Consider the following 72,089-nt stretch of genomic DNA (forward strand, 5'->3'; position numbering starts at 1 on the left):
AAACTGCTTTGTGATTTGTGAATTCGTCTCACAGAGTTACACGATTCTTTTCATGGATCAGTTTTTGGGGAATTTGCTGTTTGGGGGGAATTTAAGAAGGGATATTTTGGATTGCATTGAAGCCTATGGTGACAAAGGAAGTATCCTCAGATAAAAACCAGAAAGAAGCCTTCTGAGCAAGCTCTTTGTGATGTGTTTTTCCAACTCAAACTGTTACACTTTTCTTTTCATGGAGCAGTTTCCTAACACTCTTTTCGTGGAATCTGCAAAGGTGTATTTTGGAGTACATGGAGGTCTATAGTGAAAAGAGAAATATCTACAGATAAAAACTAGAAAGAAGCATTCTGAGAAACTGCTTTGTGATGTGTGAATTCATCTCACAGATTTAAACCTTTCTATTCATGGCAATTTTGATAACACTGTTTTCATGGAATCTGCAATAGATTACATTTGTGTGCATTGAAGCCTATGGTGACAAAGGAAATATCCCCATAGAAAAACCAAAAAGAAGCTTTCTGAGAAACTGCTTCATGATGTATGAATTCAACTCACAGAGTTACCCTGTTCTTTTTATTGAGCAGTTTGCTAATGTTGTTTCTTGGAATCTATGGCGATATATTTTGGAAACCATTGAAGCTTATTGTGAAAAAGTAAATATCCTCAGACAAAAACTAAAAAGAAACATTCTGAGAAACTGCTTTGTGATTTGTGAGCTCATCTCACAGTGTTACATGATTCTTTTCATGGATAAGTTTCAAAGCACTTTTTCTAGGTAAACTGAGAAGGGATATTTTGGATTGCATAGAAGTCTACAGTGACAATGGAAATATCCTCTGCCAAAAACTAGAAAGAAGCTTTCTGAGAAAGCTTTTTGTGATGTGTGAATTCATCTCAGTGAGTTATGCCATTCTTTTCATGGAGCAGTTTGCTGACACTGTTTTTGTGGAATCTCCAAAGGGATATTTGGGAGTGCATTGAGGCCTATGGTGGAAAAAGGCAATATCCTCAGATAAAAACTAGAAAGAAACTTTCTGAGAAACTGTGTTGTGATGTGTGAATTTATATCACAGAATTACACTGTTTATTTCAGTTAGGGGTTTGCTAACACTGTTATATTGGAACCTGAAATGGGATATTTCGTATCATATAGAAGTTTATGGTGATGAAGGAAATAACCTCATATAAAAACTAGAAAGAAGTATTCTGAGAAACAGCTTTGTCATGGGTTAATTCATCTCACAGAGTTACACAATTCTTTCATGTAGCAGTTTGGTAGCAATGCTCTGGGGGAATCTGAGAAGGGATATTGTGGATCGCATTGAAGCCTATGGTGACGAAGGAAATATCCTCAGATAAAAACTAGAAAGAAGCTTTCTGAGAAACTGCTTTGTGATATGTGAATTCATCTCACAGGGTTACACAATTAGTTTCCTGGACCATTTTGCTAACACAGTTTTCATGTAATCTGCAAAGTGATATTGGAGGATGTGGATTGAAGCCTGTGGTGACAAGGAAAATATCCTGAGATAACCAAAAAGAAGCTCTCTGATAAGCTGTTTTGTGATGTGTGATTTCATCACATAGAGATATACTGTTCTTTTCATTGAGCAGTTTGCTCAGACTGTATTTTTGGAATCTGCAATGGGATATTTTGGAGCAAATTGAAGCTTATGGTGACAAATGAAATATCCTCAGACAAAAAATACAAAGAACCTTTCTGAGAAGCTACTTTGTGGCTTTTGAATTAACGTCACAGAGTTACACCTTTCTTTTCATGGAGATGTTTAGTTGTACTGTTTACGGGTAATCTGGGAAGGGATATTTTGCATTCCATAAAAGCGTATGGTGACAAACGATATATCCTCAGTTAAAAACTAGAAAGAAGCTTTCTGAGAAACTACATTGTGATGTGTGAATTCATCTCACAATGTTACGCCTTTTTTTTCATGGAGCAGTTCAGTTGCACTGTTTTTGGGGAATCTGAGAAAGGATATTTAGAATTGCTTTGAAGCCTATGGCAACAAAGGAAATATCCTCACATAAAAACTAGAAGGAAGCTTTCTGAGAAATGTTTTGTGGTGTGTGAATTCATCTCAGAAAGTTATGCCTTCCTTTTCATGGAGCCATTTGTTAACACTGTTTTGGTGGAATCTGCAAAGGGACATTTGACAGTACATGGAGGCCAATGATGAAAAAAGAAATATTCTCGGATAAAAACTAGAAAGAAGCTTTCTGAGAAAGTGCTTTGTGATGTGTGAATTCATCCCACAGAGTAACACTGTACTTTTCAATGAGCAGTTTGATAACATTGTTTTCTTCGAATCTGCAATGGTATATTTTGAAGTGCATTGAATCTTATGGTGACAAAAGAAATATCCTCATATAAAAAGTAGAAAGAATCTTCTGGAGAAATCACTTTGCAATGTCCTAATTCATCTCACGGAGTTACATGATTCTGTTCATGGATCAGTTTGGTAGCACTGTTTTTGTGGAATCTGAGAAGGGATAATTTGGATCACATTGAAGAATATGATGACAAAGGAAATATCCTCAGATAAAAACTAGAAAGGACTATTCTGGGAAAGTTATTTGTGATGTGTGAATTCATCTCACAGAGTTACACCTCTCTTGCTTTGGAGCCGTTTGCTTACACTGTTTTCGTGGAATCTGCAAAGGGATATTTGGGAGAGCATTGGCCTATTTTGAAAAAGGAAACCTCCTCAGATAAAAACTAGAAGGAAGCTTTCTGAGAAACTTTTTGTGATGTGTGAATTCATCTCACAAAATTACACTGTTCTTTTCATTGAGCAGTTTGCTAATGCTTTTTTCGTGGATACTGTAGGGGTTATGTCAGAGCAGATTGAAGCTTAGAGTGACAAATGAAATATCCACAGACATAAGCAGGAAGAAGCTTTCTGAGGAACTGCTTTGTGATGTGTGAATCCATCTCACAGGTTTACCCTATTCTTTTTATGGAGCACTTGGGTAGCACCTTTTTTGTGGAATCTGAGAAGGGATATTTTGGATCACATTGAAGCCTTTGGTGACAAAGGAAATATCCTCAGATAAAAACTAGAAAGACTCTTCCTGAGAAACTGCTTTGTGATGAGTGAATTCATCCCACAGAGTTTCACTATTCCTCTCATTGAGCTGTTTGATAACACTATTTTAGTAGAATCTGCAAAGGGATATAGGGGAGCGCATTGACGCCTATGGTGAAAAAGGAAATATCCTGAGATAAAAACCATAGAGAAGGTTTTTGAGAAACTGCTTTGTGATATGTGAGTTCATCTCACAGAATTACAGTATTATTTTCATTGAGCAGTTTGCTAGCACTGTTTTCGTGCAATCTACAGTGGGCTATTTCCGAGTGCATTGGAGCTTATAGTGACAAAGGAAATATCATCAGACAAAAACTAGAAAGAATCTTTCTAAGAAACTTCTTTGTGAATTGTGAATTCATCTGACAGACTTACAGCATTCTCTTCATGGAGGAGTTCAGTAGCTCTGTTTTTGGGGATTCTGAGGAGGGATATTTTGGATCACATTGATGCCTACGGTGACAAAGGAATTATCTTCAGATAAAAACTAGAAAGAATCTTTATGAGAAGCTTCTGTGTGATTTTTGAATTCATCTCACATGGTTACACCTTTCTATTCATGGTGCAGTGTGGTAACACTGTTTTTGTGGAATCTGCAAAGGGATATTTGTTAGTGTATTGAGGCCTATGGTGAGAAAGGAAATATCCTCAGATAAAAATGAAAAAGAATTTTTCTGAGAAACTGGTTTATGGTGTGTTAAATCATCTCATGGAGTCACACATTTCTTTTCATGGATCAGTTTGGTAGCACTGTTTTTCAGGAATCTGAGATGGTATATTTTATATCACATTGAAGCCTATCTTGACAAAGGAAATATCCTCAGATGAAAAATAAAGAATCTTTCTGAGAAAGTTCTTTGTGATGTGTGAATTCATGTCTCAGAGTTACACCTTTCTTTTCATGGAGAAACTTACTAACACTGTTTTCATGGAAACTGCAAAGGGATATTTGGGAGCACATTGAGGCATATAGTGAAAAGGGAAATATCCTCAGATAAACAGTAGAAAGAACCTTTCTGAGAAACTGCTTTGTGATATGTAAATTCATCTCACAGAGTTACAGTGTTTTTTTCATTGAGCAGTTTCCTAACACTGTTTTCGTGGAATCTGCAAAAGGATAATTGGGAGGGCACAGGGGACTATAGTGAAAAAGGAAATATCCTCAGATTAAAGCTAGAAAGAGATTGTTTGAGAATCACCTTTTTTTCATTGAGCAGTTTAGTAGCACTGCTTTTGGGGAATCTGTGAAGGGATTTTCAAGAGCTCATAGAGGCCTATGGTGAAAAAGAAAATATCTTCAGATCAAAACCGGAGAGAATGTTTTGAATAACTGTTTTGTGATGTATGTATTCACCTCATAGAGATAAACCATTTTGTTGTTTGAGGAGTTTGGCATCACTGTATTTGTGGTGTCTGAGAAGGGTCATTTGGGAGTGCATTGAGGCTGAGTGTGGAAAAGTGAATATGCACAGATAAAAACTAGAAACTACCTTTCAGAGAAATTTCTTTGTGATGGGTGAATTCATCAGACAAAGTTACAACTTTCTTTTCTTTGAGCAGGTTGGTGGCACCGTTTTTATGGAATCTGCAAAGGGATATCCGGGAGCTCCTAGAGGCCTATAGTGAAAAAGGAATTAACTTCAGATTAAAACTTTGTAGAAGCTTTTCAAAAAATGGTTGTATGATGTGTATATTCATCTCAGAGTTTAGTGCTTTTGTTGATTGAGAAGTTTGGCATCACTGTTTCTGTGGTATCTGAGAGGAGTTATTTGGGAACACATTGAAACCTATAGTGAAAAAGGAAATATTCTCATATTTAAACTAGAAAGAATCTTACTGAGAAACTACTTTTAGATGGGTCAATTCATCTCACAGAGGATCACTGACGTTTTCATTGAGCAGCTTGGTAACACTGTTTTCGTGGTATCTGCAACAGAATATTTGGGAGCGCATTGAATCCTATGGTGACAAAGGAAATACTTTCAGATAAAAATCAAAAAGAAGCTTTCTGAGAAACTGCTTTGTGATGTGTGAATTCATCTCACAGAGTTACACTGTTCTTTTTATTGAGCAGTTTGCTAACACTGTTTTCTTGGAATAAGCAATGGGATATTTCGGAGCGCATTGAAGCTTTGGGTGACAAAGGAAATATCCTCATATAAAAACTAAGAAGAAGCATTCTGAAAAACTGCTTTGTGATTTGTGAATTCATCTCACAGAGTTACATGATACTTTACATGGAGCAGTTGGTAGCACTGTTTTTATGGAATCTGCAAAGGGACATTTGGGAACACCTAGAGGTCTATAATGAAAAAGGAAATAACTTCAGATAAAAACTGGAGAGAAGCTTTTCAAGTAATTGTTTTTGATGTATTTATTCACCTCATAGATTTTAACCATTTTGTTAATTGAGCAGTTTGGCATCACTATTTTTGTGATATCTGAGAATATATATTTGGGAGCACATTGAAGCCTACAGTGAAAAAGGAAATATCATCAAATTTAAACCAGAAAGAAACTTTCTGAGAAACTGCTTTGTGTTGGGTGAATTCATCTCACAGAGTTACACCTTTCTTTTCATTGAGGAGTTTGGTAGCACTGTTTTTGTGGAATCTGCATTAGGATATTTGGAAGTGCATTGAAGTTCCACACTGTCTTCGTGGAGTCTGCATTAGGATATTTGGAGGTGCACTGAAGTCTATGGAGCAAAGGAAATATCCTCAGATAAAAACTAGAAAGAAGCTTTCTGAGAATCTGCTTTGGATGTGTGAATTCATCTCACAGAGTTACATGATTATTTTCATGCAGTAGTTTGGTAGCACTCTTTTTGAGGGATCTGAGATGGGATGTTTTGGATCACATTAAAGCCTAGGGTGACAAGGGAAATATCCTCAGATAGAAACTAGGAAGAAGCTTTCTGAGAAAGTTCTTTGTCATATGTTAATTCATATCACAGAGTTACACCTTTCTTTTCATGGAGCAGTTTACTAACACAGTTTTCGTGAAATCTGCAAAGGGATATTTAATAGTGCATTGAGGCCTAGGGTGAAATAGTAAATATCCTCAGATAAAAACTAAAAAGAAGATTTCTGAGAAACTTCTTTTTGCTGGGTGAATTCATCTCAGAGAGTTAAACCGGTATTTTCATTGAGAACATTGCTAACACTTTCTTCATGGAATCTGCAATAGGATATTCCAGAGCGAATTGAGGAATATGGTGAAAAGGGAAATATCCTCAGATAAAAACTAGAAACAAGCTTGCTGAGAAACAGTTTTGTGATGAGTGAGTTCATCTCACAACATTACAACACACTTTTCATGGAGATGTTTGCTAACACTGTTTTCATGGAATCTGCAAAGGGATTTTTCAGAGCTCATTGAGGCCTACAGTGAAAAAGGAAATATCCTCAGACAAAAACTAGAAAGAAGCTTTCTAAGAAACTGCTTTATGATGTGTGGATTCAACTCACAGAGTTTCACTGTTCTTTTCATTGATCAGTTTGCTATCACTGTTTTCTTGGAATCTTCAATGTGATATTTTGGAGCGCATTGAAGCTTATGGTGACAATGGAAATACCTTCATATAAAAACTAGAAAGAAGCTTTCTGAGAAGTCACTTTTGGATTTGTAAATTCATCTCACAGAGATACACAATTCTTTTCATGGATCAGTTTGGTACCACTGTTTTGGGGGAACTTGAGAAGGGATATTTCGGATTGCATTGAAGCATATGGTGACAAAGGAAATATTCTAAGATAAAAACTAGAAAGAAGCTTTCTGAGAAAGCTCTTTTTGATATGCTTTTCATCTCTCAGATTTACACCTTTCCTTTCATGGAGCAGTTTGCTAACTCTATTTTCATGGAATCTTCGAAGGACATTTTGGAGCACTTTGAAGCTTATAGTGACAAATTAAATATCCTCATATAAAAACTAGAAAGAAGCTTTCTGATAAACTGCTTTGTGATGAGTTAATTCACGTCACAGAGTTACACAAGTCTTTTCATGGATCAGTTTGGTACCACTGTTTTTGGGGAATCTGAGGAGGGATATATTGGATTGCATTGAAGCCTATGGTGACAGAGGAAATATCCTCTGATAAAAACTAGAAAGAAGCTTTATGAGAAAGTTGTTTGTGATGATTGAATTCATCTCACAGTCTTACACTTTTCTTTTCATAGAGCAGTTTGCTAACACTGTTTTCCTGGAATCAGCGAAGGGATATTTGGGAGTACATTGAGGACTACAGTGAAAAAGGAGATATCCTCAGATAAAACTAGAAAGAAGTTTTCTAAGAAACTGCTTTGTGATGTATGAATTCATGTTACAGAGTTACATCATTCTTTTCATTGAGCATATTGATAACACTGGTTTCATGGAATCTGCAGTAGGATATTTGGGAGCACATTCAAGCCAATGGTGACAATGGAAATATCCTCAGATAAAAATTAGAAAGAAGATTTCTGAGAAACTGCCTTGTGATGTGTGAATTCATCTCACAGAGTTACACAATTCTTTTCTTGCAGCAGTTTTTTAACCCAGTTTGTGTGGAATCTACAACAGGATATTTGGGTGCACATTGAAGCCTATGGTGACAAAGGAAATATCCTCAAATAAAAACTAGAAAGAAGATTTCTGAGAAAGTTCTTTGTGATGTGAGAATTCATCTCACAGAGTTACCCCTCTCTTTTAATTTAGCAGTGTGCTAACACTGTTTTTGTGGAATCCGCAAAGAGATATTAGGGAGCACATTGAGGTTTATGGTGAAATAGAAAATATCCTCAGATAAAAACTAGAAAGAAACTTTATAAGAAACTGCTTTGTGATGTTTGACTTCCTCTTACAGAGCTACAGCGTTCTTTTCATTGAACAGTTTGATAACACTGTTTTCATGAAATCTGTAATAGGATATTTCGGAGCACATTGGAGACTCTGGTGACAAAGAAAATATCCTCAGATAAAAACCAAAAACAACATTTTTGGGAAACTGTTTTGTGATGTGTGAATTCATCTCATGATGTGACACTGTTATTTTCATTAAGAGGATTGCTAACACTTTTTTCATGGAATCTGCATTGAGATATTCGTGAGCACATAGAGGAATATGGTGAAAAAGAAAATATCCTCACATGATAAATAGTAAGAAGCTTACTGAGAAACAGCTTTGTGATGTCTGAATTCATTTCACAGAGTTACACCACTTCTTTCATGCAGCAGTATGATAACACTGTTGTTGGGGGATCTACAATAGGATATTTGGAAGTGCATTGAAGCCTATGGTGACAATGGAAATATCATCAGACAAAAAATAAAAAGAAGGTTTCTGAGAAACTGCTTTGTGGTGTGTGAGTTCATCTCACAAATTACACCTTTCTTTTCATGGAGCAGTTTGCTAACACTTTTTTAATGGAATCTGCAAAGGGATATTAGTGAGTGCATTGAGACCTATGGTGACAAAGGAAATATCCCCTGACAAAAAATTGAAAGAATTTTTCTGAGAAACTGCTTTGTGATATGTGAATTCATCTCACAGAGTCACGTGACACTTTTCATGGAACAGTTAGATAACATTGTTTTTGGGGAATCTGAGAAGAGATATTGTGGATAGTAATGAAGCCTATGGTGACAAAGGAAATATCCTCAGATAAAAACTAGAAAGAAGTTTTCTGAGAAAATACTTTGTGATGTGTCAATTCATCTCACAGAGGTACACCTTTCTTTTCATGGAGCAGTTTTCATAACACTTTTTTCATGGAATCTGCAATAGTATATTCTGTAGCACATTGAGGAATATGGTGAAAAAGTCAATATACTGAGATAAAAACTAGTAAGAAGCTTCCTGAGAAACAACATTGTGATATGTGAATACATTTCACAGAGTTACACCATTCTTTTCATGGGGCAGTATGGTAGCAACAGGATGTTGGGGAGCGCATTGAAGTCTATGGTGACAAAGAAATATCCTCAGACAAAAAGCAAAATGAATCTTTATGTGAAACTGCTTTGTGATGGGTGAATTCATCTCAAAGATTTACACCTTTCTTTCATGGAGCAGTTTGCTAGTGTTATTTTCGTGGAATCTTCAAAGAGATTTTTGCTATTGCATTGAGGTCTATGATGAAAAAGGAAATATCCTCAGATAAAAACTAGAAAGATGATTTCTGAGAAATTGCTTTGTAATATGTCAATTTACCGCAGAGAGTTACACTGTTCTTTTCATTGAGCAGTTTGCTAACACTGTTTTCGTGGAATCTGCAAAGGGATATTTGGAAGCATATTGAGGCCTATATTGAAAAAGGAAATATCCACATATAAAAATCAGAAAGAAGCTTTCTAAGAAACTGCTTTGTGATGTGTAAATTCATCTCAGAGTTTTACCATTCTTTTCATGGAGCAGTTTGATTACACTGTTTTCATGGAATCTGCTATAGGATATTTGGGAGCGTATTGAAGCCTTTGGTGACAAAGGATATATCCTCAGATAAAAACCAAAAGGAAGCTTTCTGAGAAACTGCTTTCTGATGTGTGAATTCATCTCACAGAGTTACACCTTTCTTTCATGGAGCAGTTTGGTAGCACTGTTTTTGGGGAATCTGAGAAGGGATACTTTGGATAGCCCTGAAGTCTATGGTGACAAAGTAAATGTCCTCAGATTAAAACTAGAAAGAAGCTCTCTAGGAAAATTCTTTGTGAAGTGTGAATTCATCTCACAGAGTTACACTGTTCTTTCCATTGATCAATTTGCTAACACTATTTTCTTGGAATCTGCAATGGGATATTTCAGAGTGCATTTTAAGCTTATGATGACGAAGGAAATACTCTCATATAAAAACTAGAAAGTAGCTTTCTGAGAAACCATTTTGTGATGTGTTAATTCATCTCACAGACTTACATGATTCTCTTCATGAATCACTTAAGTAGCACTGTTTTTAGGGAATCTGAGAAGGGATATTTTGGATTGTCTTAAAGCCTATGGTGACAAAGGAATTATCCTCGGAAAAAAAAAACAAAAAGAACTTTCTGAGAAACTACTTTCTGATGTGTGAACTCATCTCACAGAGTTACAGTGTTCTTTTCATTGAGCAGTTTGCTAACACTGTTTTCATGAAATCTACAATAGGATATTTTGGATTACATTGAATCTTATAGTGACAAAGGAAATATCCCCAGATAAAAACCAAAAAGGAAGCCTTCTGCGAAACTGCTTTGTGATGCATGATTTCAGCTCACAGAGTTATGCTTTTCTTTTCATTGAGAAGTTTGCTACCACATTTTTCGTGGGCTCTGCAATGGGATATTTGGGAGCACAGTGAAGAATATGGTGAAAAAGGAAATATACTTAGATAAAAACTGGATAGATTATTTCTGAGAAACTGTCTTGTGATGTGTGAATTCATGTCACAGATTTACACGTTTCTTTTCATGGAGCAGTTTGCTAACACTGTTTTCGTCTAATCTGCAAAGGTACATTTGAGAGCGCATTGAGGCCAATGGTGAAAAAGGAAATATCCTCAGATAAAAACTAGAAGGAAACATTCTGAGAAACTGCTTTGAGATTTGTAAATTCATATCACAGCGTTACACCATTCTTTTCATGGAGCAGTTTAGTATAACTGTTATTGGGGAAGCTGAGAAGGGATATTTTGGATCACATTGAATCTTATTTTGAAAAAGGAAATATCCTCAGGAAAAAAACAAGAAAGAAGCTTTCTGAGATACTGCTTTGTGATGTGTGTATTCATCTCACAGAGTAGCACAACTCTTTTCTTGGAGCAGTTTGCTGAAACTGTTTTTGTGGAATCTGCAATAGGATATTTGGGAGTGAACTGAAGAATATGGTGAAAAAGGAAATATCATCAGAAAAAAAACAAAAGAAGCTTTCTGAGAAACTGCTTTGTGACTCGTGAAATCATCTCACAGATGTACACCTTTCTTTCCATGGAGCAGTTTGCTAACACTATTTTCGTGGAATATTCAAGAGTGCAGTGAGGACTGTGGTGAGAGGGGAAATATCCTTAGACAAAAACTAGAAAGAAACTTTCTGAGAAATTGATTTCTGATGTGTGAATTCATCTCACAGATTTACACTGTTCTTTTCATTGAGGAATTTGCTAACACAGTTTTCTTGGAATCTGCAATGACATATTTTGGAGCACATTGGAGCTTATGCTTACAAAGGAAATATCCTCATATAAAAACTAGAAAATTCTTTCTGAGTAACTGCGTTGTGGTTGGTAAATTCATCTCACAGAGTTACAAGATTCCATTCATGGATCAGTTTGGTAGCACTGTTTTGGGGTAATCTGAGTTGGGATATTATTGATTGCTTTGAAGCCTATGGTAACAAAGGAAATATCCTCAGATCAAAACTAGAAAGAAGTTTTCTCTGAAACTACTTCACCATATGTGAATTCATTTCACAGAGTTACACGTTTTTTTCCATGGATCAGATTGCTAACACTGCTTTCATAGAATTTGTAAAGGCATATTTGGAGCACATTGGGTCCTAGGGAGAAAAAGGAAATATCCTCACATAAAAACTAGAAAAAGTCTTTCTGAGAAATTGCTGTGTGATGCGTGAATTCAGCTCAGAGAGTTACAATGTTGTTTTCATTGAGTAGTTTGCTAACACTGTTTTCTTGGAATCTGCAATTGGATACTTCAGCACGCATTGAAACTTACAGTGACAAAGGAAATAAACTCAGATAAAAACTAGAAAGATGCTTTCTGAGAAACTGGTTTGTGATTTGTGAATTCATCTCACAGAGTTACACCGTTTTTTTCATTGAGCATTTTGAAAACACTGTATTTGTCGAATCTGCAGTAGAATATTTGGGAGTGCATTGATGCCTATGGTGACAGAGGAAATATCCTCAGAAAAAAAATAGAAAGAAGCTTTCAGAGAAACTACCTTGTGATGTGTGAATTCATCTCACAGAGTTACACTCATCTCTTCAATGAGTAGGTTGTCAACCCCGTTTTCTTGGAAACTGCAATGAGATATTTTGGAGTGCATTGAAGCTTATGTTGACAAAGGAAATATCCTCAGATGAAAACTAGAAAGAAACTTTCTGAGAAACTGTCTTGTAATTTGTGAATTCATCTCACAGAGTTACACAATTCTTTTCATGGAGTAGTTTGCTAGCACTGCTTTTGGGTAATCTGAGAAGTAATATTTTGGATTGCATGGAAGCCTAAGGTGACATAGGAAATATCCTCAGATAAAAACTAGAAGGAAGGCTTCTGAGAAACTGCATTGTGATGTGTGAATTCATCTCACAGAGTTACACTGTTATTTTCATTGAGCAGTTTGCTAACACTCTTTTCTTGGAATATGCAATGGGATATTTCAGAGAGTATTGAAGATTATGCTGACAAAGAAAAATACCCTCATATAAAAACTAGAAAGAAGCTTTCTGAGAAGCTGTTTTTGATGTGTGAATTCATCTCACAGAATTGCACAGTTCTTTCATTGAACAGTTTCTGAACCCTGTTTTTGTGTAATCTGCAATGGGTTATTTTGGAGTGCATTGAAGCTTATGGTGAAAAAGGAAATAACCTCAGATAAAAACTAGAAAGTTTTCTGAGAAACTGCTTTGTGATGTGTGAATTCATCTCACAGAGTTACACGATTCTTTTCATGGGGACGTTTGCTAACACTGGTTTCGTGGAATCTGCAAAGGGATATATGGGAGTGCATGAGGCCTACGGTGAAATAGGAAATATCCTCATGTAAACACTAGAAAGAAGCTTTCACTGAAAATGATTTGTGATGTGTGAATTCATCCCACAGTGTTACACCGTTCTTTCTACTAAGCAGTTAGCTCAAACTGTTTTCTTGGAATCTTCAATGCGATATTTTGGAGCACATTGAAGCTTATGGTAACAAAAAAAAATCCTCATATAAAAACTAGAAAGAAGCTTCTGAGAAATCGCTTTGTGATGTGTTAATTCATTTCACAGAGTTACACAATACTTTTCATGGATCAGTTTGGTAACACTGACTTTGGGGGAACTCTTAGAACAGATATTTTGGATCGCATTGAAGCCTGTGGTGACAATGGAAATATCCTGTGATAAAAACTATACGGAAGATTTCTGAGAAACTTCCCTGTGATGTGGGAATTCATCCACTGTGTTACACCTTTCTCTTCATGGAGTAGTTTGCTACCACAGTTTTCATGGAATCTGCAAAGGTTTATTCAGGAGTGTATTGAGGCCTATGGTGAAAAAGGAAATATTCTCAAGTAAAAACTAGATAGAAACTTTCTGATAAACTGCGTTGTGATGTGTGAATTCATCTCAGAGTTACACTGTTCTTTTTAATTAGGAGTCTGCTAACACTGTTTTCTTGGAATGTGTAATGGGATATTTTGGAGTGCATTGAAGTATATGGTGTCAAAGGAAATATCTTCATATAAAAAATAGAAAGAAGCTTTCTGAGAACCCACTTTGTGATGTGTTAATTCATCTCACAGAGTTACATGATTCTTTTCATGAATCAGTTTGGTAGCACTGTTGTTGGGGAAACCGAGAAGGGATATCTTGTGTCACATTGAAGCCCTTGGTGAGTAAGGAAATATCCTCAGATAAAAACTACCAAGAAGCTTTCTGAGAAAGTTCCTTTTAAGTGTGTGAATTCATCTTACAGGTTTACACCTTTTTTCATGGAACTGTTTGCTAACACCGTTTTTGTGGAATCTGCAAAGGGAAATTTGGGAGTGCATTGGGCCTAGAGTGAAAAAGGGAATATCCTCAGATAAAAATTAGAGGGAAACTTTCTGAGAAACTGGTTTGTGATGTGTGAATTCATGTGACATTACTACACGATTCTTTTCATTGAGCCGTTTGATAAAACATTTTTGTGGAATTTGCAAAAGGATATTTGAGTGCATTGAAGTCTATGGTGACAACAGAAATATCCTCAGATGAAAACTGACAAGAAGCTTTCTGAGAAACTACTTTGTATTGTGTCAATTCATCTCACAAACTTACACTGTTATTCTCATTACACAGTTTGCTAACATTGTTTTCTTGGAATCTGCAATGCAATATTTCATAGCACATTGAAACTTATGGTGACAAAGGAAATATCCTCAGACAAAAATTAGAAAGAATATTTCAGATAAACTGCTTTGCGAATTGTGATTTCATCTCAGAGTTTCACAATTCTTTTCATTGAGCAGTTTGTTATCACTGTTTTTAGGGAATCTGATGAGGGACATTGTGGACTGCATTGAAGCCTATCGGGACAAAGGAAATATCTTCATGTAAATACTAGAAAGAAGCTTTCTGAGAAACTGCTTTGTGATTTGTGAATTCATCTCACAGGGTTACATGATTCTTTCCATGGATCAGTCTGTTAACATTGTTTTTGTGGAATCTGAGAAGGGATATTTTGGATCGCATTGGAGCCTACAGTGAAAAAGGAAATATCCTCGGATAAAAACTAGAAAGAAAGTTTCTGAGAAAGTTCTTTCTGATATGTGAATTCATCTCACAGATTTACACCTTTCTTTCCATTGAGCAGTTTGGTTGAAGCTGTTTTTTGGGAATCTGTAAAAGGATTTATGGGAGCTCATAAAGGCCTATGGTGAAAAAGGAAATATCCTCATACAATAACTAGAAAGAAGATTTCTGAGAAACTGCTTTGTGGTGTGTGAATTCATGTTACAGAGTTGCAATATCCTTTTCATTTAGCAGCCTGCTAACACTGGTTTCTTGGAATCTGTAATGCAATATTTCAGAGCACATTGAAACTTATGGTGACAAAGGAAACATCTTTGTATAAAAACTAGTAGGAAGCTTTCTGAGAAACCACTTTGTGGTGTGTTAATTCATCTCACTGATTTTCATGACTCTTTTCATTGATCTGTTTGGTAGCATTGTGTTTGGGTTAAGTGAGAAGGGATGTATTGGATCACATTGAAGAATATGGTGACTAAGGACATAACCTTAGATGAAAACTAGATAGAAGCTTTCTGAGAAAGTTATTCATCGTATGAGAATTCAACTCACAGAGTTGCAACTTTCTTTTCATGGAGCAGTTTGCTAACACTGTTGTCGTGGAGTCTGCAAAGGGATATTTGGGAGCACATTGAGGCCTGTAGTGAAAACGTAAATATCCTCAGATAAAAACTAGAAAGAAACTTTCTGAGAAACTGTTGTGTGATATGTGAATTCATCTCACAGAATTACACTGTTGTTTTCATTGAGAAGTTTGATTACATTGTTTACTTGGAATCTGTAATGGGATATTTCAGAGCACACTGAATACTATGGTGACAAAGGCAATATAATCAGATGAAAAACCAAAAAGAACTCTTCTGAGTAACTGCATTGTGTTGTGTCAATTCAACTCACAGAGTTACACTGTTCTTTTCATGGAGCAGTTTGCTAACACTGTTTTATTGGAATCTGCAATGGGACATTTCGGAGCGCACTGAATTTTATGATGACAAATGAAATATCCTCAGACAAAAACTAGAAAGAAGCTCTCTGAAAAACTGCTTTGTAATTTGTGAATTAATCTCAGAGTTACATGATTCCTTTCATGGTATAGTTTGGTAACACTGTTTTCGGGGAATTTGAGAAGGAATATTGTGAGTCGCATTGAAGCCTATGGTGACAAAGGGAATATCATTAGATAGAAACTAGAAAGAATCTTTTTTATAAAGTTTTTGTGATGTGTGAATTCATCTCACAGAGCTACACGTTTCTTTTCATGTAGTAGTTTGCTGATACTGTTTTCGTGGAATCTGCAAAGGAATATTTCTGGGCCCATTGAGGCCTATAGTGAAAAAGTAAATATCCAGATTAAAAACTAGAAGGAGACTTTCTGAGAAACTGCTGTGTGATGTGTGAATTCATCCCACAGAGTTACATCATTCTTTTCATTGAGCAGTTTGATAACATTATTTTCATGGAATCTGCAGTAGAATATTTGAGAGAGCATTGAAGCCTATGGGACAAAGGGAATATCCTCAAATTTTAAAAAAAGAAGCTTTTTGAGAGACTGCTTTGTAATGTGTGAATTCATCTCACAGAGTTACACTGTTCTTTTCACTGAGCACTTTGTTAAGACAGTTTCTTTGGAATATGCAATAGGATATTTTGGAGCACATTAAAGATATGGTAACAAAGGAAATATCCTCATATTAAAACTAGAAAACCTTTCTGAGAAACTGCTTTGTGTTGTGTTAACTCATCTCACAGAGATACATGATTCCTTTCATGTATCAGTTTGGTAACACTGTTTTTGTGGTGTCTGAGAAGGGATATTTGGGAGCGCATGGAAGCTAACATTGGAAAAGGAAATATTCTGACATTAAAAACTAGAAAGAAGTTTTCTGTGAAATTTCTTTGTGATGAGTGAATTCATCACACAGAGTTACACCTTTGTTTTCTTTGAGCAGTTTGATAGCAATGTTTTTCTGGAATCTGCAAAGTGATATTCGGGAGCTCCCAGGGGCCTATGGTGAAAAAGAAATAACTTCAGATAAAAACTGGAGAGAAGTTTTTCGAGAAACGGTTTTGTGATGTGTGTATTCATCTCATAGAGTATAACCTTTTGTTGACTGAGCAGTCAGTCATCACTGTTTTGGTGGTGCCTGAGAAGAGTTATTTAGGAGCACATTGAAGCCTATGGTGACAAACGAAATATAATCAGACAACAAACAAAAAGAAACTTTCTGAGAAACTGTTTTGTGATGTGTGAATTCATCTCGCACATTTACCCCTTTATTTTCATTCAGCCATTTCCTAACACTATTTTTGTGGAATCTGCAAAGGGATATTCGCAAGTGCATTGAGGCAAACTGTGAAAAAGGACATATTCTTAGGCAAAAAGTAGAAAGAAGTTTTCTGAGAAACTGCTTTGTGATTTGTGAATTCATCTCACAGAGTTACATGATTCTTTTCCTGGAGCAGTTTGGTAGCACTGTTTTTGGGGAATCTGAGAAGGAATATTGTGGATCGTATTGAAGCCTGTGGTGAAAAGAAATATCCTCAGATTAAATCTAGAAACTTTCTGAGAAACTTCTTTGTGATGTGGGAATTAACCTCACGGAATTACAGGGTTCTTTTCATTGAGAAGTGTGCTAAGACTTTTTTCACAAAGGGATATTCATGAGCGTATTGAGGTCTATGGTGAAAAAGAAACTATCCTCAGACAAAAAATAGAAAGAAGATTTCTGAGAAACTATTTTGTGATTTGTGATTTCATCTCACAGAGTTACATGATTCTTCTCATGGAGCAGCTTGTTAGCACTGTTTTTGTGGAATCTGTGAAGGGATATTGCATTGAAGTCTATGGTGACAAAACCTATGGTGAAGCCTATGGTGACAAAGGACATATTTTCTGATAAAAACTAGAAAGAATCTTTCTGAGAAAGTGCTTTGTGATTTGTGAATTCATCTCACAGAGTTACACCTTTCTTTTCATGGAGCAGTTTGCCAACACTGTTTTCATGCAAAAAAAGGGTACTTGGGAGCGCTTTGAGGCCTAATGTGATGAAGGTAATATCCACAGATAAAATCTATAAAGAAACTGTCTGAGAAACTGCTTTATGATTTATGAATTGATCTCACCGAGTTATATTGTTCTCTTCATTGAGCAGTTTGCTAACACTGTTTTCTTGGAATCTGCAATGGTATATTTCAGAGCACATTGAAACTTATGGTGACAAAGGAAATATCCTCTCCTAAAAACAAGAAAGAAGTTTTCTGAGAAATCACTTTGTGATATTTTAATTCACTTCAGAGAGATGCACCATTCTTTCTATGGATCATTTTGGTAGCAGAATTTTGGGAAATCTAAGAATGGATATTTTGGATCGCGTTAAAGCCTAAGGTGACTAAGGCAATACCGTCAGATAAAAACTGCAAACAACCTTTCTGAGGAACTGCTTCATGATGTGTTAATTCATCTCACTGAGTTAAAACTTTCTTTTCATAGAACAGTTTGCTAAGACTGTTTTCATGGAATCTGCACAGGGATATTTGGGAGCACAATGTTGCCTATAGTGAAAAAGGAAATATCTTCAGAAAAAAACTAGAAAGAAGTTTTCTGAGAACCTGTTTTGTGATGTGTGAATTCAACTCATAGTGGTATACCATTATTTTCATCACCCAGTTTGCTGACACTGTTTTCTTGGAATCTGCAGTAGGATATTAGGGAGCACATTGAAGTCTATTGTGACAAAAGAAATATCCTCACAGAAAAGCAAAAAGAAGTTTTCTGAGAAACTGCTTTGTGATGTGTGAATTCATCTCACAGAGTTACATGATTCTTTTCATGGAGCAGTTTGGTGCACTGTTTTTGGGCAATCTGAGAAGGTTTATTATGAATCACATGAAGCCTATGGTGAAAAAGGAAATATCCTCAGATTAAAAACTAGAAAGAACCTTTCTGAAAAACAGTTTTGTGATGAGTGAATTCATTTCACAGAGTTACACAAATCTTTTTCATATAAAAATTAGAAAGAAGCTTTCTGAGAAAGCACTTTTTGATGTGTTACTTCATCTCACAGAGTTACACAATTCTTTTCATAAATCAATTGTTAGAACTGTTTTTGGGGAATCTGAGAAGGTATATTTTGGATTGCATTGAGGCCTATGGTGACAAAGGTAATATCCTCAGATAAAAACAAGAAAGAAGCTTTCTGAGAAACAGCTTTGAGATGAGTGATTTCATCTTACTGAGTTGAACCATTCTTTCATTGACCAGTTTGAAAGCACTGTTTTCATGGAAACTGCAATAGGGTATTTGGGAGCACATTGAAGGATATGGTGAAAAAGGAAATATCCTCAGACAATAACCAAAAAGAAATTTTCTGAGAAACTCCTTTGTGATGTGTGAATTCATCTCACAGAGTTACACTGTTCTTTTCACTGAACAGTGTGCTAACACTGTTTTCTTGGAATCTGTAAAGAGATACTTTGGAGTGCATTGAAGCTTATGGTGTCAAAGGAAATATCTTCAGACAAAAACTAGAAAGAAGTTTTTGTGAAACCACTTTGTGATATGTTAATTAATCTCACAGTGTTACACAATACTTTTCATGGATCCGTTTGTCAGCACTGTTTTTGGGGAATATGAGAAGGGATAATTTGGATCCCATTGAAGCCCATGGTGACTAATAAGCTATCCTCAGATAAAAACTGGTAAGAAGCATTCTGAGACACTCCTTTGTGATGTGTTAATGTGTTTCAGAGAGCTACAACTTTCTTTTTATGGAACAGTTTGCTAACACTGTTTTCGTGAAATCTGCAAAGGGCCATTGTGGAGTGCATTGAGGCCTATAGTTAAAAAGGAAATATCCTAACACAAAAATCAAAAAGAAGGTTTCTGGGAAACCGCTTTGTGTTGTGTCAATTCATCTCACAGAGCTACACCACTCTTTTCAATGAGCAGTTTGATAACATTTTTCTCATGGAATCTGCAATAGGACATTTGGGAGTGCAAGGAAGCCTGTGGTGACAAAGGAAATATCTTCAGATAAAAACCAAAAAGAAGCTTTCTGAGAAACTGCATTGTGTTTTGTCAATTCAGCTCACAGAGTTATACTGTTCTTTTCATTGAGCAGTTTACTAACACTGTTTTCTTGGAATCTGCAATGGGATATTTCCTACTGCATTGAAGCTTGTGGTGACAAAGAAAATATCCTCAGACAAAAACTAGAAAAAGGCTTTCTGAGAAACTTCTTTATGATTGTTGAATTCGTCTCACAGAGTTACATGATTCCTTTCATGGAGCAGTTTGGTAGCAATTTTTTGGGGGGGAATCTAAGACAAGATCTTTAGGATCACCTTGAAGCCTATGGTGACAATGGAAATATTCTCAGATGAAAATTATAAAGAATCATTCTGAGAAACTTCTTCATGATGTGGGAATTCAACTCACAGTGTTACCCCTTTCTATCATGGATCAGTTTGCTAACAATGTTTTTGTGGAATCTGCAAAGTTATATTTGGGAGTGCGTTGAGTCCTATGGTGAAAAAGGAATTATCCTCAGACAAAAACTGGAAAGAAGCTTTGTGAGAAACTGCTTTGTGATGTGTGAATTCATCTCACAGGGTTACACTGTTCTTTTCAGTGAGCAGTTTGCTAACATTGTTTCCTTGGAATCTGCATTGGGATATTTCAAGTGCATTGACGTATAGGGTGACAAATGAAATATCATCATATAAAAGCTAGGAAGCTTTCTGAGAAATTGCTTTGTGATGTGTTAATACATCTCCCAGAGTTACACGATTCTTTTCATGGATCAGTTTGGTAGTACTGTTTTTGGGGAATCTGAGAAGGGATATTTTGGATCACACCGAAGCCTATGGTGACAAAGGAAACATCCTCAGATAAAAACTAGAAAGAAACTTCTAGATAAAGTTCTTTGTGATGTGTGAATTCATCTCATAGAATTACACCTTTCTTTTCATGGAACAGTTTACTAACACTGTTTTCATGGAATCTGCAAAGGGATATTCGGGAGTACATTGAGGCCAATAGCGAAAAAGGAAATATCCTCAGACAAAAATTAGAAAGAAGCTTTCTGAGGGACTGATCTGCTGTTTATAAATTCATCTCACAGTGTTGCACGATACTTTTCATTGAGCAGTTTGTTAGCACTCTTTATGCGGAGTCTGAGAAGGGATATTTTGGATCATATTGAAGGCTATGGTGACAAAGGAAATATTCTCAGATAAAAACTTGAAAGAAGCTTTCTGAGAAACTGCTTTGTGATGTGTGAATTCATCTCACAGAGTTACACCATTCTTTTCATTGAGGAATCTGATGAGACTTTTTTCATGGACTATGCAATAGGATATTCAGAAGTGCATTGAATCCTATGGTGACAAAGGAAATATCCTCAGATAAAAACCAAAAAGAAGCTTTTTAAGAAGCTGTCTTGTGTCATGTCAATTCATCTCACAGAGTTACACTGTTCCTTTCATTGAGCAGTTTGCTAACACTCTTTTCTTGGAATCTGCAATGGGATATTTTGGAGTGCATTGAAGCTTATGATGAAAGAAGAAATATCCTCAGTAAAAACCAAAAAGAAGCTTTCTGTGAAACTGCTTTGTGAGGTGTGAAATCGTCTCACCGAGTTACCCCTTTCTTTTCATTGAGAAGTTTGCTAACACATTTTTTCATGGAATCTGCAATGGGATATCCCAGAGAGCATTGAGGAATATGGAGAAAAAGGAAATATCCTCAGATAAAATCTAGAAAGAAGCTGTCTGGGAAATATCTTTGTGATGTGTGAATTCATCTCCCAGAGTCACACCATTCTTTTCATGTAGCATGTTGGTAGCACTGTTTTTGGGGATCTGAGAAGGGATATTTTGGATCACATTGCAGTTTGTGCATGACATACGGAAATATAATCACACAGAAACTAGAAAGATGGTTTCTGAGAAACTTCTTTGTGATGTGTGTATTCATCTCTCAGAGTAATACATTTCTTTTCATGGAGCAGTTTGCTAACACTGTTTTTGTGGAATCTACAAAGTGATATTTGGGAGAAAGTTGAAACATATGGTGAAAAGGAGAATATCCTTAGGAAAAAAACTAGAAGGAAGCTATCTGAGAAAATGCTTTGTGATGTATGAATTCATCTCACAGAGTTAAACCACACTTTTCATGGAGCAGTTTGCTGATAGTATTTTCGAGGAATCTGCAACAGGATATTTCAGAGTGCATTGAAGCCTTTGGTGACAAACAAAATATCCTCAGACAAAAACCAAAAAGAAGCTTTCTGTGAAACTGTATAGTGATGTGTGAATTCAGCTCAAAGAGTTTCACCGTTATTTTCATGGCACAGTTTGGTAGCACCGATTTGGGGAATCTGAGAAGTGATATTTTGGATGGCATTGATGCCTATGGTGACAAAGGAAATATCCTCAGACTAAAATTAGAAAGAAGCTTTCTGAGAAACTGCTTAGTAAAATGTGAATTCATCTCAGAGGGTTACACAATTGTTTTCATTGAGCTGTTTGCTAACACTATTTTCTTGGAATGTGCAATCTGATATGTCGGAGCACACTGAAGCGTAGGGTGACAAAGGAAATATCCTCATATAGAAACTAGAAGAAACTTCTGAGAAACCACTTTGTGATGTGTTAATTCAACTCAGAGAGTTACATGATTCTTATCATGGATCCATTTTGTAGCATTGTTTTTGGGGAATCTGAGAAGGGTTGTTTTCAATTGCAATGAAACCTATGGTGACAAAGGAAATATCCTCAGATAAAAACTAGAAAGAAGCTTTCTGAAATATTTATTTGTGATGTGTGAATTCATCTCTCAGAGTTACAACTTTCTTTTCATGGAGGATTTTGCTTACATGATTTTTGTGGAATCTGCAAAGGGATATTTGGGAGTACATGAGGCCTATTCTGAAAAAGGAAATATCCTCAGATAGAAACTGGAAAGAAACATACTGAGAAACTGCTTTGTGATGTGTGAATTCATCTTACAGAATTATAGCATTGTTTCCTTTGAGCAGTTTGATAACAGTGTTTTCGTGGAATCTGCAATAGGATATTTGGGAGCGCATTGAAGCCTATGGTTGCAAAGGATATATCCTCAGATAAAAACCAAAAAGAAGCTTTCAGTGAAGCTGCTTTGTGATGTGTGAAATAATCACACAGTGTTACACCATTCTTTTCATTGAGAACTTTTCTAACACTTTTTTCCTGGAATGTGCAATGGGATATTCGGAAGCTCATTGAGGAATATGGTGAAAAAGGAAATATCCTCAGATAAAAACTAGAAAGAAGCTTTCTGAGAAACCGCTTTTTGGAGTGTGAATTCATGTCACAGAGCTACACCATTCTTTTCATGGAGCAGTTTGGTGGCCCTGTTTTTGGGCAATCGGAGAAGGGAAGATTTTTATAGCTTTGAAACCTATGATGAAAAAGGAAATATCCTCAGATAAAAATTAGAAAGAAGCTTTCTGAGAAACAACTTTGTGATGTACATATTCATCTCACAGAGTTACATGATTCCTTTCTTGGAGCAGTTTGCTAACACTATTTTCATGAAATCAGCAATAGGATATTTGGGATCACTTTGAAACCTATGGTGACAAAGGAAATATCCTCAGACAAAAACGAGAAAGAAGCTTTCTGAGAAACTACTTTGTGATTTGTGAATCCACCTCACAGGATTACATGATTCTTTTATTGGAGCATTTTGGTAGCCCTGTTTTTGGGGAATTGCAGAAGTGTTAATTTACATCACATTGAAGCCTATGGTGACAAAGGAAATATCCTCAGATAAAAACAAAAAGAAGATTTCTGAGAACGTTCTTTTGGATTTATGAGTTCATCTCACAGAGTTACACCTTTCTTTTCATGGAACACTTTGCTAACACTGTTTTCATGGAATCTGCAAATGAATATTTGGGAGTGCTTTGAGGCCAATGGTGACAAAGGTAATATACTCAGAAACAAAACAAAGAAAAGCTTTCTGATAAACTGCTTTGTGATGTGTGAATTCACTTCACAAATTTACACTTTTCTTTTCATGGAGAAGTTGGCTAACACTATTTTCGTGGAATCTGTAAAGAGATATTCGTGAGTGCATTGAGGCCAATGGGGAGAAAGGAAATATGCTCAAACAAAAACTAGAAAGAAGCTTCCTGAGAAACTGCTTGGAGATTTATGAATTCATCTCACTGAGTTACATGATTCTTTTCATGAAACAGTTTGGTAGCACTGTTTTGGGTGAATCTGAGAAGGAATATTTTGGATTGCATTGAAGCCTATGGTGACAAAGGAAATATCCTCAGATAAAAACTAGAAAGAAGCTTTCTGAGAAACATCTTTGTGATGTATGAATTTATCTCACAGAGTTACACCATTCTTTTTATGGAGCAGTCTGGCAACACTGTTTTTGGGGAATCTGAGAAGGATATTTTGGATTGCATTGAAGTCTACAAAGGCAATATCCTCAGATAAAACCTAGAAAGATTTCTGAGAAACAGCTTTTTGATGTATGAATTTAACTCACCGAGCTACACCATTCTTTTTATGTAGCAGTTTGGTAACACTGTTTTTGGGAAATCTGAGAAGGGATATTATGATGGCATTGAAGAGTATGGTGACAAAGGAAATATCCTCAGATAAAAACTACAAGGAAGCTTTCTGAGAAACTTTTTGTGAAGTGTGTATTCATCTCACAGAGTAACAACTTTCTTTTCATGGAGTACTTTGCTAACACTGTTTTCAAGGAATCTACAAAGGGATATTTGGGAGTGAGTTCAGGCTTATGGTGAAAAAGGAAATATCCTCAGATAAAAACTAGAAAGAATCTTTCAGACAAACTGCTTTGTGATGTGTGACTTCATCTCATAGAGTTACATAACACTTTTCATGAAGCATTTGGTATCCCTGTTTTTGGGGAATCTGAGAAGGGATACTTTGAATTGCATTGAAGTCTATGGTTACAAGGGAAATATCCTCAGATAGATACTAGAAAGAAGGTTTCTGAGAAATTTCTTTGTGATGTGTGAATTCACCTCAAAGAGTTACATGATTCCTTTCTTTTCGCATTGAAGCCTATGGTGGCAAAGGAAATACCATGGTATACAAACTGAAAGGAAGCTCTTGGAGAAAGTTCCTTGTGATTTGTGAATTCATTTCACAGAGTTGTCCATCTCTTTTCATGGAGCAGTTTGCTAACACTGTTTTCATGGAATCTGCGAAGGGATATTTGAGAGCGCATTGAGGCCTATGGTGAAAAAGGGAATATCCTCTGATAAAAACTGGAAAGAAGCTTTCTGAGAAAATGCTTCATATGTGTGAATTCAACTTAAAGTGTTACACTGTTCTTTTAATTGAGCAGTTTTCTAACACTGTTTCCTTGGAAACTGCAATGGGATATTTTGGAGCGCATTGAAACTTATGGTGACAAAGGAATTATCCTCAGACAAAAACTAGAAAGAATCTTTCTGACACTCTGTGTTGTGATGTGTTAATTCAATTCACAGAGCTTCATGATCCTTTTCATAGTTCAGTTTGGTAGAACTGTTTGTGGAGAATCTGAGAAGGGATACTTTGGATAGCTTTGAAGCCTATGGTGTCAAAGGGAATAACCTCAGATAAAAGCTAGAAAGAAGCTGCCTGAGAAAATTCCTTGAGATGTTTGAATTCATCTCACAGATTTCCACCTTTGTTTTCATGGAGCCATTTTCTAACACCATTTTTGTGGAATCTGCAAAGAGATACTTGGGAGTGCATTGAGGCCTATAGTAAACAAGGAAATATCCTCAGATAAAAACTGGAAAGAAGCTTTTGGAGAAACTACTTTTTGATGTGTGAATTCATCTTACAGGGACAAACAGTTCTCTTCATTGTGCAGCTTGATAACACTGTTTTCATGGAATCTGCAATAGGATATTTGGGAATACACTGAAGCCTATATTGACAAAGGAATTATCCTCAGATTAAAACCAAAAAGTTGCTTTCTGTGAAACTGATTTGGGATACATGAATTCAAATCACAGAGTTACACTTTTCTTTTCTTTGAGAAGCTTGTCAACACTTTTTTCGTGGAATCTGGAATGGGGTATTCTGTAGTGCATTGAGGATTATGGTGAAAGAGAATATAAACTCTGATAAAAACTAGAAAGAAGCTTTCTGAGAAACAGCTGTGAGACGTGTGAATTCATCTATCAGAGTTACACCACTGTTTTTATGGAGTTGTGTTTTATCACTTTTTTTCAGGATCTGAGAAGGCATATTTTGAATTGCATTGAAGTCTACAGTGAAAAGGACATATCCTCAGATTCAAATTAGAAGAAACCTTCTGTGAAACTCCTTAGTGATGTGTGAATTAATCTTACAGAGTTAAACTGTTCTTTTCTTGGAGCAGTTTGCTAATGCTGTTTTCTTGAAATCTGCTATGGAATATTATGTACTGCATTGAAGTGTATGGTCACAATGTTAATATCCTCATATGAAAACTAGAAAGAAGCTTTCTGATATACTGCTTTGTGATCTGTTAATTCATCTCACAGTGTTTCATGATGCTTTTCATGTTTTGTTAGCACTGTTTTTGTGGAATCTGAGAGAGGATATTGTGGATCATTTGGAAGCCAATGATTACAAAGAAAATAATCACAGATAAAAACTAGAAAGAAGCTTTCTGAGAAACTCCTTTGTGATGTGTGAATTTATCTCTCAGAGTTAAACCTCTCTTTTTTATTTTTATTTATTTTTATTTTTTTATTTTTTATTTTTTTTTAAAATTTATTTATTATTATTAAACTTCAAGTTGTAGGGTACATGTGCACAACGTGTAGGTTTGCTACATATGTATACTTGTGCCATGTTGGTGTGCTGCACCCATCAACTCGTCGTTTACATCAGGTATAACTCCCAATGCAATCCCTCCCCCCTCCCCCCTCCCCATGATAGCCCCGGTGTGTGATGTTCCCCTTCCCGAGTCCAAGTGATCTCATTGTTCAGTTCCCGCCTATGAGTGAGAACATGCGGTGTTTGGTTTTCTGTTCTTGTGATAGTTTGCTGAGAATGATGGTTTCCAGCTGCATCCATGTCCCTACAAAGGACACAAACTCATCCTTTTTTATGGCTGCATAGTATTCCATGGTGTATATGTGCCACATTTTCTTAATCCAATCTGTCACTGATGGACATTTGGGTTGATTCCAAGTCTTTGCTATTGTGAATAGTGCCGCAATAAACATACGTGTGCATGTGTCTTTATAGCACCATAATTTATAATCCTTTGGGTATATACCTAGTAATGGGATGGCTGGGTCATATGGTACATCTAGTTCTACATCCTTGAGGAATCGCCATACTGTTTTCCATAATGGTTGAACTAGTTTACACTCCCACCAACAGTGTAAAAGTGTTCCTATTTCTCCACATCCTCTCCAGCACCTGTTGTTTCCTGACTTTTGAATGATCGCCATTCTAACTGGTGTGAGATGGTATTTCATTGTGGTTTTGATTTGCATTTCTCTGATGGCCAGTGATGATGAGCATTTTTTCATGTGTCTGTTGGCTGTATGAATGTCTTTTTTTGAGAAATGTCTGTTCATATCCTTTGCCCACTTTTGGATGGGGTTGTTTGTTTTTTTCTTGTAAATTTGTTGGAGTTCTTTGTAGGTTCTGGATATTAGCCCTTTGTCAGATGAGTAGATTGCAAAAATTTTCTCCCATTCTGTAGGTTGCCTGTTCACTCTGATGGTAGTTTCTTTTGCTGTGCAGAAGCTCTTTAGTTTGATGAGATCCCATTTGTCAATTTTGGCTTTTGCTGCCGTTGCTTTTGGTGTTTTAGACATGAAGTCTTTGCCCATGCCTATGTCCTGAATGGTACTACCTAGGTTTTCCTCTAGGATTTTTATGGTATTAGGTCTAACATTTAAGTCTCTAATCCATTTGAATTAATTTTCGTATAAGGAGTAAGGAAAGGATCCAGTTTCAGCTTTCTACTTATGGCTAGCCAATTATCCCAGCACTATTTATTAAATAGGGAATCCTTTCCCCATTTCTTGTTTCTCTCAGGTTTGTCAAAGATCAGATGGCTGTAGATGTATGGTATTATTTCTGAGGACTCTGTTCTGTTCCATTGGTCTATATCTCTGTTTTGGTACCAGTACCATGCTGTTTTGGTTACTGTAGCCTTGTAGTATAGTTTGAAGTCAGGTAGCGTGATGCCTCCAGCTTTGTTCTTTTGACTTAGGATTGTCTTGGAGATGCGGGCTCTTTTTTGGTTCCATATGAACTTTAAAGCAGTGTTTTCCAATTCTGTGAAGAAGCTCATTGGTAGCTTGATGGGGATGGCATTGAATCTGTAAATTACCTTGGGCAGTATGGCTATTTTCACGATATTGATTCTTCCTATCCATGAGCATGGTATGTTCTTCCATTTGTTTGTGTCCTCTTTTATTTCACTGAGCAGTGGTTTGTAGTTCTCCTTGAAAAGGTCCTTTACATCCCTTGTAAGTTGGATTCCTAGGTATTTTATTCTCTTTGAAGCAATTGTGAATGGAAGTTCATTCCTGATTTGGCTCTCTGTTTGACTGTCACTGGTGTATAAGAATGCTTGTGATTTTTGCACATTAATTTTGTATCCTGAGACTTTGCTGAAGTTGCTTATCAGCTTAAGGAGATTTTGGGCTGAGACAATGGGGTTTTCTAAATATACAATCATGTCGTCTGCAAACAGGGACAATTTGACTTCTTCTTTTCCTAACTGAATCCCCTTGATTTCTTTCTCTTGCCTGATTGCCCTAGCCAGAACTTCCAACACTATGTTGAATAGGAGTGGTGAGAGAGGGCATCCCTGTCTTATGCCAGTTTTCAAAGGGAATTTTTCCAGTTTTTGCCCATTCAGTATGATATTGGCTGTGGGTTTGTCATAAATAGCTCTTATTATTTTGAGGTACATTCCATCAATACCGAATTTATTGAGCGTTTTTAGCATGAAGGGCTGTTGAATTTTGTCAAAAGCTTTTTCTGCATCTATTGAGATAATCATGTGGTTCTTGTCTTTGGTTCTGTTTATATGCTGGATTATGTTTATTGATTTGCGAATGTTGAACCAGCCTTGCATTCCAGGGATGAAGCCCACTAGATCATGGTGGATAAGCTTTTTGATGTGCTGCTGAATCCGGTTTGCCAGTATTTTATTGAGGATTTTTGCATCGATGTTTATCAGGAATATTGGTCTAAAATTCTCTTTTTTTGTTGTGTCTCTGCCAGGCTTTGCTATCAGGATGATGTTGGCCTCATAAAATGAGTTAGGGAGGATTCCCTCTTTTTCTATTGATTGGAATAGTTTCAGAAGGAATGGTACCAGCTCCTCCTTGTACCTCTGGTAGAATTCAGCTGTGAATCCATCTGGTCCTGCACTTTTTTTGGTTGGTAGACTATTAATTATTGCCTCAATTTCAGAGCCTACTATTGGTCTATTCAGGGATTCAACTTCTTCCTGGTTTAGTCTTGGAAGAGTGTAAGTGTCCAGGAAATTATCCATTTCTTCTAGATATTTCCAGTTTATTTGCGTAGAGGTGTTTATAGTATTCTCTGATGGTAGTTTGTATTTCTGTGGGGTCGGTGGTGATATCCCCTTTATCATTTTTAATTGCATCGATTTGATTCTTCTCTCTTTTCTTCTTTATTAATCTTGCTAGTGGTCTGTCAATTTTGTTGATCTTTCCAAAAAACCAACTCCTGGATTCATTGATTTTTTGGAGGGCTTTCTGTGTCTCTATCTCCTTCAGTTCTGCTCTGATCTTAGTTATTTCTTGCCTTCTGCTAGCTTTCCAATGTGTTTGCTCTTGCTTTTCTAGTTCTTTTAATTGTGATGTTAGAGTGTCAATTTTAGATCTTTCCTGCTTTCTCTTGTGGGCATTTAGTGCTATAAATTTCCCTCTACACACTGCTTTAAATGTGTCCCAGAGATTCTGGTATGTTGTATCTTTGTTCTCATTGGTTTCAAAGAACATCTTTATTTCTGCCTTCATTTCGTTATGTACCCAGTAGTCATTCAGGAGCAGGTTGTTCAGTTTCCATGTAGTTGAGCAGTTTTGATTGAGTTTCTTAGTCCTGAGTTCTAATTTGATTGCACTGTGGTCTGAGAGACAGTTTGTTATAATTTCTGTTCTTGTACATTTGCTGAGGAGTGCTTTACTTCCAATTACGTGGTCCATTTTGGAATAAGTACGATGTGGTGCTGAGAAGAATGTATATTCTGTTGATTTGGGGTGGAGAGTTCTATAGATGTCTATTAGGTCTGCTTGCTGCAGAGATGAGTTCAATTCCTGGATATCCTTGTTAACTTTCTGTCTCGTTGATCTCTCTAATGTTGACAATGGAGTGTTGAAGTCTCCCATTATTATTGTATGGGAGTCTAAGTCTCTTTGTATGTCTCTAAGGACTTGCTTTATGAATCTGGGTGCTCGTGTATTGGGTGCATATATATTTAGGATAGTTAGCTCTTCCTGTTGAATTGATCCCTTTACCATTATGTAATGGCCTTCTTTGTCTCTTTTGATCTTTGATGGTTTAAAGTCTGTTTTATCAGAGACTAGTATTGCAACCCCCGCTTTTTTGTGTTCTCCATTTGCTTGGTAAATCTTCCTCCATCCCTTTATTTTGAGCCTATGTATGTCTCTGCGTTTGAGATGGGTCTCCTGAATACAGCAGACTGATGGGTCTTGACTCTTTATCCAGTTTGCCAGTCTGTGTCTTTTAATTGGAGCATTTAGTCCATTTACATTTAAGGTTAAGATTGTTATGTGTGAACTTGATCCTGCCATTATGATATTAACTGGTTATTTTGCTCGTTAGCTGATGCCGTTTCTTCCTAGCCTTGACGGTCTTTACATTTTGGCATGTTTTTGCAATGGCTGGTACCGGTTGTTCCTTTCCATGTTTAGTGCTTCCTTCAGGGTCTCTTGTAAGGCAGGCCTAGTGGTGACAAAATCTCTAAGCATTTGCTTATCTGTAAAGGAGTTTATTTCTCCTTCACTTGTGAAACTTAGTTTGGCTGGATATAAAATTCTGGGTTTAAAATTCTTTTCTTTAAGAATGTTGAATATTGGCCCCCACTCTCTTCTGGCTTGAAGAATTTCTGCCGAGAGATCTGCTGTTAGTCTGATGGGCTTCCCTTTGTGGGTAACCCGACCTTTCTCTCTGGCTGCCCTTAAGATTTTTTCTTTCATTTCAACTTTGGTGAATCTGGCAATTATGTGTCTTGGAGTTGCTCTTCTCGAGGAGTATCTTTGTGGCATTCTCTGTATTTCCTGGATTTGAATGTTGGCCTGCCCTACTAGGTTGGGGAAGGTCTCCTGGATGATATCCTGAAGAGTGTTTTCCAACTTGGTTCCATTTTCCCCCTCACTTTCAGGCACCCCAATCAGACGTAAATTTGGTCTTTTTACATAATCCCATACTTCTTGCAGGCTTTGTTCATTTCTTTTTCTTCTTTTTTCTTTTGGTTTCTCTTCTCACTTCATTTCATTCATTTGATCCTCAATCGCTGACATTCTTTCTTCCAGTTGATTGAGACGGTTACTGAAGCTTGTGCCTTTGTCACGTATTTCTTGTGCCATAGTTTTCGTCTCTTTCATTTCGTTTGTGAGCTTCTCTGCATTAATTACTCTAGCCATCAATTCTTCCACTTTTTTTTCAAGATTTTTAGTTTCTTTGCGCTGGGTACGTAATTCCTCCTTTAGCTCTGAGAAATTTGATGGACTGAAGCCTTCTTCTCTCATCTCGTCGAAGTCATTCTCCATCCAGCTTTGATCCGTTGCTGGCGATGAGCTGCGCTCCTTTGCCGGGGGAGATGCGCTCTTATTTTTTGAATTTCCAGCTTTTCTGCCCTGCTTTTTCCCCATCTTTGTGGTTTTATCTGCCTCTGGTCTTTGATGATGGTGATGTACTGATGGGGTTTTGGTGTAGGTGTCCTTCCTGTTTGATAGCTTTCCTTCTAACAGTCAGGATCCTCAGCTGTAGGTTGTAGCTGTAGGAGATTGCTTGAGGTCCACTCCAGACCCTATTTGCCTTGGTATCAGCAGCATAGGCTGCAGAAGATAGAATATTTCTGAACAGCAAGTGTACCTGTCTGATTCTTGCTTTGGAAGCTTCCTCTCAGGGGTGTTCTCCACCCTGTGAGGTGTGGGGTGTCAGACTGCCCCTAGTGGGGGATGTCTCCCAGTTAGGCTACTCAGGGGTCAGGGACCCACTTGAGCAGGGAGTCTGTCCCTTCTCAGGTCTCAACCTCCATGTTGGGAGATCCACTGCTCTCTTCAAAGCTGTCACACAGAGTCCTTTGCATCTGCAGAGCTGCTGTGTTTGTTATTGTTTACTGTGCCCTGTCCCCAGAGGTGGAGTCTACAGAGACAGGCAGGTTTCCTTGAGCTGCTGTGAGCTCCACCCAGTTCGAGCTTCCCAGCAGCTTTGTTTACCTACTTAAGCCTCAGCAATGGCGGGCGCCCCTCCCCCAGCCTCGCTGCTGCCTTGCCGGTAGATCACAGACTGCTGTGCTAGCAATGAGGGAGGCTCCGTGGGTGTGGGACACTCCTGGCCAGGTGTGGGATATGATCTCCTGGTGTGCCTGTTTGCTTAAAGCACAGTATTGGGGTGGGAGTTACCCGATTTTCCAGGTGTTGTGTGTCTCAGTTCCCCTGGCTAGGAAAAGGGATTCCCTTCCCCCTTGCGCTTTCCAGGTGAGGCAATGCCTCGCCCTGCTTCATCTCTCACTGGTCGGGCTGCAGCAGCTGACCAGCACCGATCGTCTGGCACTCCCCAGTGAGATGAACCCAGTACCTCAGTTGAAAATGCAGAAATCACCGGTCTTCTGTGTCGCTCGCGCTGGGAGTTGGAGACTGGAGCTGTTCCTATTCGGCCATCTTGCTCCGCCCCCCCAAACCTCTCTTTTCATGTAGCAGTTTAGTAACACTGTCTTCATGGAATCTGCAAAATGATATTTGGGAGAGCATTGCAGCCTATCGTGACAAAGGAAGTATCCTCATTAAAAAAAATCAAAAAGAAGCTTTCTGAGAAACAGCTTTGTGATGTGTGAATTAATCTCACAGAGTTACACTGTTTTTTTCCTTCAGCAGTTTGCTAACACTGTTCTCTTGGAATCTGCAATGGGATACTTCAGAGAACATTGAGGGTTATTGTGACAAAGGAAATATCCTGAGACATAACCCAGAAAGAAGCTTTCTGAGAAATTACTTTGGGCTTTCTGAATTCATCTGACAGGCTTCCATGATACCTTCCATTTAGCAGTTTGGTTTCTGGGGAATCTGAGAAGGGATATTTTGGATCGCATTGAAGCTTATGGTGGCAAAGGAAATATCCTCAGATAAGAATTAGAAAGAAGATTTCTGAGAAAGTTGTTTGTGATGTGTGCGTTCATCTCACAGAGTTACACCTTCCTTTTCATGGAGCCATTTGCTAACACAGATTTCATGGAATCTGAAAAGGAATATCTGGGACAGCATTGAGGGCTATGATTAAAAAGGAAATATCCTCAGATAAAAACTAGAAAGAATATTGTTGAGAAACTGTTTAGTGATATGTGAATTCATCTCACTGAGTTACACTGTTCTTTTCATTGAGCAGTCTGTTAACACTCTTTTCTTGGAATCTGGAATGGCATATTCCAGAGTGCACAGAAGCTTATGGTGACAAAGGAAATATCCTCAGACAAAAACCATGAAGAAGCTTTCTGAGAAACTGCTTTGTGATATGTTAATTCAACTCACAGAGTTATATGATTGTTTTCATGGATAAGTTTGATAGCACTCTTTTTGGGGAATCTGAGAAGGGGTATTCTGGATCACATTGAAGCCTATGGTGACAAAGAAAGTATCCTCAGATAAAAACTAGAAAGAAGATTTCTGAGAAAGTTTTGGCAATGTGTGAATTCATCTCACAGAGTTACACTTTTTTTTCCTGGAGCAGCTTGCTAACACTCTTTTCATGGAAACTGCAAAGGGATTTTTGGGATCGCTTTGAGGATATAGTGAAAAGTTGAATATCCTGAGATAAAAAATAGAAACAAGCTTTCTACAAACTGCTTCATGATGTGTGACTACATCTCACAGAGTTACACTGTTCTTTTCATTGAGAAGTTTGCTAACACTGTATTCTTGGAATTTGCAATGGGAAATTTTGGAGCATATTAAAGCTTATTTTGACAAAGGAAATATTCTCAGAAAAAAACTAGAAATAAGATTTGTGTGAAACCACTTTGTGGTGTGTTAATTCATCTCACAGAGTTACATGATTCTTTTCGTGCATCAGTTTGGTAGCACTGTTTTTGAGGAATCTGAGAAGGGATATTTTGGATCACTTTGAAGCCTACGGTTACAAAGGAAATATCCTCAGTTAAAAACTAGAAAGAAGTTTTCTGAGAAATTGCTTTGTGATGTGTAAATTCATCTCACAATGTTACACCGTTCATTTCACTGAGCAGTTTAGTAGCACTGTTCTCCTGTAATCTACAATAAGATACTTTTTAGTGCTTTGAAGCCTACGGTGATGTAGGAAATATCCTCAGATAAAAACTAGAAAAACTTTCTGAGAAACTTCTTTGTGATGTGTGATTTCATCTCACAGAGTTACACTATTTTTTTCAAGGAGAAGTTTTCTAACACTATTTTTGTGGAATCTGCAAAGAGATATTTGGGAACACATTGATTCATTTAGTGAAAAAGGAAATATCCTCAGATAATAAGTAGAAAGATTCCTTCTGAAAAACTGATTTGTGATGTGTGAATTCATCTCACATCCTTGAGCAACCTGATAACAGTGGTTTTGTGGAATCTGTAATAGGATAATTGGGAGCGTGTTGAAGCCTAAGGTGACAAAAGAAATATTCTCAGATAAAAACCAAAAGGAAGCTTTCTCAAAAACTGCTTTGTGATGTGTGAATTCATGTCACAGAATTTCGCCATTCTTTTCATTGAGAAGTTGCACACACTTTTTTTTTTAATTTAATCTGCAATGGGATATTTGAGAATGCATTGAGGACTATGGTGAAAAAGGAAATATCCCCAGATAAAAACTAGAAAGAAGCTCTCTCAGAAACCGCTTTGCAATGTGTGAATTTATCTTACAGGGTTGCACTGTTCTTTTCATTGAGCAGTTTGATAACACTGTTTTCGTGGAATATGCAAAGGGATATTTTGTAGCTCTTTCAGGCCTATGGTGAATAAGGAAATACCCTCAGAGTAAAAACGAGAAAGAAAGTTTCTGAGAAGCTTCTTTGTGATATGTGATGTCAACTCACAGAGTTATACTATTTTTTTCATGGAGCAGTTTGCTAACACTGTTTTCATGGAATCTGCAAAGTGATATTTGGGTGTACACTGAGGCCTAGAGTGATAAAGCAAATATCCTCAGATAAAAACTAGAAAGAACTTATCTGAGAAACATCTTTGTGATATGTGAATTCATTTCACAGAGTTACATATTTTCATAGAACAGTGTTGTAGCACTGTTTTTGGGGAATCTGAGTAGGGATATTTTGGGTCACATTGAAGCCTATGGTGACAAAGGTAATATCCTCAGAAAAACCAAAAAGATGCTTTGTGAGAAATTGTTTTGTGATGTGTGAATTCATCTCACAGACTTACAACTTTCTTTCATGGCGCAGTTTGCTAACACTATTTTCCTGGAATGTTCAAAGGGATATTCATGAGAGCATTGAGGCAAATGGTGAAAAAGGATTTATCCTCAGACAAAAACTAGAAAGAAGCTTTCTGAGAAACTGTTTTGTGATTTGTGAATTCATCTCACAGAGTTACACTATTATTTTCTTAGAGCAGTTTGGTAGCACTCTTTCTGGGAAATCTGAGAAAGGATATTTTGGATCACATTGAAGCCTATGGTGATAAAGGAAATATACTCAGATAAAAACAAGAAAGAAGCTTTCTGAGAAAGTTCATTGTGTTGTGTGAATTCATCTCACAGAGTTATACTGTTCTTTTCTTTGAGCTGTTTAAAAAGACTTATTTCATGGGATCTGCATTAAGATATTTGGGAGCACATGGAAGCTTATGGTGACAAAGGAAATATCCTCAGATAAAAACCAAAAAGAACTTTCTGAGAAACTGCTTTGTGATGTGTGAATTCATCTCACAGAGTTACACTGTACTTTTCATTGAGCAGTGTGCTAACACTATTTCCTTGGAATCTGCAGTGGGATATTTCAGAGTGCCGTGAAACTTATGGTGAAAAATTAAATGTCCTCTGACAAAAACTATAAAGAAGCTTTCTGAGAAACTTCTTTGTGTTGTCAAATTTTCTAACAGAGTTACACGATTCTTTTCATAGTTCCATTTCATAGCACTATTTTGGGGCTATATGAGACGGGATATTTTGGTTCCCATTGAAGCTTATGGTGACAACGGAAATATCCTCAGAAAAACACTACAAAGAAGCTTTCTGAGAAACTGCTTTGTGATTTCTGATTTCATCTTACAGAGTTACACCATTCTTTTCATGGAGCAGTTTTCTAACACTGTTTTCGTGGAATCTACAAAGGAATATTTAGGAGCACATTGAGGCTTATATTGAAAAATGGGATCTCATTAAACTAAAGAGCTTCTGCACAGCAAAAGAAACTACCATCAGAGTGAACAGGCAACCTACAGAATGGGAGAAAATTTTTGCAATCTACTCATCTGACAAAGGGCTAATATCCAGAACCTACAAAGAACTCCAACAAATTTACAAGAAAAAAACAAACAACCCCATCCAAAAGTGGGCAAAGGATATGAACAGACATTTCTCAAAAGAAGACATTCATACAGCCAACAGACACATGAAAAAATGCTCATCATCACTGGCCATCAGAGAAATGCAAATCAAAACCACAATGAGATACCATCTCACACCAGTTAGAATGGCAATCATTCAAAAGTCAGGAAACAACAGGTGCTGGAGAGGATGTGGAGAAATAGGAACACTTTTACACTGTTGGTGGGATTGTAAACTAGTTCAACCATTATGGAAAACAGTATGGCGATTCCTCAAGGATGTAGAACTAGATGTACCATATGACCCAGCCATCCCATTACTGGGTATATACCCAAAGGATTATAAATTATGGTGCTATAAGGACACATGCACACGTATGTTTATTGCAGCACTATTCACAATAGCAAAGACTTGGAATCAACCCAAATGTCCATCAGTGACAGATTGGATTAAGAAAATGTGGCACATATACACCATGGAATACTATGCAGCCATAAAAAAGGATGAGTTTGTGTCCTTTGTAGGGCCATGGATGCAGCTGGAAACCATCATTCTTAGCAAACTATCACAAGAACAGAAAACCAAACACCGCATGTTCTCACTCATAGGCGGGAACTGAACAATGAGATCACTTGGACTCGGGAAGGGGAACATCACACACCGGGGCCTATCATGGGGAGGGGGGAGGGGGGAGGGATTGCATTGGGAGTTATACCTGATGTAAACGACGAGTTGATGGGTGCAGCACACCAACATGGCACAAGTATACATATGTAGCAAACCTGCACGTTGTGCACATGTACCCTACAACTTGAAGTTTAATAATAATAATAAATTTAAAAAAAAAATGGAATATCCTTTGATAAAAAGTAGAAAGAAGCTTTCTGAGAAACTGTCTTGTGATGTGTGAGTTCATCACACTGAGCTACACTGTTCTTTTCTTTGAACACTTTGCTAACACTGTTTTCTTGGAAACTGCAATGGTATATTTTGCAGTGTGTAGAAGCTTATTGTGACAAAGGAAATATCTTCAGTCAAAAACTAGAAAGATGATTTCTGAGAAATTGCTTTGTTATATGTGAATTCATCTCACAGAGTGATATGACTGTTTTCATGGATCCATTTGGTAGCACTGTTTTTGGGGTTTCTGTGAAGGGTTATATTGGATTGCATCGAAGTCTGTGGTGACAAAGGAAATATCCCCAGATAAACCCCAAAAACATCTTTCTGAGAAAGTGCTTTGTGATGTGAGAATTCATCTCACAGAGTTACACTGTACTTTTCATTGAGCAGTTTGCTAACATTGTTTTGGTGGAAACTGTAAAGGGGTATTTGCGAGCGTCTTCATGCCTACAGTGAAAAAGGAAACATCCTCAGTTAAAAACTAGGAAGAAGCCTTGTGAGAAAGTTCCTTGTGCTGTGTGAATTCATCTCATAGAACTACACCTTTCTTTCATGGAACAGTTTGCTAACACTGTTTTTGTGGAATCTGCAAAGGGATATTTGGAAGCACATTGAGGCCTATAGTGAAAAAGGAAATATCCTCAGATAAAAACTAGAAAGAAGTTTTCTGAGAAACTACCTTGTGATACGTAAATTCATTTCACAGAGTTACACTGTTCTTTTCATTGAGCAGTTTGATAACACTCTTTTCATGGAATCTGCAATAGGATAGTTGGGAGTATATTGAACCCTATGGTGACAAAGATGTATCCTCAGATAAAAACCAAAAAGATACCTTCTGAGAAACTGCTTTGTGATGTGTGAATTCATCTCACAGAATTACACTGTTTCTTTCATTGAGCAGTTTGCTAACACTGTTTTCTTGGAATCCACAATGGGATATTTTAGAACACAATTTTAGCTTACGGTGACAAAGGAAATACCCCCATATTAAAACTAGAAAGAATCTTTCTGAGAAACCATTTTGTGATGAGTTAATTCATCTCGGAGAGTTACACTATTCTTTACATGGATCAGTTTTGTAATAATGTTTTTGGGGATTTTGAGAGAGGATATTATGGATTGCATTGAAGCTTATAATCACAAACGAAATATCCTCCAAAAAAACAAACAAACAAACAAACAAAGAGAACTTCCTGAGAAGCTGCTTTGCTATTTGTGAATTCTTGTCACAGAGTTCCACTCTACTTTTTGTGAACAGTTTGCTAACACTGTTTGCTTTGAATCTGCAAAGGTATATTTCAGAGTGCATTGAAGCTTATAATGAAAGGAAATGCCCCCATATAAAAACTAGAAGGAAGAGTTCTGAGAAATTGCTTTGCAATGTGACAATTCATCTCACAGAGTTACACAATGTTTTTCATGGAGCAGTTTGGTAGCACTGCTTTTGTGGAAACTCAGAAATGATATTTTTGATCGCATTGATGCCTATGGTGACAAAAGATATATCCTCAGATAAAAACTTTGAAGCAGCTTTCTGAGAAAGTTCTTTATGATGTGTGAATTTATCTCACAGAATTCCACCTTTCTTTTCATGGAGCAGTTTGCTAACACTGTTTTCATGGAAATGGCAAAGCAATATTTGTGAGTGCCTTGTGGCTTATACTGAAAAAGTAAATATCCTCAGATAAATACTAGAAAGAAGATTTCAGAGAAAGTTCTTTGTGTTGTGTCAATTCATCTCACAGAGCTACACCTTTCTTTCATGGAGCAGTTTGATAACACTGTGTTAGTGGAATCTGCATAGGGATATTTGGAAGCACATTGAGGCCTATAGTAAAAAACGAAATATCCTAAGATAAAAACCAGAAAGTACGTTTCTGAGAAACTGGTTTGTGATGTGTAAATTCATCACACAGAGTTACATTATTCTTTTCATTGATCAGTTTGATAGCATTGTTTTCATGGAATCTGCAATAGTTTATTTGGGAGTGTATTGAAGCCGATGGTGACAAAGAATATATCCTCAGATAAAATAAAGAAGCCTTCTGTGAAACTGCTTTGTGATGTATGAATTCATCTCACCGAGTTACACTCTTCTTTTCATTGTCCAGTTTGTTAACACTGTTTTCTTGGTATCCACAATGGGATGTTTCAGAGCTCATTGAAGCTTATACTGACAAAGGAAATATCCTCAGACAAAAACTATAAAGAAGCTTTCTAAGAAACTGCTTTCTCATTTGTGAATTCATTTCAAAGAGTTACACCTTCCTTTTGATGGATCAGTTTGGCAGCACTACATTTGGGGAATCTTAGAATGGATATTTTGGATCGCATTGAAGCTTACGGTGAGAAAGGAAATATCCTCAGATAAAAAATAGATAGAAGCTTTCTAAGAAAATTATTTGTGATGTGTGAATTCATCTCACAGATGAATTGAGCAGTTTGCTAACATTGTTTTATTGGAATCTACAATGGGATATTTCAGAGCGCATTTTAAGCTTATGGTAGCAAAGGAAATACCCTCATATAGAAACTAGAAAGAAGCTTTCTGAGGACCGCTTTGGGATGTGTTAATTCATCTTACAGAGTTACACGATTCCTTTCATGGAGCAGTTTGGTAGCAGTGTTTTTGGGGAATCTCAGAAGGGATATTTTTTATCACTTTGAAGTCTATGTTGACAAAGCATATACTCTCAGATAAAAACTTGAATGCAGCTTTCTGAGAAAGTTCTTTGTGATGTGTGAATTCATCTCACAGTTTTACACCTTTCTTTTCATGGAGCAGTTTGCTAACATTGTTTTCATGGAAACTGCAAAGGGATACTTGTATGTGCATTCAGGCACACAGTGAAAAAGGATATATCCTCAGATAAAAACTATAGAGAAGCTTTCTGAAAAAGCACTTTGTGACGTGTGAAGTCAACTCACACAGTTACACCTTTCTTATCATTGAGCTGTTTGATAACACTGTTTTTGTGGAATCTGAAATAGGATATTTGGGAGCACATTGAAGCCTATGGGGAGAAAGATATATCCTCAGATAAAAACCAAAGAGGACTTTCTCAGAAACTGCTTTTTGATGTGTGAATTCTTCTCATAGATTTACACTGTTCTTTTCATTGAGCAGTTTGCTAACACTGTTTTCTTGGAATCTGCAATGGAATATTTTGGAGCGCATTGAAACTTATGGTGACAAAGGAAATATCCTCAGACAAAAACTAGAAAGAAGCTTTCTGAGAAACTTCTTTATGAATTTTGAACTCATCTCATAGAGTTACACATTTCTTTTCCTGGAGCAGTTTAGTAGCACTGTTTTTGGGTAATCTGTGAAGGGATACTTTATATCGCATTAAAGGTTATGGTGACAAAGGATATATACTCAGATAAAAAGTAGAAAGCAGCTTTTTGAGAAAGTTCCTTGTGTGGTGTAAATTCATCTCACAGACTTAAGCCTTTCTTTCATGGAGCAGTTAGCTAACACTGTTTTCCTGGAATCTGCAAAGGAATATTTTGGAGCACATGGAGGCCTCTAGTGAAAAAGGAAATATCCTCAGATAAAAACTAGAAAGAAGCTTTCTGAGAAACTGCTTTGTGATGTGGAAATTAATCTCACAGAGGTAGACTGTTCTTTTCATTGACAGGTTTGATAACACTGTTTTTGTGGAATCTGCAATAGAATATTTCGGAGCACATTTAAGCTTATGGTGACAAGGGATATATATTCAGATAAAAACCAAAAAGAAGCTTTCTGAGAAACGGTTTGGTGATGTGTGAATTCATTTCACAGAGTAACACCTTTCTTTTCATGAAGAAATTTGGTAGCACTGTTTTTGGGGAATCCGAGAAGGGATATTTTGGACCACATTGAAGCCTATGGTGACAAAGAAAATATCCTCAGATAAATACTAGAAAGAAGATTTCTTAGAAACTTGTTTGTGATTTGTGAATTCATCTAATGGAGTTACATCTTTCTTTTCATGGAGCAGTTTGTTAACACTCTTTTCATGGAATATCTAAAGGGATATTTGGGAGTGCATTAAGGCCTATGGTGAAAAAGGAAATATCCTCAGATAAAAAATAGAAAGAGGCTATCTGAGAAACCATTTTGTGATGTGTGAATTCATCATACAGTTACTCTGCTCTTTTCATTGAGCAGTTTACTAACCCTTTTTTCTTGGAATCTACAAAGGGATATTTCAGAGTGCATTTTAAGCTGATGGTGGCAAAGGAAATATGCTCATATAAAAACTAGAAAGAAGCATTCTGAGAAATGCTTTTTGATGTATGAATTCATCTCACAGAGTTACACTGTTGTTTTCATTGAGCAGTTTGCTAACACTATTTTCTTGGAATCTACAATGAGATATTATGGAACACATTTTAAGCTTATGGTGACAAAGAAAATACCCTCATATAAAAACTAGAAAGAAGCTTTCTGAGAATCTATTTTGTGGTGTCTTAATTCATTTCACAGAGTTACACGATTATTTTCATGGATCAGTTCTGTAGCACTGTTTTTAGGTATCTGAGAAGGGATATTTTTAATTGGATTGAGGCCTATGGTGACAGAGGGAATATCCTCAGATAAAAATCAAAAAGAACATTCCGAGAAATTGCTTTCTGATTTGTGAATTCATGTCACAGAGTAACACCTTTCTTTTCTTGGAGGAATTTGGTAGCACTGTTTTGGGGGAATCTGAGAAGGGATATTTTGGATCGCATTGAAGACTATGATGACAAAGGAAATATCCTCAGAAAAAAAAGCAAGAAAGAAGCTTTCTAAGAAACACTTTGTGATGTGTGAATTCACCTCAGGGACTTGCAGCTTACTTTTCATGGAGCAGTTTGCTAACACTGTTTTTGGGGAATATCCAAAGGAATATTTGGGAGTACATAGAGGCCTACTGTGATGAAAGAAACATCCTCAGATAAAAACTAGGAAGAAGCTTTCTGAGAAACTACTTTGTGATGAGTGAATTCATCTCACAGAGTTAGACTGTTCTTTTCATTGAGAAGTTTGCTCACACTGTTTTCTTGGAATCTGCAATGGGATATTTCGCAGTGCATATTAAGCTTATGGTGACAAAGGAAATACCCTCATATAAAAACTAGAAAGAAACTTTCTGAGAAACCATTTTGTGAAGTGTTAATGCATCTCACAGAGTTACACGATTCTTTATGGATCAGTTTTGTAGCACTGTTTTTGGGGAATCTGAGGAGAGATATTTTGGGTCACATTGAAGCCTATGGTGACAAAGGAAATATCCGCAGATAAAAACTAGGAAGGAACTTCCTGAGAAAATGCGTTGTGATGTGTATATTCATCACACTGTGTAACAGCTTTCTTCTCATGGAGCAGTTTGCTAAATCTGTTTTCTTGGAATCTTCAATGGGATATTTGGGAGTGCATTGCAGCTTATGGTAACAAAGGAAATATATTCATACAAAAACTAGAAAGCAGCTTTCTGAGAAACAGCTTTGGGATGTGTTAATCCATCTCCCAGAGTTACACTGTTCTTTTCATTGAGCAGTTTGCTAACACTGTGTTCTTGGAATCAGCAATGAGATATTTTGGAGTGTATTGAAGCTTAGGCTGACAAAGGAAATATCCTCAGACTAAAACTGCAAAGAGACTTTCTGAGAAACTGCTTTGTGATTTGTGAATTCATTTCAAAGAGTTACATGATTCTTGTTCATGGATCAATTTGGTAGCATTGTTGTTGGGGAATCTGATAAGGGATATTCTGGATCACATTGAAGTCTGTGGTGACAAAGGAAATATCCTCAGATAAAAACTAGAAAAAAGCTTTTTGAGAAAGTTCTTTGTGATGCATGAATTCATCCCACAGAGTTACCTCTTTTTTTTCTTGGATCAGTGTGCTAACACTGTTTTCGTGGAATCTGCAAAGGGATATTTTGGAGCACATTGAGGCCTATAGTGAATAAGAAAGTATCCTCAGATAAAAACTAGAAAGAAACTTTATAAGAAACTGCTTTGTGATGTTTGACTTCCTCTTACATAGTTACATTGTTCTTTTCATTGGGCAGTTTGATAACACTGTTTCATGGAATCTGCAATAGGATATTTGAGAGCACATTGAAGCCTATGATGACAAAGGTTATATACTCAGATAAAAACCAAAAAGAATATTTCTGAGAAACTGCTTTGTGATGTGTGAATTCATCTCACAGAGTAACACTATTCTTTTCATGGAGCAGTTTTTAGCACTGTTTTCTTGGACTCTGCAATGGGATATTTAGGAACGAATTGAAGCATATGTTGACAAAGGAAATATCCACAGAAAAAACTAGAAAGAAGTTTTCTGAAAAATTGCTTTGTCATTTGTGAACTCATCTCACAATATTACAGGATTCTTTTTATGGAGCAGTTTGGTAGCACTGTTTTGGGGGAACCTGAGAAGGGATAATTTGGATCACATTGAAGCCTATGGTGACAAAGGAAATATTCTCAGATAAAAACTAGAAAGAAGCTTTCTGAGAAAGTTCTTTGTGATGTGTGAATTCGTCTTACAGAGGTACACCTTTCTTTTCATGGAGTACTTTCATAACACTGTTTTTGTGGAATCTGTAAAAGGATATTACAGAGCCCATTGAGGCCTATGCTGAAATAGGAAATATTCTCAAATAAAACCTGGAAAGTAGCTTTCTGCAAAACTGCTTTGTGATGTGTGAATTCATCCTACATAGTTACAGCATTCTTTTCATTGAGCTGTTTGATAACACTGTTTTTGTGGAATCTGCAATATCATGTTTTCGAGCACATTGAGGCCTATGGTGATAAAATATCCTCAGATAAAAACCAAAAGGAATCATTCTATGAAACTGCTTTGTGATGTGTGAATTCATCTCATAAAGTTTCACCGCTCTTTTCCTTGAGAAGTTTGCTAACAGTTTTTTCGTGGAATCCACAATGAGATATTTTAGTGTGCATAGAGGAATATGATGAAAAAGCAAATATCCTCAGATAAAAACTAGTAAGAAGCTTACTGAGAAGCCACTTTGTGATGTATGAATTCATTTCACAGAGTTATACCATACTTTCCTTGGAGTAATATGGTGCCACTGTTTTTGGGGATTCTGCAATAGGATATTTGGGAGTCCATTGAAACCTGTGGTGACAAAGGAAATATCCTTAGACAAAAACAAAAAGGAAACTTTCTGAGAAACTGCTTTGGGATATGTGAATTCATCTCACAAATTTACACCTTTATTTTCATGGAGCAGTTTGCTAACACTATTTTCATGGAATCTGCGACGTGATATTCGTTAGTGCATTGAGACCTAGGCTGAAAAAGAAAGTATCCTACGACAAAAATTAGAAAGAAGCTTTCTGAGAAACTTCTTTGTGGTTTGCAAATTCAACTCACAGGGTTACACGATTCTATTGATGAGGCAGTTTGGTAACACTGTTTCTGGGGAATCTGAGAAGGGATATTTTCGATCGCCTTGAAGCCTATGATGACAAAGGATAAAGAATCAGATAAAAACTAGAAAGAAGGTTTCTGAGAAACTTCTTTGTGATATGTGTATTCTTCTCACAGTGTAACACCTTTCTTTTCATGGAACAGTTTGCTAATACTGTTTTTGTGGAATCTACAAAGTGATATTTGGGAGTGAGTTGAGACATATGGTGAAAAAAGAAATACCCTCAGAAAAAAACTAGAAAGAAACTTTCTGAGAATCTGCTTTGTAATATGTGAATTCAGCTCACAGAGTTACACCAATCTTTCCATTGAGCAGTTTGGTCACACTGTTTTCGTGGAATCTACAATAAAAAATTTTGGAGCGCAATGAACCCTATGTTGACAAATGAAATATCCTCAGACAAAAACCAAAAAGAAGCTTTCTGAGAAACTGTTTGTGCTTTGTGAATTCATCTCATAGAGTTACAAGATTATTTTCTTGGAGCAGTTTGGTAGTGCTGCCTTCAGGTAATCTGAGAAGGGATATTTTGGATCACATTGAAGACTGTGGTGACAATGGAACTATCCTCATTAAAAAACTAGAAAGAAGCTTTCTGAGACAATGCTTTGTGATGGGTGAGTTCATTTCACAGAGTTATACCTTTCTTTCTATGGAGCAGTTTGCTAACACTGTTTTGGTGGAATCTGCAAAGGGATATTTGGCAGCACATTGAGACCTATGGTGAAAAAGGAAATATCATGAGATAAAAACTAGAAAGAAGCTTTCTGAGAAACTTCTTTGTGATGTGTGAATTCATCTCACAGAGTTACACCATTCTTTTCATTGAGCAGTTTGCTAACACCATTATCGTGGATTCTGAAGAGATATTTCAGAGTACAATGAAGCTTTAGGTGACTAAGAGATTTCCCTCATATAAAAACTAGAAAGAAGCTTTCTGAGAAAATGCTTTCTGATGTGTTAATTCATCTCACAGAGTTACACGACTCTTCATGGAGCAGTTTGGTAAGCCTGTTTTGGGGAATCTGAGAAGGAATATTTTGGATCGCATTGAAGCCTAATGTGACAAAGGAAATAGCCTCAGATAAAAATTAGAAAGAAGCTTTCGAGAAAGTTCTTTGTGATGTGTGAATATATCTTACAGAATTACACCTTTATTTTCATGGAGCAGTTTTCCAACACTGTTTTTGTGTAATCAGCAAAGGAATATTTGGGAGCACGTTGAGGCCTGTAGTGAAAAAGGGAATATCCTCAGATAAAAACTAGAAAGAAGATTTCGGAGAAACTACTTTGTGCTTGTGAATTTATCTCACAGAGTTACACCATTCTTTTCATAGAGCAGTGTGATAATGCCGTTTTTGTGGAATCTTCAAGAGTATATATCAGAGCACATTGATGCCTATGGTGACAAAGGAAATATCCACTGAGAAAAAAACAAAAAGAAGCTTGATGAGAAACTGCTTTGTGATGTGTGAATTCACCTCACAGAATTTCACTGTGCTTTTCATTTAGCAGGGTGCTAACACTGCTTTCTTGGAGTCTACAATGGGATATTTTGGAGCACATTGAAACTTAGTGACAAAGGAAATATCCTCAGACAAAAACTAGAGAGAAGCTTACTAAGAAATTTCTTTGTGGTTTGTGATTTCATCTCACAGAGTTACAGCATCCCTTTCATGGAGCAATTTGGTAGCCCTGTTTTTGGGTAATCTGAGAAGGGATATTTTGGATCGCTTTGAAGCCTTTGGTGATAAAGGAAATATCCTCAGATATTTCAAGAAAGCAGATATACTAGAAAGTAGATTTCTGAGAAACTTCTTTGTGATGTTTGAATTCAACCCACGGAGTTACACCTTTGTTTCATGGAGCAGTTTCCTAACACTATTTTCGTGGAATCTGCGATAGGATATTTGGGAGGGCATTGAAGACTGTGATGACAAAAGAAATATACTGGGGAGTGCATTAAGGCATAAGGTGAAAAAGGAAATATAGTCAGATAAAAACCATAAAGAAGCTTTCTGAGAAGCATCTTTGTGAATGTGAATTCATCTCACAGAGTAACACTGATCTTTCCATTGAGCAGTTTGATAACACTGTTTTTCTGGAACCTGTAATAGGATATTTTGGAGCTCATTAAATCCTATGGTGACAAAGGAAATATCCTCAGATAATAAACAAAACAAGCTTTTTGAGAAACTGTTTTGTGATTTGTGAATTCATTGCATCGATTTACATGATTCTTTTCATGGAGCAGTGTGGTAGCACTGCTTTTGTGGAATCTGAGAAGAGATATTTTGGATGGCGTTGAAGCCTATGGTGACAGAGGAAATATCCTCAGATAAAAACTAGAAAGAAACTTTCTGAGAAACTTCGTCATGATATGTGAATTCATGTCACACAGTTACACCTTTCTTTAATGGAGCAGTTTGATGACACTCTTTTCATGGAATCTACAAAGGGATATTTTGGAGGGCATTGAGTCCTATGGTAAAAAATCAAATATCCTCAGATAAAAACTAGAAAGAAGTTTTCTGAGAAAGTTCTTTATTATGTGTGAATACATCTCACAAAGTTACACCTTTCTTTTCAGGGAACAGTTTTCTAACACTGTTTTCATGGAATTTGCAAAGTAATATTTGGAGAGCATTGAAGCTGTTGTGAGAAAGGGAATATCCTCAGATATTAACTAGAAAGAAGCTTTCTGGGAAACCACTTTGTAATGTGTGAATTCATCTCACAGAGCTACACCATTCTTTTCACTGAGCAGACTGCTAACACTGTTTTTTTGGAATCTGCAATGAAATAGTTCAGAGTGCATTGAAGCTTAGGGAGACAAAGGAATTATCCTCAGACAAAAACTAGAAAGAATCTTTTTGAGAAACTGCTTTGTGATTTTTGAATTCATCTCACAGAGTTACATGATTCTTTTCATGGATCAGTTTGGTAACACCGTTATTGGTTAATCTGAGAAGGTACATTTGGGATAGTAATTAAGCCTACTGTGTCAAAGAAAATATCCTCATACAAAACCTTGAAAAAAGCTTTCTGAGACAGTTCATTGTGATGCATGAATTCATTGAACAGAGTTACAATGTTCTTTTCATTGATCAGTTTGATAACACTGTTTTTGTGGAATCTGCAACAGAGTATTTGATAGAACATTGACGCTTATGTTGACAAAGTAAATATCCTCAGATAAAAACCAAAAAGAAGCTTTCTGAGGGACTGCTTTGTCATGGGTGAATTGATCTCACAGAGTTACACAGCTCTTTTCATTGAACAGTTTGATAACAGTGTTTTCTTGGAATCTGCAATGGGATATTTCGGTACACATTGAAGCTTATGGTGACAAAATATCCTCCGACAAAAACTAGAAAGAAACTCCCTGAGCAACTGCTTTGTGATTTGAGAATTCATCTCACAGAATTGTAAGATTTCTTTTCATGGAGCAGTTTGGTAGCACAGTTTTTGGGGAATGTGAGAAGGGACATTTTGGATGGCATTAAATCCTACAGGGACAATGGAAATATCTTCAGATAAAAACTAGAAAGAAGCTTTTTGAGAAACTTCTTCGTGATGTGTGACTTCATCTCACAGAGTTACACCTTTCTTTCCATGGAACAGTTTGTTAGCAGTGTTTCTGTGGAATCTGCAAAGGGATACTTTTGATTGCATTGAGGGCTATGGTGAAAAGATAATATTCTCAGATAAAAACTAGAAAAAAGCTTTCTGAGAAACAGCTTTGAGATGTGTGAATTCATATCACTGAGTTACATGGTTCTTTTCATTGAGTAGTTTGCTAACAATGTTTTCATGAAATCTTCAAAGGGATGTTTCAGAGCACATTGAAGCTTAAGGTGACAAAGGAAATACCCTCATATAAAAACTAGAAAGAAGTTTTCTGAAAAAATGCTTTATGATGTGTTAATTCATCTCACAGTGTTACATGTTTCTTTTCATGGAGAAATTTTGTGACACTATTATTGGGAAGTCTGAGAAGCAGTATTTTGGATCACATTGAAACCTATGATGATGAAGGAAATATCCTCAGACAAACACCAGAAAGAATCTTTCTGAGAAACTGCTTTATAATGTGTGAATTCATCTCACAGAGTTACACCATTCTTTTCATTGAGCAGTTTGCTAACACTGTTTTCTTGGAATCTCCAATGAGATATTTCAGAGTGCATTGAAGTTTAGGGAAGACAAAGGAAATATCCTCAGAGAAAAACTAGAAATTATCTGTTTGAGAAATGGCTTTGTGATGTGTCAATTCGTCTCACAGAGTTACAGATTATTTTCTCGGATCAGTTTGGTAACACTGTTTTTTGGTTAATTTGAGAAGGGATATTTGGGATTGCGTTTAAGCCTGTGGTGACAAAGGAAATATACTCAGATAAAAACGTGATAAAAGCTTTCTGAGAAAGTTCTTTGTGATGTGTGAATTCATTGAACAGAGTTACACTGTTCTGTAATTGAGCAGTTTGATAACACTGTTTTTGTGGAATCTGCAATGTGATATTTGGTAGAGCATTGAAGCTTATGGTGACAAAAGAAATATTCTCAAATAAAAACCAAAAAGAAACTTTCTGAGAGACTGCTTTGTCATGTGTGAATTGATCTCACAGAGTTACACTGTTCTTTTCATTGAAAAGTTTGGTAACAGTGTTTTCTTGGAACCTGCAATGGGATATTTCAGAGCACATTGAAGCTTATGGTGACAAACAAAATATCCTCAGACAAAAACTAGAAAGAAACTTCCTGAGAAACTACTTTATGATTTCAGAATTCATCTCACAGAATTGCACCTTTCTTTTCATGGAACAGTTTGGTAGCACTGTTTATGGGGAATCTGAGAAGGGATATTTTGGAAGGCATTAAATCCTATGGTGACAATGGAAATATCCTCAGATAAAAACTAGAAAGAAGCTTTTTGAGAAACTTCTCCATAATGTGTGACTTCATCTCACAGAGTTACACCTTTCTTTTCTTTGAGCAGTTTGCTAACACTGTTTTCATGGTATCTGCAAAGGGATACTTAGGATTACATTGAGGCCTATGGTGAAAACAAAATATTCTCAGACAAAAACTAGAAAGAAGCTTTCTGAGAAACTACCTTGAGAGGTGTGAATTCATATGACAGAGTTACATGGTCCTTTTCACTAAGCAATTTGCTAACACTGTTTTCATGGAATCTGCAATGGGATATTTCAGAGCGCATTGATGCTTAAGATTACAAAGGAAATACCCTCATATAAAAACTAGAAAGAAGCTTTCTGAAAAAACACTTTGTGATGTGTTAATTCATCTCACAGTGTTATATGATTCTTTTCATATGGAAGTTTGGTGGCATTGTTTTTGTGAAATCTGAGAAGGGATATTTTGGATCACATTGAAGCCTATGGTGACAAAGGAAATATCCTCAGATAGTAACCAGAAAGAAACTTGCTGAGAAACTGCTTTATGATGTGTGAATTCATCTCACAGAGTTACACTTTTCTTTTCAATGAGAAGTTTGCTAACACTGTTTTCTTGGAATCTGCAATGGGATCTTTCAGAGTGCATTGAAGCTTATGGTGGGAAAGGAAATATCCTCAGACAAAAACTGGAAATTAGCATTCTGAGAATCTGCTTTGAGACCTTTGAATTCATCTCATGAGTTACACAATTCTTTTAATGGATCAGTTTGCTCACACTGTTTTTGGGGAATCTGAGGTAGGATATTTGGGATCACATTGAATCCTATGGTGAAAAGGAAATATCCTCAGACAAAAACTAGAAACAATTTTTGTGAGAAAGTTCTTTTTGATATTGGCACTCATCTCACTGAGATATATCGTTATATCATTCTTTTCCTTGAGCGGTTTGATAACACTATTTTTGTGGAATCTGCAACAGGATATTTGGGAGCGCATTGAAGCCTATGGTGACAAACGAAATAGCCTCAGATAAAAACCAAAAAGCAGTCTTCTGAGAAACTGCTTTGTGATGTGTGAATTCATCTCACAGAGTTACACCATTCTTTTCAACGAGCAGTTTGCTAACTCTGTTTTCTTGGAATCTGCAAAGAGATATTTCAGAGTGCATTGAAGCCCAAGATGACAAAGGAAATACCCGCATATAAAAACTAGAAATAATCTTTCTGATGAAATACTTTCTGATGTGTTAATTTTTCTCATGGAGTTACATGATTCTTTTCATGGAGCAGTTTGGTAACACTGCTTTTGTGGAATCTGAGAGGGGATATTATGTGTCACATTGAAGCCTATAGTGACAAAGGATATATCCTGAGATAAAAACGAGAAATAACCTTTCTGAGAAAGTTCTTTGTGACGTGTAATTCATCTTACAGACTTACACCTTTCTTTTTCATGGAGGAGTTTTCTAGCACTGTTTTCATGGAGTCTGCAAAGGAATATTTGGGAGCACATTGAAGTCTATTGTGAAAAAGGGATTATCGTCAGATTAAAACTAGAAATAAGCTTTCTGAGAAACTGCTCTGTGATGTGTGAATACATCTCACAGAGTTACAACTTTCCTTTCATTGAGCCATTTGCTAACACTGTTTTCTAGGAATCTGCAATGGGATATTTTGGAGCGCATTGAAGCTTATGGTGTCAAAGGAAATATTCTCAGATAAAAACTACAAAGAATGTTTCTGAGAAAATTTTTTGTGATGTGTGAATACATCTCACAGAGTTACACCTTTCTTTCCATGAAGCAGTTTGCTAACACTGTTTTCTTGTAATCTGCAAGGAGATTTTTGGGAACACATTGAGGCCTATGGTGAGAAACTAAATATCCTCAGATAAAAACCGAAAAGGAGCTTTCTAAGAAATCTGAGAAACTGTTTTGTGATGTGTGAGTTCATCTCACAGATTTACACTGTTCTGTTCTTTGAATAGATTGATAACACTGTTTTTGTGGAATCTGTAATAGGATATTTTGGAGCACATTGATGCCTATGGTAATGAAGGAAATATCCTCAGATAAAAACCGAAAAGAAGATTTCTGTGAAACTGCTTTGTGATTTGTGAATTCATCTCACAGAGTTACATGATTCTTTTCCTGTATCATTTTGGTAGCACTGTTATGGGGGAATCTGAGAAGTGATATTTTGAACCATATTGATGCCTATTGTGAGAAAGGAAATATCCTCTGATAAAAAGTAGAAAGACTCTTTCTGAGAAAAGTCTTTGCTATGTGTGAATTCATCTCACAGAGTTACACCTTTCTTTTCATGAAACAGTTTGCTAACACTGTTTGGGAGGAATCTGCAAAGGTATAGCACATTGAGGTCTATAGTGAAAAAAAATATCCTGAGATGGAAACTAGAAAGAAGCTTTCTGAGAACTTCCTTTGTCGTATGTGAATTCATCTCTCAGAATCACACTGTTCTTTTCTTAGAGCAATGTGATAACACTGTTTACATGGAATCTACAAACGGATATTTGAGAGTACATTGAAGCATAGGGAGACAAAGGAATTATCCTCAGACAAAAACTAGAAAGAATGTTTCTGAGAAAATTCTTTTTGATGTTGAATTCATCCCACAGAGTTACATGATTCATTCCATGGATCAGTTTGGTAGCACTGTTTTTGGTTAGTTTGAGAAGGGATATTTGTCATTGCATTGTAGCATATGGTGACCAAGGAAATATCCTCAGATAAAAATCAAAAAGAAGCTTTCTGAGAAACTGCTTTGTGATGTGTAAATTCATCTCATTGAATTACACTGTGCTTTTCACTGAGCAGTTTGATAACACTGTTTTCATGTAATCTGCAACAGGATATTCAGGAATGCATTGAAGCCTATATTGAAAAAGGAAACATCCTCAGATAAAAACTAGAAAGAAGCTTTCTGAGAAACTGCTTTGTGATGTGTGAATTCATCTCACAGAGTTACACTACTCTTTTCATGGAGCACTTTGCTAACATTATTTTCATGGAATCTGAGATAGGATATTTCAGAGTGCATAGAAGCCTACTGTGACAAATGAAATATCCTGAGCCAAAAATGAAAAGGAAGTTTTCTGTGAAACTGCTTTGTAATTTGTGAATTCACTGTTTTCTTGGAATCATTAATGGAATATTTTGGAGCACTTTGAAGCTTATAGTGACAACAAAATATCTTCATAAAAAAAATTAGAAAGAAGCTTTCTGAGAAACTGCATTGTGATATGTTAATTCATCTCACAGAGTTACACAATCCTTTCCATAGATCTGTTTGGTAGGACTGTTTTGGGGGAATCTGAGGAGGGATATATTGGATTGCATCAAAACCCACGGTGACAAAGGGAATAACCTCAGATAAAAATTAGAAAGAAGTTTTCTGAGAATGTTCTTTGTGATGTGTGAATTCATCTCACAGAGTTACACCTTTCTTTCCATAGAGCAGTTTGCTAACACTGTTTTCATGGCATCTGCGAAGAGATATTTGGGAGTGCATTGAGGCCTATAGTGAAAAAGGAATTAACCTCAAATAAAAACCAGAAAGAAGCTTTCTGACAACCTGGTTTGTGATTGTGAATTCATCTCATAGAGTTACATGATTCTTTTCATGGAACATTTTGGTAGTACTGTTTTGGGGAATCTGAGAAGGGGTACTTTCGATTGCATTGAAACCTATGGTGACAAGGGAAATATCCTCAGATAAAAACTAGAAAGAAGCTGTCTGAGAAATTTATTTGTGGTGCATGAATTCATCACACAGAATTAAACCTTTATTTTCTTTGAGTAGTTTGGTAGCATTGTTTTAATGGAATCTGCAAAGGGATATTGGGGAGTTCCTAGAGGCTTTCAGTGAAAAAGGAAATAACTTCAGATAAAAAGTGTAGAGAAACTTTTCAAGAAACGGTTTTATGATGTGTGTATTCATCTCATACAGTTTAACTTCTTTGCTGATTGAGCAATTTGGCATCACTGTTTTCGTTTTATCTGACAGGAGTTATTTGGGAGTACATTGAAGTCTAGGGTGACAAGAAAAATACTCTCAGATAACAACCAATAAGAAGCTTTCTGTGAAACTGCTTTGTGATGTGTGAATTCATTTCACAGAGTTTTACTGTTCTTTTCATTGAGAAGTTTGTTAACACTATTTTTGATTAATCTGCCATGGGATATTCAGGAGCACATTTAGGAATATGGTGAAATAGGAAATATTTTCAGAAAAAAATAGAAAAATATTTTCTGAGAAACAGCTTCGTTCTATGTGAATTCATCTCACAGAGTTACACAATTATATTCATGGAACAGTTTGGTAGCACTGTTTTTGGGGATCTGAGAAGGGATATTTTGGGTCACATTGAAGACTATGTTGACAAAGGAAATATCCTTAGATAAAATCTAGAAAGAAACTGTTTGAGAAACATCTTTGTGATGTGTGAATTCATCCCACGGAGTTTCACGACTCTTTTCATGGATCACTTTGGTAGCACTCTTTTTGGGAAACCTGAGAAGGGATCTTCTGGATTGCATTGAAGCCTGTGGTGACAAAGGAAATATCCTCAGATAAGAAGCAAAAAACTTTCTGAGAATCTGCTTAGTGATGTGTGAAGTCATTACACAGAGTTACACCATTCTTCCCATTGAGAAGTTTGCTAACACTATTTCCATGGCATCTGCAAAGGGATAATCATGAGCTCATTGAGGTCTATCATGTAAAATGAAATATCCTCAGACAAAAACTAGAAAGAAGCTTTCCGAGAAACTGCTTTGTGATGTATGAATTCATTTCACAGAGTTACATTGTACTTTTCATTGAGAAGTTGGCTAACATTGTTTTCTTGGAATCTGCAATGGGATATTTCAGGGCACATTGAAGCTTATTTAGACAAAGGAAATTATCCTCAGACAAAAACTAGAAAGAATATTTCTGAGAAACTTGTTTGGGAAGTGATATTTCATCTTGGAGAGTTAAAATGTTGTTTTAATTGAACAGTTTGCTAAAATTGTTTTCTTAGAATCTGCAATCGGATATTTCAGTGTATTGAAGCTTATGGTGACAAAGGAAATATCGTCATATAAAAAGTAGAAAGAAGTTTTCCGAGAAACTGCTTTGTGATATGTAAATTCATCTCACAGATTTACACCATTCTTTTCATGGAGCAATTTAGTAGCTCTGTTTTTGAGGAATCTGAGCAGGGATATTTAGGATCGGATTGAAGCCTATGGTGAAAAGGGAAATATCCTCAGATAAAAACTAGAAAGAAGCTTCCTGAGAAACTTCTTCATAATGTGTTAATTCATTTCAGAGTGTTACAAGTTTCCTTTTGCTAACATTGCTTTCTTGGAATCTGTAAAGGGATATTTGGGAGTGCATTGGGGTTATGTAGGAAAAGGTAATATCCTCACATAAAAACTAGAAAGAAACTTTCTGAGAAAGTGCTTTGTGATGTGTGAATTCATGTCAGAGAGTTACAATGTTGTTTTCATTGAGCAGTTTGCTAACACTATTTTTGTGGAATCTGCAATAGGATGTTTGGGAGCGTGTTGAAGACTACGGTGAGAAAGGATATATCCTCAGTTAAAAACCAAAAAGTAGCCTCCAATGAAACTGCTCTGCGATGTGTGAATTTATCTCACAGAGTTACACTGTTCTTATCATTGAGCAGCTTGCTAACTCTGTTTTCTTGATATCTGCAGTGGGATATTTTGAGCGTATTGAACCTTATGGTGACAAAGGAATTACCATCATATTAATACTTGAAAGAAGCTTTCTGAGAAACCACTTTGTGATGTGATAATTCCTCTCACAGAGTTACACGATTCTTTTCATGGAGTAGTTTGGTAGCACTGTTTTTGGGGAATCTCAGAAGGGATACTTTTGATTGCATTGAAGCCTAGGGTGATGAAGGAAATATCCTCAGATAAAAACTAGAAAGAAGCTTTACGAGAAACTGCTTTGTGATGTGTGAATTCATCTCACAGAGATACACTGTACATTTCATAGAGTGGTTTGCTAACGCTGTTTTGTTGGAATCTGCAATGGGGTGTTTCAGAGTGCATTGAAGCTTATGTTGACAAAGGAAATATCCTCAGACAAAAACTAGAAAGAAGCTTTCTGAGAAGCTGCTTTCTGATTTGTGACTTCAACTGACAGAGTTATACTTTCCTTTTCATGGAGCAGTTTGTTAGCACTTTTTTTGGGGAAGCTGAAAAAGGATATTTTGGATCGCCTTGAAGTCTATGGTAACAAAGGAAATATCCTCAGATAAAAATTAGAAAGTAGCTTTCTGAGAAACTGATTTGAAACTGATTTGTGATGTGGGAATTCATCTCACAGAGATACACCTTTCTTTTCATTGTGCGGTTTGCAAATACTGTTTTCATGGAAACTGCCAAGAAATATTTGGGAGCATATTGTATCCTATGGTGAAAAAGCAAATATCCTCAGATAAAAAATAGAAAGAAATATTCTGAGAAACTTCTTTCTGATGTGTGAATTCATCTCTCAGAGTTACACTATTCCTTTCATTGAGCAGTTTGCTAACATTGTTTTCTTGGAATCTTCAATGGGACATTTCTGAGCGCATTGAAGTTTATGATGACAAAGGAAATATCCTCATATAAAAAATAGAAAGAAACTTTCTGAAGAACCGCTTTGTGATGTGTTAATTTATCTCACAGAGTTACACGATTCTTTTCATGGAGCAGTTTGGTAGCACTGTTTTTGGGGAATCTGAGGAGCGATAATTTCGATCACTTTGAAGCCTATGGTGACAAAGGCAATATCCTCAGTTAAAATCTAGAAAGAAGATTTCTGAGAAACTGCTTTGTTATGCGTGAATATATCTCACAGAGTTACACCTTTATTTTCATGGAGCAGTTTGTTAGCACTGTTTGGGGAATCTGAGAAGGGATATTTTGGATCACCTTGAAGCCTATGGTGACAAAGGAAATATCCTCAGATAAAAACTGCACAAAAGCTTTCTGAGACAGTTCCTTGTGATGTAGTAATTCTTCTCACACAGTTACACCTTTTTTTCATGGAGCAGTTTGCTAACACTGTTTTTGTTGAATCTGCAAAGTGATATTTGGGAACATATCGAGGCCGATAGGGAAGAAGGAAATATCCTCAGATAAAACTAGAAAGAATATTCCTGAGAAACTGCTTTGTGATGTGTGAAACCATCTCACATGGTTACACCATACTTTTTTACATCAGTTTGCAGCACTGTTTTTGGGGAAATGAGAAGGATATCTTAGATTGCATCGAAGCCTACATTGACATAGGAAATATACTCAGATAAAAACTGGAAAGAATGTTTCAGAGAAACTACATTGTGATGTGTGTATTCATCTCACAGAGTAACACGATTCTTTTCTTGGAGTAGATTGGTATCGTGAATCTGCAATAGGATATTCATGAGCTCATTGAAGCTTATGGTGACAAAGGAAATACCCTCAGATAAAAGTTAGAAAGAAACTTTCTGAGAAACTGTTTTCTAATGTCTGAATTCAACTCAGAGAGGTAAAATGTTGTTTTCATTGATCAGTTTGCAAACACTGTTTTCTTGGAATCTGCAATGGGATATTTTGGAGCACATTGAAGTTTATGGTGACAAAGGAAATATTCTCTTATAAAAACTAGAAAGAAGATTTCTGAGAAACAGCTTTGTGATGTTAAAATTCGTCTAACAGAGTTACATGATTGTTTTCATGGATCAGTTTGGTAGCACTGTTTTTGAGGAATCTGCAATAGGATATTTGGGAGTGAATTGAAGCCTATGGTGACAAATGAAATATCCTCAGAAAAAAACAAAAGGAAGCTTTTTGAGAAACTGCTTTGTGATGTGTGAATTCCTCTCAGAGATTTACACCTTTATTTTCACAGAGCCATTTGCTAACACTATTTTCTTGGGATCTGCAAAGAAATATTCATGAGCACATTGAGGTCTTTTTTGAAAAATGAAAATATCCTCAGAATAAAACTAGAAGGAATGTTTCTGAGAAACTGTTTTGTGACATGTGAATTCATCTCAGATAATTACAATGTTGTTTTCTCTGAGTGGTTTTCGAACACTATTTTCTTGGAATCTTCAATCGGATTGGATATTTCGGAACACATTTAAGCTTATTGTGACAAAGGAAATATCCTCGTATAAAAACTAGAAAGAAGCTTTCTAAGAAAACCACTTTGTGATGTGTTAATTGATTTCACAGAGTTAAACTATTCTTTTCATGAATCAGTTTGTAGCAATGTTTTAGGAGAATGTGCAATAGGATATTTGGGAGCGCATTGAAGCATATGGTGACAAAGGAATTATCCTCAGACAAAACGCAAAAAGATATTTTCTGAGGAACTACTTTGTGATGTGTGAATTCATCTCAGAGATTTACACCTTTCTTTTCATGGAGCAGTTTTCTAACACGATTTTTGTGGAATCTGCAAAGGAATAATCACAAGTGCATTGAGATCTATCTTGAGAAAGGAAATATCCTCACACAAAAACTAGAAAGAAATTTTCTGAGAAACTGCTTTGTGATTTGTGAATTCGTCTCATAGTGTTTCACGATTCTGTTCATGGAGCAATTTGGTAGCACTCTTTTCTAGGAATCTGCAATGGGATATTTCAGAGCGCATTGAAGCTTATGGTGACAAAAGGAAATATCTTCAGACAAACCTAGAAAAAAGCTTTCTGAGAAACTGCTTTTTGATTTGTGCATTCATCTCACAGAGTTACACGATTCTTTTAATGGAGCATTTTGTTAGCAATGTTTTTGGGGAATCTGAGAAGAAATATTTTAGATCACATTGAAAACTATGGTGACAAAGGACATATCCTCAGATAAAAACTAGAAAGAAGCTTTCTGAAAAAACTCTCTATGATGTGTGAATTCACCTCAAAGAGGTACATCTTTCTTTTCATGAAGCAGTTGGCTAACACTGTTTTCATGAAATATTAATAGGGATATTTAGTAGCACATTGTGGCCTAAAGGGAAAAAGGAAATATCCTCAGATAAAAACTAGAAAGAAGATTTCAGAGAAACGGCTTTGTGATGTGGCAATTCATCTCACAGAGTTACACTGTCCTTTTCATAGAGCAACTTGATAACACTCTTTTTGTGAAATCTGCAATAGGATGTTTGGGAGTGCATTGAAGCCTATAGTGACAAAGAAAATATCATCAGAGGAAAACCAAAAAGAAGTTTTCTGAGAAACTGCTTTGTGATGTGTCAATTTATCTTATAGAGTTACACCGTTCTTTCAACTGAGCAGTTTGCTAACACTATTTTCCTGGAATCTGTAATGGGATATTTCGGATTGTATTGAAGCTTATGGTGACAAAGGAAATATCCTATGACAAAAAGTAGAAGAAGGTTTCTGAGAGACTGCTTTCTAATTTGTGAATTCATCTCACAGAATTATATATCATTTCACAGACTTACACGATTCTTTTCATGGAGAAGTTTGTTAGCACTGTTTTTGGGATATCTGAAAAGGGATATCTTGGATCGGGTTGAAACCCATGCTGATAAAGGAAATATCCTTAGAAAAAACCAGAAAGAAGCTTTCTGAGAAAGTTCTTCATGATGTGTGAATTCATCTCACAGAATTATAACTTTCTTTTTTGGAAAAGTATGCTAACACTGTTTTCATGGAATGTGCAAAGGGATATTTGGGGGTACATTGAGGCCTATAGAGAAAAAGTAAAAATCCTCAGCTAAATAATAGAAAGAAGCTTTCTAAGAAACTGCTTTGTGATCTGTGAATTCATCTCACTGAGTTACACCATTCTTGTCACAAAGCAGTTTGCTAACACTGTTTTGTGGAATCTGCAGTAGGATGTTTGGGAGTGCATTGAAGACTATCATAACAAAGGATATATCCTCAGTTAAAAACCAAAAATAAACCTTCAGAGAAACTCTTTGTGATCTGTGAATTCACTTCACAGAGTTACACTGTTCAGCAGTTTGCTAACACTGTTTTCTTGGAATCTGCAATGGGATATTTCAGAGTGCATTGAACCTTATGGTGACAAAGGAAATATACACATATGGTGATGAAGAAAATATCCCCAGAGAAAAATTAGGAAGAAGCTTTCTGAGAAACTGCTTTGTGATATGTGAATTCATCTCACAGAGTTATACTGTTCTTTTCATTGAGTAGTTTGCTAACACTGCTTTGTTGGAATCTGCAATGGGATGTTTCAGAGTGTATTAAAGTTTATATTTACAAAGAAAATATCCTCAGACAAAAACTAGAAAGAAGTCTTCTGAGAAACTGATTTCTGATTTGTGAATTCATCTCACAGTGTACACTTTTCTTTTCATGGAGCAGTTTCTTAGCACATTTTTGGGGAATCTGAGAAAGAATATTTTGGATCTCATTGGAGCCTATGGTGACAAAGGATATATCCTCAGATAAAACCTAGAAAGAAGCTTTCTGAGAACCTGTTTTGTTATGTGGGAATTCATCTCACAGAGACACACCTTTCTTTTCATGGAGCAGTTTGCTAACACTGTTTTTGTGGAATCTGCCAATGGGTATTTGAGAGCACATTGAGGCCTATGGTGAAAAAGGAAATATCTTCAGATAAAAACTAGAAAGAAGATTTCTGAGAAACTACTTTTTGATGAGTGAATTCATCTCTCAGAGTTACACTGTTCCTTTCATTGAGCAGTTTGCTAACACTGTTTTCTTGGAATCTACAATGGGATAATTTGGAGCACATTGAACCTTATGGTGACAAAGGAAATATTCTCATATAAAAACTAGAAAGAAACTTTCTGAGAAACCACTTTGTGATGTGTTAGTTTATCTCACAGAGTTACACAATTCTTTTCATGGATCAGTTTGGTAGCACTGTTTTTGGGGCTCTGAGAAGTGATATTTTGGAACACTTTGAAGCCTATGGTGACAAAGGAAATATCCACAGATAAAAACTAGAAAGAAGCTTTATGAGAAACTGCTTTGTGATATGTGAATTCATCTCAGAAAGTTACAACATTCTTTTCTTATATCAGTTGGTACCACTCTTGTTGAGGAATCTGAGAAGGGATATCTTTGATTGCATCGAAGCACAGGGTGACAAAGGAAATATCCTCAGATAAAAACTGCTAAGAATCTTTCAGGGAAACTGCTTTGTGTTGTACGAATTCATCTCACACAGATATACGCTTCTTTTCATTGAACAGTTTGCTAACACTCTTTTCATGGAATTTGCAATAAGATGTTTTGGAGTGCATTGAAGCCCATGGTGACAAAGTATATATCCTCAAATAAAAAACAAAAAGAAGCCTTCTGGGAAACTGCTTTGTGATGAGTGAATGCATCTCACAGATTCACACCTTTTTTTTCATGAAGCAACTTGTTAAAACTATTTTCTTGAAATTTTCAAAGGTATAGTCACAAGCGCATTGAGGCCTATGATGAGAAAAGGAATATCCTCAGAGACAAACTAGAAAGAAGTTTTCTGAGAAATTGATTTGTGATTTGTGAATTCATCTCACAGAGTTACATGATCCTTTTCATTGTGCAGTTTGGAAGCACTGTTTTTGGGGAATGTGTGAAGGGCTATTTTGGATCACATTGAAACCTATGGTGACAAAGGAAATATCCTCAGATCAAAACTAGAAACAAGCTTTCTGAGAATCTTCCTCATTATTTCTGATTTCATCTCACAGAGTTACATGTTTCTATTTATGGAGCAGTTTGATAACACTGCTTTCGTGGAATCTGTAAAGGGATATTTGGGAACGCATTGGGTCCTAAGGTGAAAAAGCAAATATGCACACATAAAAGCTAGAAACAATCTTTCTGAGAAACTGCTTTGTGATGTGTGAATTCATCTCAGAGAGTTACAATGTTGTTTTCATCGAGCAGTTTGCTAACACTGTTGTCATTGAATCTGCACTGGGATATTTGGGAGAACTATGAGGCCCTGGGTGAAAAAGAAAACACCCTCAGATAAAAACTAGAAAGATGCTTTCTGAGAAACTGCTTTGTGATATGTGAATTCATCTCACAGAGTTACAGGTTTGTTTGCATGGATCAGTTTGGGAGCCCTGTTTTTGGGGAATCTGAGAAGGGATAGGTTGGATCTCATTGAAGCCTATGGTGAGAAAGAAAATATCCTCAGACAAAAACTACAAAGAAATATTCTGAGAAAGTTCTTTGTGATTTGTGAATTCATTCACAGATGGAGACCAATTTCTTCATTTAGCAATTTGATAAAACTGTCTTCCTGGAAACTGCAACAGGATATTTGGGAGGTCATTGAAGCCTATGGTGACAAAGGAAATGTCCTCAAACAAATCCAAAAAGAAGCTTTCTGAGAGACTGCTTTGTGATGTGTGAATTGATCTCACAGAGTCATACTGTTCTTTTCATTGAGCAGTTTTCTTATGCTGTTTTCGTGGCATCTGCAATGGGATATTTCGGATCGCATTGAAGCCTATGGTGACAGAGAAAATATCTTCAGACAAGAACTAGAAAGAAGCTTCCTGCGAATCTGCTATGTGATTTTAGAATTCATCTCAAAGAGTTACACCTTTCTTTTCATGGAGCATTTTGGTAGCACTGTTTTTGGGGAAACAGAGATGGGATTTTGTGGATGGCATTTAAGCCTATGGTGTAAAAGTAAATATCCTCAGATGAAAACTAGAAAGAAGCTTTCTGAGAAACCATTTTGTGATGTGTGAATTCATCTCACAGAATTACACTTTCCTTTTCATGGAGCAGTTTACTAACACTGTTTTTGTGGAATCTACAATGGGATATTTCAGAGAATATTGAAGCTTATGGTGTCAAAGGAAATATCCTCATATTGAAACTAGAAAGAAGCTTTCTGAGAAACCACTTTGTGATGTGTGAATTCATCTCACAGAGGTATACAATTCTTTTCATGGATCTGTTTGGTAGAACATTTTTGGGGGAATTTGAGAAGGGATATTTAGGATCACCTTGAAACCAATGATGAAAAGGAAATATCCTCAGATAAAAAGTAGAGGCCGGGCGCGGTGGCTCAAGCCTGTAATCCCAGCACTTTGGGAGGCCGAGACGGGCGGATCACGAGGTCAGGAGATTGAGACCATCCTGGCGAACACGGTGAAACCCCGTCTCTACTAAAAAATACAAAAAACTAGCCGGGCGAGGTGGCGGGCGCCTGTAGTCCCAGCTACTCGGGAGGCTGAGGCAGGAGAATGGTGTAAAGCTGGGAGGCAGAGCTTGCAGTGAGCTGAGATCCGGCCACTGCACTCCAGCCTGGGAGACAGAGCAAGACTCCGTCTCAAAAAAAAAAAAAAAAAGTAGAAGCTTTCTGAGAAAGTCCTTTTTGATGTGTGAACTCATCTCACAGTGTTACACCATTCTTTTCATTGAGCAGTTTAATGACACTGTTTTCCAGGAATTTGCAACAGGATACTTGGGAGTGCATTGAAGCCCATGGTGACAAAGGAAATACCATCAGATAAAAACTAGAAAGAAATATTCTGAGAAACTTCTTCATGATGTGTGAATTCACTTGAAGGAGTTACAGCTTTCTTTTCATGGAGCAGTTTTCTAACACTGTTTTTGTGGAATCTGCATGTGAATATTTGTGCACACATTGAGGACTATGGTTAAAAAGGTAATATCCTGAGATAAAAACTAGAAAGACGCTTTCTGAGAAACAGCTCTGTGATGTGTGAATTAATCACACAGAGATACACCATTCTTTTTAATTAGCAGTTTGCTAACACTGTTTTTGTGGAATCTGCAAAGGGATATTGGGCAGCACATGTAGGCCTATAGAGAAAAAGGGAATATACTCAGATAAAAACTAGAAAGAATATTTCTGTGAAAATTCTTTGTGATGTGTGAATTCATTGCACAGAGTTACAGCTTTCTCTTCATGGAGTAGTTTGATAAGACTGTTTTCATGGAATCTGCAAAGAGATATTTGGGAGCACATTGAGGTCTATGGTAAAAAAGAAAATATCCTCAAATAAAAACTAGAAAGAAGCTTTCTGAGAAACTGCTTTGTGATGTGTGAATTCATCTCACAGAGTTACACTGTTGTTTTCATTGAGTAGTTTGCTAACACTGTTTTCTTGGAATCTGCAAAGGGATATTTCAGAGCACAATGAAGCTTATGTTGACAAACAAACTATCCTCATAGAAAAAGTATAAAGAAGCTATCTGGAAAACTGTTTTGTGATTTGTGAATTCTTCTCACAGAGTTACATGATTCTTTTCATGGATCAGTTTGGTAGCACTGTTTTTGTGGTATCTGAGAAGGGATATTTTGGATTGCATTGAAGCCTATGGTGACAAGGGAAATATCCTCAGATAAAAACTGAAAGAAGCTTTCTGAGAAAGTTATTTGTGATGTGTGAATTTATCTCACTGAGGTACAGCGTTCTTATCATGGAGCAGTTCACTAACACTGTTTTCATGGAATCTGTGAAGGGATATTTTGGAGCACATTGAGCCCTATGGTGAAAAAGGAATTATCCTCAGATAAAAACTAGCAACAAGCTTTCTGAGAAATGCTTTGAGATGTGTGAATTCGTTTCAGAGTGTTACACCATTCTCTTCATAGAACAGTTTGGTAACACTGGTTTTGAGGTGTTTGCAAAAGGATATACGGGAGTGCACGGAGGCCTATGGTGAGAAAGGAAATATCCTCAGATAAAAACTGGAAAGAAGCTTTCTGAGAAACTGCTTTGTGATGTGTGAATTCATCTCACAGAGTTACACATTTCTTTTCATTGAACAGTTTGCTAACACTGTTTTCTTGGAGTCTGCAATGGGATATTTCATAGCACATTGAAGCTCATGGTGCCAAGGAAATATCCTCAGACAAAAACTAGAAAGAAGCTTTCTGAGAAACGGCTTTGTCATTTGTGAATTCAACTCACAGAGTTACAAGATTCTTCTTATGGAGCAGTTTGGTAGCACTGTTTTTGGGGAATCTGAGAAGGGATATTTTGGATCACATTGAAGCCTATGGTGACAAAGGAAACATCCTCGGATTACAACTAGAATGAAGCTTTCTGAAAACGTTCTTTGGGATATGTGAATTCATCTCAGAGAATTATACCTTTCTTTTCATTGAGCAGTTTGGTTGCACTGTTTTTGGGGAATCTGAAAAGGGATTTTCGGGAGCTCATAGAGGCCTAAGGTGATAAAGGAAATACCTTCCGTTAAAAACTGGAGAGAAGGTTTTGAGAAACTGTTTTGTGATGTTTCTTTTGACTTGATAGAGATAACCCATTTTCTTGATTGAGCAGTTTGGCATCACAGTTTTTGTGGTGTCTGAGAAGGGATATTTGGGAGTGCATTGAATCTAATGGTGGAGAAGTAAACATGCACATATAAAAACTAGAGAAGAACTTTCTGAGAAATTTATTTGTGATGGGTGAATTCATCTCCCTGAAGTAAACCACTCTTTTCATTGAGCAGTGTGGTAACCCTGTTTCTTTGGAATCTGCAAAGGGATATTCCGAGTGTCAAGAAGCCTATGGTGAAAACAGCGATAGCCTCAGATAAAAATTAGAAAGAAGCTTTCTGAGAGACTGCTTTGTGATGGGTGAATTCATCTCATAGAGTTAATTTTTTTTTTCATTGAGCAATTTGGTAACACCTTTTTTGAGAAATATGCAAAGGGATATTGGGGAGTGGATAGAAGGCAAGGTTGAAAGAGGAATCATCTTCAGGTAAAAAGTGGAGTGAGTTTCTGATAACTCCTTTGTGACATGTGCATTTGTCTCATAGAGGTAAAGCTTTCTGTTTAGAGAGCAGTGTGGCATCACTGTTTTTTTGGTGTCTGAGAAGGACTCTTTTGGAGTGCATGGAAGACGATGGTGGAAAAGGAAATATCCAGAGATAAAAACTAGAAGGAAGCTTTCTGAGAAATTTTTTTGTGATGGGTGAATTCGTGACATAGAGTTACACAATTCATTTCAAGGACCAGTCTGTTAGCACTGTTTTTGGGGAATCTGAGAGGGTCTATTTTGGATCACATTGAAGCCTATGGTGACATAGGACATATCCTCAGATAAAAACTAGAAGGAAAGTTTCTGAGAAAGTTCTTTGTGATGTGTGAATTCACCACACAGAGTTATGCATTTCTTTTCATGGAACAGTATTCTAAAATTGTTTTCATGGAATCTGCAAAGGTATATTTGGGAGCACATGGTGGTTCACAGTAAATAAAGAAATATCCTCAGAAAAAACTAGAATGAAGCTTTCTGAGAAATTGCTTTGTGATTTGTGAATTCACCTCACAGAGGTACATGATACTTTTCATGAAGCAGTTTGGTAGCACTGTTTTTGGGCAATGTGAGAAGCGATATTTTGGATCACATTGAAGTCTATGGTGACAAAGGAAATACCCTCAGATAAAATCTACAAAGAAACTTTCTGATAAAGTTTTCATGATGTGTGAATTCAACTCACATAGTTATACCGTTATTTTCATTGAGAAGTTTCTAACACTTTTTTTGGAATCTGTGATGGGATATTCTCGAGCGCATTGAGGCCTATGGTGAAAAACAAAATATCCTCAGATAAAAAACTAGAAGGAAGCTTTCTGAGAAACTACTTTGTGATGTGTGAATTCATCTCACAGAGTTACACTGTTCTTTTCATTTAGCAGCCTGCTAACACTGTTTTCTTGGTATCTGCAATGGGATATTTCAGAGTGCATTGAAACTTATGGTGACAAAGGAAATATCTTCATATAGAAACTAGTACGAATCTTTCTGAGAAACCGCTTTGTTATGTGTTAATTCATCTCATGGACTAACATGACTCTTTTCATTGATCTGTTTCATAGCACTGTTTTTGGGTAAACTGAGAAGTCATGTTTTAGAACACATTGAAGAATATGGAGACTAAGGAAATATCCTCAGATTAAAACTAGAAAGAATCTTTCTGAGAAAGTTCTTTGTGATGTGTGAATTCGTCTCACAGAGTTACAACTTTCTTTTCATGGAGCAGTTTACTAACACTGTTTTTGTGGAATCTCCAAAGGGATATTTTGGAGCGCTGTGAGGCCTACAGTAAAAAAGGAAATATCCTCAGATAAAATTTAGAAAGAAGCTTTCTGAGAAACTGCTTTGTGATGTGTGAATTCATCTCACAGAGTTACACTGTTCTTTTCATTGAAAAGTTTGCTAACACTGTTTTCTTGTAATCTGCAATGGGATGTTTCAGGGCACATTGAAGTTTATGGTGACAAGGAAATATCCTCAGACAAAAAAGAAAGAAACTTTCTGAGAAACCGTTTTGTGATTTGTGAATTCATCTCACAGAGTCACACGATTTTTTTCATGAATCAATTTGGTAGCTCTGTTTCTGCGGAAACGGAAAAGGGATATTTTGGATATCAACGAAGAATGTGGTGACTAAGGAAGTAACCTCAGGTAGAAACTAGAAAGAAGATTTCTGAGAAACTGCTTTGTGATGTGTGAATTCATCTCAGAGAGTTACACCTTTCTTTTCATGGAGCGCTTTGCTAACACTGGTTTCATGTAATCTGCAAAGGTATATTTGGGAGTGCTTTTAGGTCTATGGTGAAAAAGGAAATGTCCTCAGATAATAACTATAAAGACGCTTTCTGAGAAACTGCTTTGTGATGCGTGAATTTGTCTCACAGAGTTACACTGTTCCTTTCATTTAGCATCCTGCTAACACTGTTTTCTTGGAATCTGCAATGCGATATTTCAGAGTGCCTTGAAACTTGTGGTTGCAAAGGAAATATCTTCATATAAAAACTAGTAAGAAGCTTTAGGAGAAACCACTTTGTGATGTTTTAATTCATCTTACTGACTTACACAGCCCTTTCATTTATCTGTTTGGTTGCACTGTTTTTGGGTAAACTGAGAAAGGATATTTTGGATCATGTTGAAGAATATAGTGACTAAGGAAACATGCTCAGGTAAAAACTAGAAAGCTTTCTGAGAAGGTTCTTCATGATGTGTGAATTCATCTCACAGAGTTACACCTTTTATATCATTGTGCAATTTGCTAACACTGTTTTCATGGAATCTCCAAAGGAATATTTTGGAGTGCAGTGAGGCCTATAGTGAAAAAGTAAATATCCTCAGATAAAAATCAGAAAGAAGCTTTCTGAGAAACCACTTTGTGATGTGTGAATTTATCTCACAGAGCTAACCTGTTCCTTTCATTGTGCCACTTGATAACACTGCTTTCGTGGAATCTACAATAGGACATGTGGGAGTACATTGAAGCCTATGGTGACAAAGGAAATGTCCTCATAGAAAAACCAAAAAGAAGCTTTTTAAGAAACTGATTTGTGATGTGTGAATTCAACTCAAAGAGATGCACTATTCTTTTCACTGAGCAGTTTTCTAACACTGTTTTCTTGGAATCTGCAATGGGATATTTCAAAGCATATTGAAGCTTACTGTGAAAAAGGAAATATCCTCAGACACAAAGTAGAAAAAAACTTTCTGAGAAACTGCTTTGTGATTTCTGAATTCATCTCACAGAGATACACAATACTATTCATGTTTCAATTTGAAAGCACTCCTTTTGGGTAATCTGAGAAGGGATAATTTGGATCACTTTGAAGCTTATGGTAACAAAGGAAATATCCTCAGATAAAAACTTGAAAGAAGCTTTCTGAGAAAGTTCTTTATGATGTGTGAATTCATATCACAGATTTGCACCTTTCTTTTCATGGAGCAGTTTCCTAATAGTGTCTTCATGGAATCTGCAAAGGGATATTTTGGAAAGCATTGAGGCCTATGGTGAAAAAGGAAATATCCTCAGATAAAACTAGAAAGAAGTTTTCTGAGAAACTTCTTTGTGATGGATGAATTCAACTCACAGAGTTACACTGATGTTTTCATTGAGTAATTTGCTAACACTATTTTCTTGGAATTTGTAATGGGATATTTGGGAGCACACACAAACTTATTGTGAAAAAGGAAATAACCTCTGATAAAAACTAGAAAGACACTTTCTGAGAAATGGATCTGTGATTTGTGAACTCATCACACAGAGTTACACGATTCTTTTCATGGATCAATTTGATAGCACTGTTTTTGGGGAATCTGAGAAGGGATATTTTGGATCACATTGAAGCCTATGGTGAAAAAGAAAATATCCTCAGATAAAAACTAGAAGGAAGCTTTCTGAAAACTGCTTTGTGATGTGTGAATTAATCTCACAGAGTCACACCATTCTTTTCACTGAACAGTTTGATAACACTGTTTTCATTGAATCTGCAATAGGATATCTGTTAGCACATTAAAGCCTATGGTGACAAAGCAAATATCCTCAGATAAAAACCAAAAAGGAGCTCTCTGTGAAACTGCTTTGTGATGTGTCAATTCACCTCACAGAGTTACACCGTTGCTTTCATTGAGAAGTTTTCTAACACTTTTTTCCTGGAATCTGCAATTGGATATTCAGGAGTACAGTGAGGAATATGGTGAAAAAGGAAATATCCTCACTTAAAAACTAGAAAGAACCTTTCTGAGAAACAGCTTAGTGATGAGTGAATTCATCTCACAGAGTTTCACGATTCTTTTTCATATAAAAATTAGAAAGAACCTTTCTGAGAAACCTCTTTTTGATGTGTTACTTCATCTGACAGAATTAGACGATTATTTTTATAAATCAATTTGGTAGAACTGTTTTTGGGGAATGTGAGAAGGGATATTTTGGATTGCATTAAGGCCTATGGTGACAAACGAAGTATCCTCAGGCAAAAACTAGAAAGAAGCTTTCTGAGAAATTTCTTTGTGATGTGTGAATTCATGTCACAGATTTACATCTTTCTTTTCATGGAGCAGTTTGATAACACTCTTTTTGAGGAATCTGCAAAGGGATATTTGGGAGTGCATTGAGGCCTATAGTGTAAATGGAAATATCCTCAGATAAAAACTGGAAAGAATGTTTGTGAGAAACTGCTTTGAGATGTATGAATTCATCTTACCAAGTTAAACCATTCTTTTCATTGAGAAGATTGATAACACTGTTTTCATGGAATCTGCAGTAGGGTATTTTGGAGCACATTGAACGATATGGTGACAAAGGAAATATCCTGATACAATAACCAAATAGAAAATTTCTGAGAAACTGCTTTGTGATGTGTGAATTCATCTCACAGATTTACACCTTTCTTTTTCATGGGGCAGCTTGCTAATACCATTTTTGTGGTATCTTCAAAGTGAAATTCCAGAGTGCAATGAGGCCTACAGTGAAAAAGGAATTAACCTCAGACAAAAATTAGAAAGAAGCTTTCAGAAGCTGCTTTGTGACTTGTGAATTCATCTCACAGAGTTACATGATTCTTTTCATGTAGAAGTTTGGTAGTACCTATTTTGGGGAATCTGAGAAGGGATATTTTCAATTGCCTTGAACCCTATTGAGACAAAGGAAATATCCTTAGGTAAAAATGAGAAAGAAGCTTTCTGAGAAAGATCTTTGTTATGTGTGAATTCATCTCAGAGAGTTACACCTTTCTTTTCATGGAGCTGTTTGTTAACACTGTTTTCGTGGAATCTGCAATAGAATATTTAGGAGCTCATAGAAGCCTATGGTGACAAAGGAAATATCCACAGACAAAAACCAACAAGAAGTTTTCTGAGAAACTGCTTTTGGAGGTGTGAATTCATCTCACAGATGTACACCTTTCCCATCATTTAGCAGTTTGCTAACACTGTTTTCATGGAATCTGCAAAGGGATATTCATGAGTGCATTGAGGAAAATGGTAAAAAGTTAATATCCTCATACAAAACTAGAAAGAAGCATTCTGTGAAACTGCTTTTTGATGTGTGAATTCACTCCAGAGAGTTACACCATTCCTTTCTTTGAGAAATTTGCTAACACTTTTTTCGTGGAATCTGCAATGGGATATTCTGGAGCGCAGTGAGGAATATGGAGAAAAAGGAAATATCCTCAAATAAAAATTAGAAACAAGCTGTCTGATAAACAGCTTTGTGAAGTGTTAATTTATCTCACAGTGTTATACCATACTTTTCATGGAGCAGATTGGTAGCACTGTTCTGGGGGAATCTGAAAAGGGATATTTTAGATCGCAATGAAGCCTGTGGTGAAAAAGGAAATCTAATCAGATAAAAACTACAAAGAAGCTTTCTGAGAAACTTCTCTGTGATGTGTGTATTCATCTCACAGAGTAACACCTTTCTTTTCATGGAGCAGTTTGCTAACCCTGTTGTTGTGGAATCTACAAAGGGATATTTGGGAGTGAGTTGAGGACTATGGTAAACAAGGAAATATCGTCATATAAAAACTAGAAAAAGTTTTCTGAGAAACTACATTGAGATGTGTGAATTCATCACACATAGTTACAAAACTCTTTTCTTGGATCAATTTTCTAACACTGTTTTCATGGAACCTGCAATATGATATTTCTGAGCTTATTGAAGGCTATGGTGACAAATGGAATATCCTCAGACAAAAACTAAAAGGAAGCTTTCTCTGAAACTGCGTTGTGATGTGTGAATTTATCTCACAGCGTTACACCTTTCTTTTCATGAAGAAGTTTGGTAGCACTGTTTTTGGGGTATCTGAGAAGGGATATTTTGGAATGCATTGAATCCTATGGCAACAAAGGAAATATCCTCAGACAAAAACTAGAAAGAAGCTTTCTGAGGTACTGCTTTGTGATGTGTGAATTCACTGTACAGAGTTAAACCATTCTTTTCATTGAGAACATTGATAACACTGTTTTCATGGAATCTGCAATAGGACATTTGGGAGCACATTGAAGCCTATGGTAACAAATATCCTCAGATAAAAACTAGAAAGAAGCTTTTTGAGAAACTGCTTTGTGATGTGTGAATTCATCTCACAGATTTACACCTTTCTTTCCATGTAACAGTTTGCTAATACTATTTTTGTGAAATCTGCAAAGGGATATTCATGAGCGCAATGAGGTCTATAGTGAAATATTAAATATCCTCAGAAAAAAACTAGAAAGAAGCTTCCTGAGAAACTACTTTGTGATGTGTGAATTCATCTCACAGAATTACACTGATGTTTTCATTGAGCAGTTTGCTTTGCTTTGTGTTGTGTCAATTCATCTCACAGAGCTACACCGTTCTTTTCAATGAGCAGTTTCATAACACTTTTCTCATGGATTCTGCAATAGGACATTTGGGAGTGCAATGAAAACTGTGGTGAAAAAGGAAATATCCTGAGATAAAAACGAAAAAGAAGCTTTCTGAGAAACTGGGTTGTATTGTGTCAATTCAGTTCTCAGAGTTACACTGTTCTTTTCATTGAGCAGTTTGCTAACACTGTTTTCTTTGAATCTGCAATGGGATATTTCTTACCACATTGAAGCTTATGGTGACAAAGAAAACATCCTCAGACAAAACTAGAAAGTAGCTTTCTGAGAAACTTCTTTGTGGTTTCTGAATTCAGCTCACAGAGTTACACAATTCCTTTCATGGAG

Source organism: Chlorocebus sabaeus, chromosome 5 (genome assembly GCF_047675955.1).
Source record: "Chlorocebus sabaeus isolate Y175 chromosome 5, mChlSab1.0.hap1, whole genome shotgun sequence".
NCBI lineage: Eukaryota > Metazoa > Chordata > Mammalia > Primates > Cercopithecidae > Chlorocebus > Chlorocebus sabaeus.